Source organism: Streptopelia decaocto (assembly GCF_964273445.1).
Source record: "Streptopelia decaocto genome assembly, chromosome: 2".
In the NCBI taxonomy this organism is placed as follows: Eukaryota; Metazoa; Chordata; class Aves; order Columbiformes; family Columbidae; genus Streptopelia; species Streptopelia decaocto.
In genome coordinates, this window is record NC_138655.1 from 63,961,536 (window position 1) to 64,033,624 (window position 72,089).

The 72,089-nt window shown below is 43.3% G+C and overlaps 1 protein-coding gene across 3 annotated transcripts; it reads left to right on the forward strand.

Moving 5' to 3' along the window:
* Positions 1–14,926: 14,926 nt before the first annotated feature.
* Positions 14,927–47,379, forward strand: NR4A3 (nuclear receptor subfamily 4 group A member 3). Of its 3 annotated transcripts, none has more exons than XM_082044454.1 (8): positions 14,927–15,310; positions 17,858–18,013; positions 20,599–21,485; positions 23,599–23,728; positions 24,681–24,853; positions 30,163–30,362; positions 31,566–31,744; positions 42,450–47,379. In XM_082044454.1, exons 3-8 carry the CDS (start codon positions 20,601–20,603, stop codon positions 42,713–42,715), a joined length of 1,833 nt encoding a protein of 610 aa, XP_081900580.1. In that variant the 5' UTR covers positions 14,927–15,310; positions 17,858–18,013; positions 20,599–20,600; the 3' UTR covers positions 42,716–47,379. The 3 variants fall into 3 exon arrangements, with proteins under 3 accessions (XP_081900580.1, XP_081900581.1, XP_081900579.1); XM_082044455.1 differs by having other exon boundaries at positions 42,453–47,379; XM_082044453.1 differs by lacking the exon at positions 17,858–18,013 and having other exon boundaries at positions 15,208–15,310.
* The last annotated feature ends 24,710 nt before the right edge of the window (positions 47,380–72,089 follow it).

The window sequence follows — 72,089 nt, forward strand, 5'->3', positions numbered from 1 at the left end:
TGTTGCGACAGGACAAGGGGGAATGGTTTTAAACTAAAGGAGGGGAGAATCAGGCTAGACACAAGGAAAAAAATTTTTACAATGAGGGTGGTGAAACACTGGTCTAGGTTGCCCAGAGAGGTGGTAGATGCCCCATCCCTGGAGACATTCCAGGCCAGGCTGGATGGGGCTCTGAGCAACCTGATCTAGTTGAAGATGTCCCTGCTCATGGCAGGGGGTTGGACTAGATGACCTCTGAAGGTCCCTTCCAACCCAAACTCTTCTATGATTCTAAGGCTGACACAGCCTCTGTATGATGTTCCAATAGATCATGCATATCAGAAAAGGGTATACCTCCAAAAGAAACTCCAAGATAAAGAAATGCTGCAACATCTGTAAGAAATGAACATGTCCATCCAATAGGGCCTAGGAAGCTGACTACGGATTAGAAATTACAAGTATCACCACTCAACCCGCTGCCAGTTGTAAAATTTTCACTTTATCTGTGGAAAGACATAAATGAATTCATCTACTCTACCAGGGCTACAAAATACATACGAAACTCCCCAAATACACAGAACTGAATCACTGAAATGGCTAATTCTCTGAATGGGAGAAGTTAGTTTTTACATTTCATTGATGAAAAAGCACAAGACAAGTGTAGCATCAAGTACTTTATAACCTATAATTTAAGCAAACCAATCAAGTTTTAGATGTTGACCTACAAAATGAAGTACAAAAATACCAAAAACAACTAAGATCACTGGATTTCCTGAAACCCCAAGCACTATAAGAGCTACATTAAGTGAATCTGCTATCTGCTTTTAATTTGCTACTGCTTTACAAAGACTCTTTGGAAGAAAACCACAGCTTGGTGTAAGCAATAAAATGCATGAGAAAGCAAATAATGGTGATGCTCCCCTACCCAGAAAGCTTGCAATCAAAACTAGGCAATAATTTAATTATTACATTATTCAGCAACATTTTAAGTACTAAATTGGATTTCTTTTTCCAGAATTGTTTTTCAATACATTGTTCAGCCAGTCAAGTAGGCCTGGCTTTGAACAGATCCCTATACATTTAGTGTGCAAGTGAGATGCCCATACACGATAGCCAAACACGCTGCCCACGCCTCCGGTTTCGCCACAGGTTACTCAGGCACATCTAGCACTGCTGTGAACAGATCCAGAGGTATTACCATCTAGACTGACCCAGGCATTTGTCTACCCACCTGAATCCCAGAGATACCATGTACTCACAAGAAAGTTGTCCCAATGCCTAAAACAACAGGCAGGTATCTTCTTTCAAATATCACTGTTATTAATGTCATATAATGCTGTCATCATTTAGGTACCACAGATAACCCAAGTACAAACCTCTGCCAGTAAGAGAGACTGCACAAATCCTCCCTAGTGTGCTTCAGGCAAAATTAGTACAGTTCACCCAGCTGCTCACTTATCCAACATTAACTCAAGAGCTGTGGGGGCGGTAGCTCTGGCAGAGGAAAGGCAACAAATCACTGGGGGAGAGTTGCATCTCCAGCCAGCACAGCTGCTTGCAAAATGAATTATCTTGCTACACCCCTAGTCCTGAGGGGCCTAATACGTACTGATGACATCGAGACCAGCCATGACAGCCACTTTTGCGCAGCTTGACTAGTAGTTAGAGCACTTGCTCGGACTGTGAGAGAGCTACATTCACTTGCCTTCTCAACCTAAAGGGATCCATTGCCTACTTCCAAGGGGATTGCTGCATCTAAGCCTATGACACATCCTCATGTAGCAAGGAATACATTACCTAACTTTTTAACAGCTAGCTAAAATACTTATGGGTTGCCTGAAACTCTACCTGGGATCTGGATCTCAGACTAGGAGAGTAGCAGGATCACTGTAGTTATCATTCCTGCTATGCACTCCATCTGCACTGCACATGGACTCGGGTCGACTGCAGAGTGTGCTGGTTTGACTGAAAATGGGTTTTCTTCATGCAGTTAGCAACCTTTCTTTTCCATAGCTAGTACGCTCATTATTTGGACCTAGTTTGAGAACAAGAGATAACACCCCAGCACAGAGTTAATGTTTTTAATTGCTCTGGTCTAAGAGCCAAGGACATTCCGAGCGCTCTGCCCACAGGTGTGAGGCATCACGGAAGAGGAGCATGGATGAGGCAGAGCTTGACTGACATCCAGACCGATCAATAAGAGTATTCCATCCCATTACCATCATGCTTCATAGAGTCAGGACCTTCCGGCTGGCTCTTCTGTGCTGTCTCTCAGGTGCCTTCTCTTGCATGTGTTTTTATTCTTCCTTCACTCTTTTTTGTCAGAGGCAGGGGAGTTTTTAATGCAGGACATTTAGTTCAACTTTTTGCCATTTTGCAGATGCCTCTGAGCCTTTCTTTGTCCTCTCTTTTCTCTCTCTGGGATTGGCTTTGGGACCAGCTGCTGTTTCCTAGGACTGGCTGTTTAGTGTGGAGAAAGTTTGTGGGGAATTGCCTTGAGTATCTTTTATTTCTATTATATATATATTTATTAGTTGTGCATTAGTATTTTGTTATTTTTATTAAACTGTGTTTATCGCAATCCAAGTTTCTCCCTTCCCTTTCGATTCTCTCCCCTATTAGGGGAGGTGGGGGAAGGGCTGAGTGAGCAGCTATCGTGGTTGTATTGCCAGCTCAGGTTAAACCATGACACAGAGCAACTACCGATTTACTCAGTCAGCACTTGCAGACAAACGATGATTTAAAACACATCACAGCAAACTGCCGCAGCTCAGGACATGTTACACAGCCAGGTGAGAAGACAGGACCAAAGCCTGGATCACCTGCTGTTTGGATATGGTTCACCCCTCCTAAGAGGGGTGCCATTTGGCATGCAGCTCCCCTACTCAGTAGGAGTTAAAATATGTGCACGGGAGTGCAGTTCCCGAGGCTGCTCCCCTTCCCAGCTGAGAAGAGCTTCGCACACCACTGCAGACGGACCCCACCTTCGCCCTGGCCTGTCCCAAAAACCCGACTGCCTTAGCAACAGAGAACTAATTAGAAGTATGTAATTAACACCTGCACAGCAACCCACGCTGCACTACCACCTCAGCAAGACGAGCAGACAGACTGAAGGCAGTCACCAAGCGCCCGCAGAGCAGGCCCGGCCTCGGCCTGCCCTCCCAGCCCCCTCCCGCCGGAGGGTATGCGGCCTACTCGCAGCGCCCCCCAGGCCGCGAGAACAGCGGAGCTCCTAGCGGAGCGACGCCGGGAAAAGGGAAGGCAGTTCCAGGCCCGGACCCACCCCCCCACGGCACCGCCCAGCAGCCGCTCGAGGAAACGAGGCTGTGGTCGCTACGGCAACGAGGCCGGTCGCTCCCCGGGGAGCGCGATCGGCAGCTCCGCCGCGGCCTGCGCGCGCCCGCCCCTGGCACCGGCCGCCGGAAGTTTATTTATAGATTGGCCGGATACGTGCTGACGTCACGGAGCGCACCGCCCCCGTGCGTCAGCGTAAGGCGTACGTAATGGGAACGTGACACACGCACGGCGCGACCTATTTATAGCCCAAGGAGGCGGAGGGGGGAAATCTAAAAAAAAAAAAAAAAAAAAAAAAAAAAAAAAAAAATAAAAAGGCGCGCTGCACGGCGGCACGGCCGTTTGTTTGCCACCCGCACGCGCTGGGGGCGGGGCCGCGCGCACGGCGTAGGCGCCGTCAGGTGACGGGCCGGCCCCGCCCCCGCGGAGAGCGGGGGCTGCCGGGCGGCTCGCGGCCTGGCCGGTGGTGGCGGGAGCGCGTGACGGGCGCGGGCCGGTTGCTGGCGCCCGTTCCTGGCGGGCTGGGAGCACGGGGTCGCGGCCCGGGGGGATTCCCCCCCCTACACACACATACACACCTCCTCCTTCCACCTCCCCGGGAAAAACCCCACGGAAAATAAGCCTCCGGCACCGGGTTTCCGGGAAGCGGAGTCGCTGCCCGCACCCGGCGGTGCCGCTCTGCCCCGCAAAAGCCTCAGCCGGGCCCGTTGCTCCCGCGGGGCGCGTAGGCCAAGCAGCGGGGCCCGGCAGCCCCACGGCGGCTGCAATACGCCTCCCACCCTGCAGCCCCGGCGGCCCCACGCGTCGGGGGAGCGGGATTCAGGGTGCCCAGCGTGTGTCGTCGCTGACGGCGGCCGCCCGGAGAAGCGCGGTGCCCCGGAGCCGGGCTGTCTCGGCAGCTGCTGCTTAACGGGGCGTTTAAGTCTCGTCTCCGCCCCTTCTCCCGCAAGTTGCAATGAGGCGCCTCTGAGTTTACTCCCCTACTCTGAGGACAAGACGGTAAACCGGTCACCCGGGCCGGTGCTGCAGCGAGCAGCCGCCCCGCGGTGAGACCCTTCCGAGCGACCCGCGCTGGCAGGGGACGCGGAGTGGGCACAGCCCGCTGCCCGCCACCGGCTTCTCTGGCCCCGGGGAACCTCTTCGTTACAGCGCAGCTTTCCCCGCCCGGGAGCCAGGCCAGGGGCCGGCCGGGGTCACCCACCGGGGGAAAGGCGCGGGGGGAGAGGGGGTGTCCCGGCAGCAGCGCGGGGACACCTGCTGGCGCCACCGCCGCCGTCACGCGGCGCTCAGCTGGGCGCGCGCGCGCGCGGCGGGACCGGGCTCGGAGCCCGCGGGCGGCGTCACGGGACCCGGCGCGCGTGCCGCACCCGCCGTCACCTGCCCGCGCTCCGGGAGGGGGAGGGGAAGTCAGCAAGGGGGAACCCTCTCCTGCCTGAAGTCTTCAGCGCCGGGTAACGTCCGGAACTTTGGCAAGCCCCGGTAAAACGGCGAAATAACGAGTTTTGGGTTTTGTTTCTTGTGTGGGTTTGTTTGTTTTGTTTTTTTTTTTTTGAGAAGAGCTCCACTAATCTGGGTTTTAAAGCAAACGCTCGTACCGGGCGTTCTGCAGCGGTTTTGCTGGGGAACAAACCGGTTCCTTAAGCCGGGCTGCATTTCACAGCCGGCCGTGCGCGACGTGGCGAACAGGAGCAGCAAGTGGATTTCACTCGGTAGCTGGTGAAGCTGCCGCGGCTCAGCCGGCCGAGTTTAAATATCTAAAAGCAGCGCGCTCTTTGCGCGCCTATCAGCGCAGGTGAAAAATTAATGGGATTTAGCAGAGCATGCTGATGTGACACAAAACGCGCAGGTGATGTGGAGCCCTCTAGAAATGTTGGTAATAAAGCAATTAAAAAGCCAGCTGAACAGCTAAAAAGGAAACGATCGCGAAATTACAGAATTTTTAATAAAAGCCAGTTTATTGTGTTGTTTCAGGTTCTTGTCATTAGAAGGAAAATACCATGCTAGGGAAAGGTGTAATGAATGATAAAAAGATGAAGCTTGGTAGTGTTATCTGTCTACTGAAAACAGGGCACTATTTCTGTATCTTAATAAGCGCAGCGTGGAAAATAAAGGGAAAAAACTCTAAACTCTTAGGGGTACAAATATTGTGAATTTAAGTTACTGTTTCATAAAAACAAAAACAATAAAGTGGGGGAATATAATAGGAGAAGATATCTAATTCAGAACAGATGGCAGGAAGCTTTTTTCCTCCTTGCATGGAACCACAAATGCGCAGAATGATCAGTGGGAAATTTTGGTAGGGTGAAAACACCAGTTATTCTAGCACTCAGCACATGAAAGCTTTGATGAAGGGAAGAGAAAATGGGAATGAAATGTCTTCATTAAATTGCCCACAACTTCTAACTATGCATTAGTTTCTGTTGCCAAATTTAACTGCAACATGACAAAGCTTTTGCCTCATCATCCTCAACAAATTTGTTATAAAAATACAAATATGTCCTAGTGAAACATAGGAGATCGTCCAAACATTAATTCTCTTTCTGTACAATTTTCCATTCCCTTCCTGTAAGACGAGTATTGAGATCGGCCAAAACTATGCAGAATTATGCTCACTTTAAATAGTCTTTGCGAAGATTTCTGCTGGTGTTTTCTTTCAGAGTCACAGGAACTGGAGAGGATCTATTATGACTTTGCTACTTTGAAAATGGGAAGGTCCTTTCCCTAGAAAAACAGATGCACCTTCTGCTACAGCAGCGAGGAGCTCCGCTGATTTTCAGTTCCATGGCGATGCTTCCTGTTTGCCTTTGCAAAGCTTCAATACCCAAGGGAGGATAACTTAAGCAAGCAGAAGACGAGGTGTGGAATCTCTCCTCTGTCTCCCCCAGGATTGAGACATGAAGCCTTTCTGCAATTTTGGATCACTGCTCTAGGTGCCCCAGAAGCAGCGATGGTTGTTTTCTAAAGCTGTATTTAGATGGTTTTGACTTTCACTTCTTGATGTTTCACATTTTTTGCTATTTGAAACAGATCACCATCTCAAGTTCTGCCTATAAGTTTTTGTGTAGCTTAAAATTATAATCAGGTGAGACTATCAAGTTCCTTGGCTCCTTGAAACAGGGGGGAATAAAGTCAGGAATTCAGCTTCTGTTTTGGTTTAACTTTCAAGATCGACTTTCCAAGACACATTTCAAAGCTCAGATGCTTTCCTGAAGAGCCTGAGGCAACATGATCCTCTCTTGCCTTTCTCACAGCTTCTCCCGCAGAAATGGCAGCAGGTTCCTCCTCGTTGGTAGAGGAATAACAGCCCAGCTTCCCTGAGCTTGTCCAACAGCAGCACACCTGCGTTCAGCGCTCTTTGCTTCTTTTGTTTGTAAATTTGTTTTGGCACAGCCATCTCCAGAGGGCTGCACAGAGAACTGTGCGTAACGTAGCTCCAGGTAGGACATTTCCAGCCTACTATGTGCTCAGGCAGCTGTCACTTCCCACTTTCACTCATGTTTGGATTTCAGGATGATTTTCACAACCCCGAAGACTAGACTCTGAGCTCATCACTTTGTTCCCAGAGCTAGGGCCGTAAGTTCAGGCCTGAAGTGCATACAGTATGGTCTGGTCATTCATACACAAGTGATTTCATCAGCTCACTGTAACAGTGTATTTCAGCTGATTCAGAAATGCCAGAAGTTTTAGTCATACTTGAAGAAAGCTGGTGCTTAAACTCTCTTAACCTCTGACGTGATACTAGAGCCCACTTCTGATCTTTAAGATGTGATAAGCTTGAAAGAAATAGCCTAGATCTTCTCAGGTAAATCATTTATTTATATAAGAAAAAAAATGAATTATTGCCATTGAGGGGTCTGAGGCCTTGTGCGTTAGTAAGACATAAATAATAATAGTAATTAGTTTTCATGCCTCTGCCTTTATTTCCCAAATCCCCTGTTGTAATTTTACAGATGGGAAAACAAAGCGGGCAGGGGTAAATGGAGTTGTGCAAAGACACAAGCCAGGACAGAGATGAAGCAAAAAGCAAAACCTGGACAGTCAGTTGCCTTCACAGCTGGACTCTCCCACTGTCCTCTCCTCGACGCCCTCATCCTACCCCAGCTGAGGAACGGCTGCCTGATGGCTCTTGGAAATGGGTGGTTCAGCACAGTAGCAAGAAGGGAGAGAGACGGACAGGGAAACAGTAGGAAGGAAAGAAAATGCAGTCCAAGAAGAGGTGAGAGAGACAGTAAATGAAACACAATGCCCAGTAACATACGTAAATGGTTTAGGGAACGTTAGGAGAAAAACAAACAGGGTAACCGGAAAGACAAGGTAATAAGAACAGATGGAATTTAAAAGGTTCTGCTCATGGAAAGATGTTAGGAAAAGTAAATAAATAACAAGTTGATGCTTTTGAGGAGCTATCCTTTGCAAACACGAACAGAAAGTATTAGCCTGCCAGAACGGCAGTGCCTGCTGAACAGGTCTGAATGATTACCTGGTATCAATGATTATTTTCTTGACAATGATGCAGTTGCATTTTTGTAGTACTCCATGTGGTAAGAAGTCTCTTCTTAGGAGCAGAGATTGATTTTTCAATCAAGAATTAAATTTAGAAATGCAGGGCTCAGAAGGAAGCCATGGGAAAAGAACTCACAAAATAATAATAATAATAATAATAATTGCTTTTATTAATTATAAGGTAGAGGGAAAAAAAAGTATTAACTTTTGGGGTTTATAAACCAGCCCTATGCCATTGATCCTTCATTAAAACCTGCCTCTCTGTATTAAATGTTATGCTTTTGTTGTGTTTTAAGCCAGCAGGCAGCTAAACACCACACAGCTGCTTGCTCACCCCACCCCCAGTGAGATGGGGGAGAGAATAAAAAAAACCCCCCCACACAAACAAACAAACAACAAAACAAAAAATAACAACCCCCACAACAAAAACAAAAACACTCATGGGTTAAGATAAAGACCGTTTAATAGGACAGCAAGGGAAAGTGATAATAATAATAATGATAAAAGAATATACAAAACAAGTGATGCACAATGCAATTTCTCACCACCTGCTGACCAATGCCCAGCCCACCACAAGCAGCAATCCTCCCATTTATATACTGAGCATACATCATATGGTATGGAATATCCCTTTGGCCAGTTGGGGTCAGCTGCCCTGGATGTGCCCCCTCCCAGCTTCTTGTGCAGATCCTCGCTGGCAGGGCATGGGAAGCTGAAAAGTCCTTGGGCTTAGTATAAGCACTAGTTAGCACCAACTAAACCATCAGTGTGTTATCAATGTTATTCTCATATGAAATCCAAAACACAGCACTATACCAGCTACTAGGAAGAAAATTAACTCTATTCCATGCAAAAGCAGTACAGCTCTTCAAGATCTTTATCCAGGATAATACGGGCTTGAGCTTTATTTTTTTCCTCTCTCATTTTTTTAAGTGAACACAATCAGATAAGATTGTCCTGAAAAAATCAAGGCCAATGCAAAATGTAGTTCTTGTATATCCATGATAAATCCACCTTAAAGCTGCTTCATTATTACATAATTAATGTACTTAAATTACGATCCCTCTGAATGCTTCTTCATCTCCTTATTTAATAATCTGCTATGCTTGCATGTCTGAACCTTGTCTGGTCCTGGCTTCTTCCATTCCTAATCAGCTCTTACGTGGGCAGTAGGAATTATTCTCTCAACAGCCCCTCCACTTAATATGATCACAGTTCGGTCTGTGGGTTTGTCTGGGAATCATTCCTTTCATTAATAAGCGACCTTCTTTACTTTTAATTTTGGGTCTCCACAAGCAAGAAAGAATTGCCTATTGTCTTACAGGCCAGGCAAAGTGAACAGGCTGAGTCAGTCCAGGAATATTCAAGCCTCCCCATCTGTGGTATTACAGAATTCCAGGGCAATTCCACCAGTTGGTGGAGCTTCTGTCTGGGAAAACAGAGCTATTGTGAACAAAGCATACTGCGCATATTTCTAACATTCATAAAAGACTGGGTTTGAATCATTTGAATCTTTCTCAAAATTTCTTCCTTTGGGGCAAAAATCTCCAATGCATGGCCTCGATCCAATGATAGTCATTTGGAAAATCTGAGCATACACCACTCAATCATTTCTTTAAGTAGCTGGGAAAAGAAAATACAAACTTTTGACTGTAAAAGTATGAGAGCAGGCTATATCAGACTGGGACTTAATTTAGTCAGGACTAGGACTCAGTTTTGTCAGCATCAATACACCTGCCAAACACGCCATCAAAGACTAAACTAAGGCTCCCCTTCTTTCCCGTAATGACCGCTGCATGACGAGGGCACCTTTCTTTCCCAGTGGGAGAAGCAAAGGAGGCAGGACGAGTTCCTCCTTCAGTTTAGAAACACAGTGGTGATAAATGGGGCATCCTGAGCACGTATTGCTTGCTGCCTCACATATAGAAACTTGCTGGCCTAACCATGTAAAGCAGCTGAGGCAGAGCTGCTGTTCCAGGCTATCCAGCATCAGCTAGGTGTCATTTTTACCAGGATCACATTCTGGTTTCAAGTTTAGTCATCTTGATCAGTACCAGAACCCGTTACATTTATTTTCTGAATGGCAGGAAGTCCTGCCTCTGAAGGGTAGGCCTCTGACTCAGACCTAAACCCAACAAGGTTTTGGCTGACCAAATTAAAAACTGCAGTGTTTTCTTTAGTGCCCCATCCCCCAAAAGAAATCCAGAAATCCAAGTTAACCATCTAACTCTTTGCATGCTTGCAGGGACAGAAAAGGGTACAAAACAGACTACCCGCAACGAGTTGACAGGGCCTCACCCCAAATCCTGCCCCTCTGGAGCAACAATACATAGGTTAGGGCTGCAGGAAGTTCCAGAGTATCAGGACCCTATTTTGAAGATGTTCACTTATGAGCTGCTTCAAAAACACAGCTGGGAGAATGTGGGTGCTACCTTCTGTTGACTCTGTAGCTTTGCCAATTACAGCACTCCTGAAGATCTGGGATTCAGCACTATGGAAGATTCTAGCACTACAGAAGACCAGAGATTCAGCTCCTTTCTCAGCTTAAGACTCGAATCCACACCGACTGTTATCCAAGAGAATGGCCTTATCACCAAGTTATTTGCTATCTAGGAAGGTATGGAGGGGAAAGGGAGCCTTTACTATGGAAATCATGTTTGATAGCAAGGGATTAATCTGGCCAGAAAGAAAGTTCATGTAAGGCCATGGAAGTATTTTTATACTACAGGTGTTTAACATAAAATACACAAGCTGTCCTTGGAGCGGGAATGGCAGATCTGCTCCATTCCAGCAGACAGCCTGAAGCGCTCGACTAGAGTGCCTGCACACAAGCCCAAAAGCGGTTTCACCACTTCAAACGGGTGGGTGAGATGCCACCCAGAATGATGCAGGGATTCCAGCAGTCTCCTGGGAGGTGGGGAATGTAGGTTGACTCTCCCCATCCCCACCCTTGCTCCCCCTGCCCCAGACAAACTATGTGAATCTGTATGTCCTATTTTCTGTGCAAGTGCTGAATCTACTACTGAGTTGTCATGTAATTTGGGTGTAACAACTGACTCCTCTTTTGAGGTTTTCCTAGAAGGTGGCATTTAGGCAGAGGAACAGTTGGTTTTTTTATGTCCTGGAGGAAGCCAGGCAAATTCATAGGTAATACAGGGGGCTATACTTTGAGTAGGAGGTTGGACTAGGTGACCTTCCAAAGAGCACCTCTATGGCATTACTGAATGTAGGTGCCTCCACATAGACAGCAGCTGATCAGGATTTCTGCATCATGTTTTTTGACTTGAGTATTTAAATTATTCAGTAAAACCCTAAAACAAATGACATTTTCATTGCCTTGGTCTCAGAAATTTGCAGCCTAAGGAATGGCCTGGACTACACAAGCTCTGGTCTTGCAGAAGTCAACTGCAAATTCTGATAAGGAGTTGTCATCAAGTTATTTGGTCATAAATGCAGAAAAAGCATGGGTGGGCACTGGAAGTGAACCCCACAGCCTCTCCACATTGTTTGCTCCCAGTGCCCCCACATAACTTTCAGTCTCCCCAACTCTGGCATCACTTGGCAAATGTCCCTTGACAACCTTCCCCATCTCTGGGAGTTTTATTTCTCCCAGGGCCTCCCTCACATTCTGACAGGCCTCCTCCCTTCATCCTTACACACAGCCTCCAGTGCCTGGTTTGATTATCCTGAGCTATCCAATAAGCCCCGGGAACGCCATCCTTCTGGCCCTCACTCCTGCACCACCACCTCCAGCATATCAAGCCGACATGTACACACCACTTAGGCAACTCGCCTCGTGTTGTTCCTGTCCCCTTATCTCTCCGCCCCGGTGTTTATCCTTAGATTAGGAGCTCCTTGCACGAAGGACTTCCTTTTCGCCGCTTGGGAAGCACGCAGCATAGAGCAAGTGACTTCTCGTTTAGTAAATAACTGCAAAATAGCAGACCGGGTGCTTCCCGGGGGAAACTGCTGCCATAGGTCAGGTGGTGAGGGAGCACCCGCCTCCCTCTTCAGCACCCACATCTCCCCGGCTCTTAATGTCACTTTAACCATTTTCTCCAAATATCCCATTTCCTGTGTAGCGGTTCTTTAAATAGCGCCTCGAAGACTATTTTAAAGGCTTTCAAAACACTCTTTGCCACCGTTTTTGAGTTTGGGGTGGATTTTGTTGCCTTTTTTTAAAAGATTTTTTTTTTAGCCTTCTTGCATGACGATACTTTCACGTCGTGGGAGACAGGAACATCTCGAGGAAGCTGCGAAGTTGCACGGAGTACACGGCCGGGAGGAGGGCTGAGGCGGGGGAGGCGGAATTGGGGGGCCAGTACGGTTTCTAGGGCTGTCCTACTGGTACCGACATTTTCTGCTTCCACGCACTCTCTGTGCAGAGCTGCGAGTTTCGGGATGACAGTGGGACTTTATACCCCGGGGGTAGCCCGACAGGAGGGGGCGAGGGGACCCGGCCCCGGGTGGCAGCCGCGCTCCGCGGAGTCCCTTTCCCAGCAGAGAGGCCGAGATGCAAAGGAGAAATGACAGCATGGAAAGCGGAGTATTTTTATCAGGGCCGGTGCCCGGGGTGAGCGGCGGGCGGAAAGTGCCACCCTCTCTCCTCCCCTGCCCTCAGCCGCCCACGCCGGCAGCGGCATCAAAGGGAATCTCCCTTCTCGCGGCGTGTCAGCGCCGGGGATGAGCGCACCGGCCCGTCATGGCATTTTCACTTCTCCCGGCGCTTACTCAACAGGCGGAGGGAGAGGGTGGGGGGGAATGGGTTTGGAGCGGGGCGGGGGGGGGCAAGGGGAGGACTCCCAACCAGCCGCCGCTTCTGCCATGAGGTCACCGCCGCGCTATGCGCGCCCGCCACCGCCCCTGCTCCGCTCCGTTGCGTCAGGCAGGGGGTATCCCCGCCGCAGCCGAGCCGGGGCATCCCCGCCGCGGAAACACCCCGTGCTTCCACGCGTGTCCCTCACCAAGGGGGCGGGGGCATCCTGGCCCCGGCCCCTCCGCCGCCGCACGGCAGCGGGCGTCTGGCCGCTGGTCGGGAACTTCAAGTGTTTCGCGGGGGAAGGGCAGGGGTGGGGATGGGGGAAAGCAGCGCACGCTGCACAGATGCAATCGCCCTGAGCCTGGACACGCCGAGGGGGAGCCCGGCCGCCCAGTTTGTCTCGGCGCAACTTTTTGGGAGGGAGGAGAGCCGGGTCGGCGCCCCTCGCCAGCAGCTGACTACGGCTTTGCCCCTCCGGAGAGTCGCGGGGGCAGACGGGTGGTGGTGCACGGGATGGGGGGGCGATGGGGGGACGCTGCGTGGGTGCGTCGTGGTCCCCGCGGGCGGGCGGTCCCCGAGGCCCTGTACTCCACCCCCTGCGCAGAGGAAGCCGGGCGGGGGCGCGGCCCCACGACAATGGGACTCGCCGGCGCTATAAATACCCGCCCGCGTCTATATTTGGTTTGGCCGGATCACAAACGGGGGGCCCAAAAATAGCCCCGCGCGCCCGCCCGCCCCGCCGCCGCTGCCGCCGCTCAATGGACTCTGGCTCCGCCCCCTCCCCCGCGCGATCCCGGTCGCCCTGCACGGGGCCCGGCGGCTAAATTTAGCAACGCCGCTTGCGTCAATGACGCGGCTGCCGTGCGTCAGGCGCGCCACGCCCCGCCCCTCGGAACGGGGCCCGCCGCGTCCTGTGCGTGGATTGGCCGCGGCAGCACGAGGATGGCGTTCCGCGGTGACGTGGAGGCGCTGATTGGCCCCGCCGGGGGCTGGCTGCGTCCGGCGGGGAAGTGTCGCCGCGCGGGGAGCCCGGCGGACAGCGGGTTCCCCCGGGGGGGGGAGGGGGGGGAGCGGGGACCTGGCAGCCGCACCAGCCCGGGAGGGAGACCCCGGCGCCCGCGGGGGACGGCGCGCACCGCCGGCCCCGCCGCCTCGGGAAGGGGATCCCGTACGTGATGTCCGGTCTGCGGCGTCCGCCGAGGCGCGCGCCGGCCCCAGCCTCCGGAGCGCGCTCTGCGGCGGTGTCGGTGACAGGCTGGTGGGAGCGAGAAGCAGCGGGCCCGGAGCGGGAAAAGCGAAAGTGCCGCCTCCGCCGGTCCCTCCTCCTCGGGGCGGCGTGCGTGCGCAAAGCGGGGTGCCTCGCTCGGCCCCGGCCCCGCAGCGTCCCGTCGCTTGAACTTGTGTCACAGAGCCCCTCCGTACGAAGCAACGGCCGTAACAGCCGTAATGACAATAGCGAACGGCCCAGCTCCCGGCAGCGGAAATAAACACAGCACCGGGCACGGCGGCGGGCGGCTGCTGCCAGCGGAGGCGGCGGGGGACCCAACCGCAGCAGCCCGGTGCCCCGGGCAGACGCACAAACACAGACACAGCAGACAGACAGACAGACAAAGAGGCGGGACCCCGGACTTTCTTCGGGCCGCTCACTCGAGCGCCCGCTCAGAGCGTCACCTTCCACAACCTGCTCTTTGCTCCTGCGCACTGGAAAGTTTCAAAAGAAAAGAAAAAGAGGAAGGGAAGAATAAAAAGAAAAACGTAAAAAAAATTTTTTTAAAAAAAAGACGGAAGGACAAATAAAAATGAAAAAGAGGAAAAAGAGGGAGAAAAGGAAAAAGAGGAAAAAAGATAACAGAAAAAAAGAAATCTTTAATAAGTCCTCCTGAAAGTGTCACTAATTAAGCAAGCAAAGCTTTTTCCCCTTGAACCACGCCGGTGAAGAGTTGCTGTGTTTGCAAAACAACACAACACGATCTAATAATAATAATAATAATAATAATAATAATAATAATAATAATAATAATAATAATAATAATAATAATAATCTGTCTTGGGAGCGACTCGCCAGGCAGCCGCGGGCAGCCAGTCCCCAGGCGGCGGACCAGCCACCCCGTCCCGCTGCTGGCGACGCGGAGCTGCCGCTTCACCCGCTCTGCGCGGCACGGTACGGATCGGCTCTGCGCGGCTCTGCGCCGCTCTGCACGGCTCTGCACAGCGCGGTGCGGCGGGAGCGCGGCGCACACACTGGGCGGGGGGGGGGGGGTCAGTAGCGTCAGGCTCCCATGGCGTCACTATTGACGTTTCGCATTCCAGCCGCTCTATGGAGAGGCCGCTAGGGCTCCTCTCACATAAATGACGTTCAGAGAGAGGGAGCGGGAGAGCAGCGCAGAGAGGCGCCTCCGTCCCCTCTCTTCGCGCAGGCACACGCGCACCCCGGGGCACTTGCACTCGCACCGGGAACGCGGGCACAGGTCCCGGCCCAGCTCCCGCCGCACACACACAAAGGCAAATCGCGGCGGCGGCGGCGGCAGCGGCTCGGCATCCCTCGCCCGCCCGCCCGCTCCTTCCCTCCCGCCGCCCGGGGACGGGCTCCTGGCTTCTCAGGCTTTTGCAATCCTTTTCCATGCCTCGGGATAACGCACCCTCCGGACCTGCAGCCGCCGGGAGTCTCCGGGGTTTTGTGTCTCGGGTCCTGCCGCTGGACAGCGCCTACATGCGCCTTTAAGGAAGCGGGCACCTACAAACTAGATGTAAAGACGGAACCTCCACAGCAACCGAGTACGTATACGAATGAGCGGGAGCGGCTGAGGGAGAGGGACAACGCGACGTGTCCCCACTCTGGGAAAGTTGTGCCGCCGGGGTAGATGCTCGGGAGATGCCGGCGACGGGCAGCACGGCTCAGCCGGCGCGCTGCCGTGCCGGGCTCTCGCTGAAACTTTCCCTCTCCTTTCCCCCTTCGTGGATGCTCGTTTGCCGCTCGGCTCCAGAGCCTCCCTGCTGGCTCAGCAACCCCCGCCGTGCCCGGGGCACCGCCGCCCCTCGCAAACGGGAGGGCTGTGGCTGAGAGGAGCGGCAGCCGGAGCCGGTGGTACTAAGGTATTTCTGCTAGTTGTTGTCATGGAAATGATGCTGCCGGCGGCGGCGGCGGGGAGTTTACAGCGCCGGTGATGAATGGCAGTAATTTGTCTCCTTCCTTTAACTGCGCTTGGGAAATAGGTGGTTTTGTTTGCACAAGTTCGAGCTGTCTAATAGGGACGGAGGGGCAGGTTGATCTAATCTCACTTTGGGAGAGAATAAGCCCTCTCGGCAGCCCGAAAGAGCTCGGCCCAAGAGGTAATTGCCGGAATGTGACATATTGTATGGAAATGAGACGGGATGTTTGCTCGGCACGTCTGCCCGGCATCTGCTCCTCGGAAATGTGCACTTTTCCCCTCGGAGGTCAGGAACGGTAATGAGGTGCTGCGGTGCCCCGGCACGGGTGGTGCGGTGCGGGCAGGCTGGGCTGGGCTGGGCTGCGCCGCCGCTGCCCCGCTCCCTGCCCCTGCGGTGCCTCTTCGCTTTTGCCTTCTTACCTTAATAGCTGCGAAAGAAGTTTCGGTCTTGGAAACAGGCGAGAAAACGCGGACGCTGGCTTGTGATATTGTGTCGAGGGGCGGATATCGGGAAGGCATTATCGCGATACACTGTCCCGGGGGGGAGATGCGGCTCACCTTCGCGCGGCTAGTTAATAACGCTGTTATTTAACTTGCAATTTTTTGAGACAGTGGATTCCATGCGAGAACATTTCACAGGGAAAACGCTGTTTTAGGTAGGGGGATCGGTGTGTTGGGATAGTATTTTTTTCTTCAGGGAAAAAAAAAAAAAGAAAGTTTGGGAATGAATCTCTAACTTTTATCCAAGCCGCTACACTCGATTACATTCTTCGCCCTATTTTTCTCTCCTCCGTGGAGACCGTTGTATGCTGGAGTCAAGCCCCGGTAAAAAACAATGGACTAAACCAGACCAGACGGTTTCTTCGGAGGTAAATCTCACACGAGTTCGTGGATATTTGCTGAAGTGACCGTGCGGCTCGGGGCGATCCCCCTTCTCCAACAAAAAAAAAAATCACGACCTAACCGGCGGTGGAAATAGAGCTCAAAACTTTTTCATTCAATGGAGCTTCCCCCTCCGCGGTCCCTCTCGGGTAAATGAAGGTTTCGAAACTCGCCTGAAGAAGTCACAATCACAATGGAGTATTTCACGGTTTCCTCCTCGTATTACAGGGTGGGGAGGGGTGTCACTCGGGGCTGAATGTAAAGTGCACGGAGGAAGAAAAGAGCTTTGACAAGGGTAGTTATTTCCTTCTAATTTACAGCCCTTAAGGCTCTGCGCTCCTGGCTCGGGCGGCTGCAGTCCGGAGGGGTGTTGCATGGTTAAAAGCGCAGCGAGTGTCTCTAGGTAACCGGCGGCTCGCGGGGTGGGGGGAAAGGAGCCCCAGGGCGCTCCGCGCCGAGCGGGAAGCCGCTTCGCAAGAGCTTGGCCCGACAGTGGGGAGGGAACAAAACCCTGGGGAAAGAAAGGGATGAGCTACCAGTCACTTAACATCCCGAGAGCTGAGGGGAGACACCAAAGACTAGGAGCGCCTGGAAAGAAAAAAAAACAACAACAACAAGGAGTGGGTGAAAGAGCCGCCGGGGAGCGGCTCCCGTGGGCAGGGGACGGCGCTGCCGCGCATCCCCTGGGCTGCCGCGGAGCCCCCGGCCGTGCTGGCAGCGCCGGGCTGCCCCGGGACAAGGGGACGCGGCGAGGCCGCGGTCCCTTCCCTGCGCACACGCTGGTGGCCCCGAGGCGTCCCGCGGGGCAGAGCCGAGCGAGGAGCGGGAAGTGGAGATGCCGCAGGGTAGCCAGGCTGGTAGGATACCACTCAAGTCTGGCCAGTACCTTGCATAGAAACTTCCAGCCTGCTGCTGCCCGCCTTCCCCTCAAAAAAAGAAAGTTCCCGCGGGGAAGTGAACGCACGGGGATGCTGCCCCGCTTGTTGTAGTCTGAGAATCTGCTCTTGCCCTCCCCAGTTTCCTTGCTTGGAGAACGGCTGGCTCCGTTGTCCCAGCCCGGTGCTTTCTTGCCTTTTGTGTGATGGGGGAGCGGTAGCTGGTAGAAACGCGCTCCCAGTCCGGCTCCCCCTCCCCACCCGTGGGGCGAGGCGGTGGCTTGCCGTGCGAGTGTGGGGGAAGGTCCCCCCCGAGACGGTCGGCTTGGGGAGGGGGGAGGCATGGGGGACACCCCCTGCCCCACCGGGCCCAGCCGCCCCCTGACTCTGCCTTCTCCCCCGCCGCCGGCGGACAGAGCCCGGGTCGGAAGAGCGCCCCCCGCCGAGGCCAGGCTCCAGACCCGCCTCCGCAGAGAGGTCCCAGCCGGCATCCAGCCCCCCGCCGCCGCCGCCCGCCGCCGCCTCCGTCCGCACCTCCAGCCCCACCATTCAGCGCGCAAGATACCCGCCAGGTAAGCTGCCGCTCCGCGGGGCCGGGCGGCCCGGCTCCTCCCGGGAGAGGACGAGGAGGGGGGAAGGGTGTGCGAGAGCTCCTGCCGTGGTCTCTACCCTTCCCAAATCCCTTTGGCATCATCGGCCTCCGACGTACTCCCTGTACCGGGGCCGCGGGGTGTTTAAATCCCAAAAGGATCAGGGCAGCGCTTTAACAGCGCTTCTAGCGATGCCATGCCTGGGCACATGGGGGTTGTGAGCCCCCAGCCAAAGACCTGCCGGCTCTCGAAAGGAAAATGAGTGGGATGTTAGTGTCCCTGTGAGGAGTCCGGCTTGCTGGGCGTTAAGCTGAGCATCCCTTGTGTCGAGCTTTTGCAAAGACAGCAGAATAATAAGCTAACAGCCCTGATTTTTGTGCCCATTCATTTGGGTGTTGATGACAGGTTGCTCTTCAATGCGCCTCCTATGGGGCTTTTTTTTTTTTTTTTTTAGTATCGTTGGGTAAGGAAGAAAAAAATCCCAGGTTATTTACTTTGCAGAGTAATTAATATTGGTGCCTTAAGTGGAAAAGTAAGGGTTAGAATTAGTCAGTCAAGTGCAATGGCAAAAAGCGAGGTAGGAGGAGTCCCAGAGAGCCGACCAGACCTTTAGGTTGGGGATATTTTTTCTGTCTTCAGGTCGGACTGATTTTAGACTTCTGTTTTCTTAGTCCACTTTGCACAGAATTCAGTGACATAAACCTGTTATGCTTAGAAAAAAAAAGCGAACTGATCTGTTTACCTGAAATACTCATTTTCTGAGGTAGGAAAAAAGCCTTTTCCCTTCATAGAGTTTTGTATCAACACGTCCACTTGTGACATTATCTGTCCACTCATTCAGTTGTGTTCCTCAGTCAGTTCTCAGTGGAGGTGCGTGGAAGGAATTTATCTCGCCTTTTAATTGATCAAGCACTGGTCAGTACGTCTTAACAAATAGTCCTTAAAACAAGAAATGATAGTAATAGGAATTGCCATGAAATGTGGACGTGTGGAATGACATGGACAGAAATTGATAGGGAAAAAGAGAACGGTAGAAAAATACATAAATAACACTGGGAGGCAAGGCTTATGTTGTCCTGCTTTTTCTTTAAGTGTTTGGATTTACAAGCAAGAAGGTCTTAACTTCAGAAAACAGTGCTATTTTTTTTCTCAGTTTTTAAAGTTTTTTCAAGAAGAAGAAAGATCTGAGTGGTTTGTGACAGTATGATAATTGAAATCTGGTGCTTAGCTTAAATATGTTTGTCTGCAAAGCAGGAAGGAAAGAATTAAAGGTTGATTTAACACAAATTATTTGTATTCTTAAAGTTAACATTTTAAAATTATAACTGAAGGGAGTTCTTAAAATACTGAGAAAAACCCCACTGTTTGCAAGGCAGATTTTTTTAGTTTTAATTGTTTCTCAAATGCTTTTGGAATATAAATTGCCACTATTAAGAAGAGATGAACTGCTCTTAATTTTGATATACATTTTCTTCATGTTTACTTTTCTCTTTATGAGAGATTTTATACTAATTGGTGCATTTTATTCCTCTGCTGTGGAACTGAAATACACCAAGCACTTTTAGTTTGGGTTGCAAATATTGGTCTAGAGTCTCCCAGTGTTTAGTCAGGTAAACCTCAAATGGATTGCAGAATTTGGTCCATTATTTCCTGAGACCAGCAAAGGAAATAGCAAACTAGGAGGAAAAGGAAAAGAAAAAAAAAATCACATATTTGTAGCCAGGCACTGTGTTGCTTCAACCATCCGAGCTATCAATGAACCACATTAACTTTGATGACTAATGGATAAAAACAATTGTATTAGCAGCCTCAACCTTTCTTTCCTATAAAACCAGAAACAAATACCATACATGTTTTCTCTTACAGTTTTGCAAATTTAAGGATATGTTGTACCACCCACTTTTTTTTAGGAGAAAGTTCTACCACATATAAACCTTAAAACTACTAGTTAGACAACAACCTTAAATTATTAGCTGACCAGAAATATGCTTGAAAGGCCCAGAGTTGAATAAGCAAAATTGATGTTTGCAAGTCGTAAGCAGCAAACATGGTGATTTGAGTCATTCCTCTGACATGTACTGCAGATGCTGTTTCTTTTAAAATAAATATCATTTTCAATATTATGCATTTGATAATCTTGTTTGCCCTTCATGAAAATTTTATGGCACAGTTGCACGCATACAGAGATAGATTTAGAGCCATAAACTGTTTTCATTCTGCTTATCTAATTCTCATTGACACCTATGTATATTAAGCAGCAGATGTAGGGCAGCTTGAGATGGCTTCTTCTCTCGGTGACACTGGTATAAATTTGAGTTGCTCCCATGACTAGATGAGAACAGGATCCCTAATACCTAATGCTTAGTCTATCGTCAATGCGTATTTCTTGTTGAAAGGCAAAGACTCGAGGGTAATTTATATGTTCCCATCCAGAAGAGAGTGGGAGTCGGGTGTCTAACTGAGCTCCGTGAAATGTGGGAAAGCTTTTAGGAAAGAGGTTCGCGAGGGCTAGGGCCATGGCCTCGGCATGCTGGGCTTGTTGTTAACGTCCCCCTTTGCCCTTGCAGATATGCCCTGTGTGCAAGCGCAGTATAGCCCTTCGCCGCCCGGTTCAAATTATGCAGCTCAGACCTACGCGTATGGCTCGGAGTACAGCTCAGAGATCATGAACCCTGACTACTCCAAGCTGACCATGGACCTGAGCAGTACCGAAATCACTGCCACTGCCACCACCTCCCTTCCCAGCTTCAGCACCTTTATGGAGGGTTACTCTAGCAGCTATGATCTCAAGCCTTCCTGCCTCTACCAAATGCAATCTGCCTCCTCCGGCCAGAGGCCTCTCATAAAGATGGAAGACACACGGCTCTCCCCGTACCAGCCCTCACTGCCACCCTCCACAGATGAGGGGATGCCCAGCACCTCCATGTACTTCAAGCAATCTCCACCCTCCACGCCCACCACGCCTGGCTTCCCCTCTCACCAGAGCCTGTGGGACGAGCCCCCGTTGCAGCCCACACAGAGCTGCCTGCCACCCGGCCACCTGATGGACACTGCCCCCATGAAGACCGTGCCTCCCCGCTTCCCCCTCTTCCACTTCAAGCCCTCGCCCCCACACACGCCGCCCGCAGCTGCCCACATGTGCTACGACCCTGCCTCCCTGAGCCTGCCCCTGGGCTCCGACAGGCCGGCCACCAGCCAGCCACACATGGAGAGCCATCCCTACGGGCTGCACCTGGCCAAAAGACCAGCCACCTTAGCCTTCTCACCGCTCGGCCTCAACGCAGCCGCCTCCAGCCTGATGGGGGAGAGCAGCGGCGGCAGCAGCAGTGGCCTCCCGTCCCCACCCAGCCGGAGCTCCTCGTCCGGGGAAGGCACCTGCGCTGTCTGCGGGGACAATGCCGCCTGCCAGCACTACGGGGTACGGACGTGCGAGGGCTGCAAGGGCTTTTTCAAGGTGAGAGCTCTGTGATTTTCTTCCTTCCCCAATTCCCCCAAGCCTGCCCTGGCAGGCTCCTTGTCCTCCCCCAGTAGGGTGTGATGGACACCCACCCAAAAATTTTTGAAAAAGGCCAAAGCAAGCCCTCTGTAGGATAAAATGATCAGCTGGTCTCAGCTGAGAAACGTCCATGGCAGTGAATTGGGCAAACCACATCCTCAGTCTGCCAGCATCCCTCAACAGAACACAGGTCACCCCTGTCTCTAAGCTCCATTTGTTCCATGTCGAAATGCACCTGGAGTACATCCAGCCTGGGTTTGACTCAGTCACTCGCTCCAATTAAACCTCATTTTTGAGCGAGGGAAAAAATCCAGGAATCATAAAGTCCACTTGGTATTTTAGTTGGTGGCAGGGGTGCCATTTGTTGTCCGGGGGATATTGAGGTGAGGAGTGCTGCGGGGTCGGCGCCAGGAGGAAAATGTTTTCACACGTGGGACAAACCCAAGCGCTTCTGATTTTATTTGGTTGCTGCCTCGTTGTTACTCTTCAGCTCAGGAGCCCAGTGAGCCCTCAACGATGGGAAGCAGAGCTGTGACTAAGCCCTGCACAGGGTCCTCGTGCCTGCTCTGTCATGGAGAAGGCTTTGCAGCTGAAGAGCAACATGAAAAACTTACACACAAGCCGTTTCTCAGTGGAGCTGAATACTCTCTTTCTGCTCTTAGATTTGGGTCCTTTGTGATTTCCTTCCAACAGACCGAGTTCAGATTCCACTGTTATTTCAGAAATTTTAGCTTAAGTGAACAACTTTTGGTAGGATGGTTCTGGGCAGCAGCTTTAAGATTTGGTACATTTGGGGTTGATTTGGTGTATTCCTTCCTGCAAAAACAACAGTAATGCTCCTGTTCTGGTAAAAGATACGATGGCAACAAAAATAGTCCAAAAATAGCTGGTGGGGAGGGCTTACAACTTTTCTTGATTGTAGACGGAGCTGCTAATGTTACTGACTAATAATCCTTTGACAATGTGGTAAAATACACAAGTCTTATAAAACTCAGCTGTTATTTAAATATAACTAGAGAAGGAAACACAAATAATCTGGAAATAGCAACTCTCAAGGGCCTGATCCTGCCCCTGTGGAAATCAATAGCATATCCTTGACTGGGAACAGTATCTAGAGCGTATTCTGCAAAATTAAACAGTATTCAGCTCCAAAATGCAATGAAAAATATTTGCTGTGTCTCTTATATTTAGTAGATTTAGGTTGTTATTTGAAAAGGAACACAAATTATGAAATAACATTTTTCAATTAATTTAATTGCAGTGAAAGATTTAATATTGAATGTTGAGTTGATAAATTTGCTCCTGTTCTGATGTCTTTCCTATTAAAGGCTTTTTTTGGTGCAAAGTTATTTATTGATGTATCTTTGATTTTAAGTATGGAAACATAGAATACATTTTTGCATCAATATTTGTTACGTTGTCTCATGGTTTACCAGATTTTTAGAAATTTGGAATTTACTATATAGTTCTAAGATAATTTTAGAGTTAATTAAATGGATATAACCACAGTATAATTATTTTTTTTTTTTCCCAGATAAGGTTAGCTTTCCCAGAATATTTACCTAAACATATTTGGTAGGGATTTCTGGTATTTTTATTTTTCTCCCTGATGATTTTAATGGCTAACCAAACCAGTTATTGTGGTATTTGACTAACAATAGTGATAGCAAGAGAAGTACATCGCAGATCATTTTGATTTTATTTTAATAAGGTCAGCAATAATCAAGGGAATGAACCAAGTAGAAAATTGTTCCCAAAGGGATATTAAAAGCGGAGATAATCTAATCCCCAAAGGTAGATGCGATGACCTGGTAATTTCAGATATGATTTTATCATTCAAAGTTGCCTGTCTCCAGAGACTTGCTTCAGAACAATCCTAGATGATTTTCATTGTCAGCAGCTAACACTAATAAAATTGTTTTTCCTGGAGGCTAGTGTGTTAGGAAATTAATTTTATCTAATTATATGAATTGCACTGTCGCTTTTCATGTTGTAATTAAAACACATTTTGTCAGGTTCTAAGTTGGTCAAGAAACAATCAGTTTACTATTTTTGTGTTGCATTTTCACAGAGAACAGTTCAGAAAAATGCAAAATATGTTTGTCTGGCAAATAAAAACTGTCCAGTGGACAAGAGACGTCGTAACAGATGCCAATACTGCCGGTTCCAGAAGTGTCTCAGTGTCGGCATGGTTAAAGAAGGTAAGAACTATTGCTATTATTATCCCAGATGCCGAAATATTTCGCTTAATGAATCTGCGTGTGTGTATATGTGGACATGGATGCCTTTACAATTAATTTTACAGTGATAAGATTCATAACTTACCCCGAAATGTGTGCATTTGTGTAATAATGTATTGATTTTCTTCTTTTCACCCGTATTATCATATTTAGTCTTTAGACCCCAGAGTTCAAGAACAGCAAGGTCATGAGAGGATAATTTGACACTGGCCAAAATGTCTCCTTTATAAACTTTGAATGTTGCTCAATAATGCTGTTGGCTTCCCCCGTTATCTCACCGGGGGCTGCACTGGATTGTGTACATTTTGACATGGAATCTTGTCTCATTCCCATAAGCTGATTGTAAATTTGCAATTAATTTAAATGGAAACAGGATCAACTCATTAGTCCCAATTCTGCAAATATTTAAGTATGTGAGTAATACTGTGTCAGCAGTCCCATTGCAAATACTGACATGGATAATATAACCTATATAGCATGACCATGATTTTTCAAATGCTTCAAGAAAGCTAAAATTACTTTGAATGAATGACTCTGCCATTTAAAATGTGCACCAATAGCAGGAACGTTAGAATTTGTGTTTCACATTTGGTTTTCTTTCGGCAGTAGAGTGTCTGTGTGTATGTGTGTGCACGGGCACATAGATGTGCTGCAAAGCACGAACACTGGGAACACAGCTGGGCTTTAAGTAAGCAGCTACATTGCTGCTTACGATCATAAGTCTGATGCAATTTTGGTATCATTTGTGTTCCTTTGCAATCAAAGGCACCAAGAGCATGTGCTGAAACTGGAGAACGCTCTTATTTTTGCTGGGCTGGCCACCATAAGAAAAGCAGGTGTTCATTCTGACCTGTGGTTTGCTGGTATCTTCACAACTAATTCCCTTTTGTTTGTTTGTTTGTTTTTCCCCTAGTTGTCCGTACTGACAGCCTGAAAGGGAGAAGAGGTCGTCTGCCTTCCAAACCAAAGAGCCCCTTACAGCAAGAACCCTCTCAGCCCTCCCCGCCTTCTCCTCCCATCAACATGATGAACGCCCTTGTACGAGCTTTAACCGACTCCACGCCCAGGGAGCTTGACTATTCAAGAGTATGTCTCACTTTTGTTTGCTTCCTTGTTTTCCGCATAGAAATTATATGTGAACTGAATTTCTACTTAACTGCTGGTTTGCTAAAGTGAAATTAAATGCGAAATTCGGATGAGGGTAGAAGTTTGTCCAGCCAGCCATGTCTTTTCATGTTAGGTGAACAATGAGGGGAAAGGAGGTGCAGTAGGAATTAGTAACTATTCGTTGTGAGAATATCAATCATAAAGTTATTTGCAGCATATTCCATGGGTGAGTGAAAGCGAAAATGTGTGAATGAAAAGAGCATTCTTCTTGCAAAAGGCTGTGGCAAAACACAAGCAATTAGAATATGATCCCTCGAACTCAGGAGCAGTACTCACATGTCCAGCATCTTAATTTCCAAGTTTGGAAGGGTAAAATGTAATAGCACTTCCTTAATATTCAGATATAAGGTTGCTCAAAGTAACACTGGAGGGATAGGGCCATTTGTACTGAAATCAACAGTAATTTTGCCATTATTTAAATAAGACCAGAATGTGGCTTCGGATACCCCAGCATGAATACTTATTCAGTAAAACTGACATTTGTAAAACAAACCTTTTAAAATCAACATCCTTAAAAAATTATTTCAGTAAAGCTTTTTCAGAGATTATATATTTTTGTAACTTTGTTCTTTAATGTATCGTATTCACCATTTAATTATTCATGGAATATTTGGAAAGCTTAAAAAATAGTTCTATAGATATTGAAATATGGCATTGAAATAGCTTGTTAAATACATTTTTAGGCAGGTTGATAAAGGAAAAGAAAAAATACAGCTAAGGAAAAGCAAGATGAGATTCCTTCCTCTTAATGAAATATGATTAAATCTGAGCTTGTAAAGAATACAGCTGTACACAGACAAAATCTACACTGGCCATTTATCACTTGTTGCTAAGTAATATTTAATACTAAAACATATTTGATTGTAATGAAATAAAAATTACATTATTTTATTTTAGAATATATGTACATATATCATTTAGCAATTTTAAGAATGCTGTAACAACTTTTCTTCAAGCTAATCTGTAAGTAAACAATCATATAATTTTCCAAATTATTAAGAATCTAGCTGTTCAGTATCCAATAGCCTTTTAGGGAAAGAATGCATTAGCCCTGTTTACATGTATTTTAACTTAGCCAGAATGTCTCAGGGGGTCATTCTGCAAATATCAAGGTGTGTGATGAGCTGTGCTCTTTGACAGAAATCCCTTGGGTTTCACAGAATTACAGGGGTATAATAGCCCAGGCCATGAAAGCAGTGTCTAACCTTATGCATTTATTTATAGATATAAAGTTCTTTTGGATTTACAAAAAAAAAAAATAATGAAAACTGTGTATTTTTATGTGGCTTTTTTCTTTGTCCTGCAGTAATTACTTCTGTTTTTAAGCAAACAGCCTATAGGTTGAACTGTTGAACAATTCTGTTGGGCATTGTAGGAAGCACATGACTGACAGTAAATTAATTTAGTCTTGGTAGCTAAATGTTTAAATATTGTTGCCTGTTATGACATATTAATATCCAGGTTTTTCTTTACAATAAAATATATAATAGTCTGTTATGCTCAGCACTGCTGAAAAGACAAAAATACACTAAAATAAATTAGTAGATGCTTATGTTTTTAATAAACCTTATACTTCTTTTGAAAAGTTAAGGGAGATGAGAAAAAAATGCTGTGTAAAAACTGAGATTAATGAATGAAATGTGCAGTAAGCACACTGCAATGCTAAAAGATTCCTTCAAAGAATAATCCTGTACCTGTAAAGACTAATTTACGGCATGTTGACCCTGCCGTGCACCACAAACGGGCCATTCTGGAAACCTGGCTTTGGAGTTAGTCCTAACACTTCTGCAGACATGACCTTCATGTTTGTCGTCTTCATGTTTACAAGCTGCAATGTCTGACCGTCTTAAAAAATACTGATAAGAGTTTCAGAGAGGAACCTGTACCCCTTCCCCCCAAAAAAGCCTAAAAAAAAAAAAATTACATAAGCTGTGGATTTTAAACCAAAACATATTGGAACTGGTTCTGTTCAGAACATGGCTACTTTTCATTTCAGCACTGGTTTTAACTTACCAGTCCATAGCAATGGTATATTTAGGTACTTGGTTTCAAAAAGCAATTACTAGGAAGAGAGTTTAGTTTATGAAGTCCTTAAAGGCCAAGGGCCGCTGTCCAGTCTTACACCTGTTTTACTGGTACAATTCCATGAGTTTATCCTTCTAAGTAAGTGAGATGAGAAATAGACCCTGTATCTTGCCGTCCTTATTCAGGCAGAATGGCCTCCAACATTAATAGAAATGTTGCCATTTTGGAGAGGGAGTGCAGCGTTTAGGTAATAACCCACTCTCTTCCCCAGCCACGAAATTAAGCAAATGTCATGGCTTTTGGAAAAGCAAGCATAGCTTCTCCTCTGTGCAGAGAAGTTATTGTTCGGCTTTTGCAGCTGTAGCGGTTGATGAAGGACTGATGAAAGCACGCACAGGGTAGAGCTGGCTCATGCTATCAGGCTCCCCAACATCAGGCTTTCCGAATCCCTTTAGATACACCACACAAGTTAATGTTGCTTGCTATGCATGCAAACCTTGCCTTGAGTAACAGTCGGGTTTCATTTAATTCCCCAAGGAGCTCTGAGGAAGGGAGTAATGCAGAGCTTTGTCTTCTGGCTTTCTCCCGGCACGCCTCCAGTTTGCACGGGGCAGGTTAAGAAATGCAGATCTGAGCCCTTCTGTACCATGGCCGCCTGACCAAGGGCAGGCTTACCAGCTGTCTTGGTCAGAAGTTAGGTCACATATCACCTCTTCTCAATGAAATAATCATGGAAAAAAAACCCCACAGATTTTGGTGCATAAAACAGAACCATATATATTGTTTATGGTTACTTATATACTCTTACGTCTTCTGTTACAAATATTTTATTTTAGCTATTCTTTGTACTTCCTGACTCTTTGTAGCAAGCAGTGACGTATTACAGCAGCTTAAAATTATATAATTTCATATAATTTCTTACCTTTCTTCTAAAATTGCTCTCATGGGCTAAACTGTAACAACAAATATAGGCTATAATTTTTTCAGATGTATTTAATTTAATTAGGTGCCCCATGTGGGGTACACTGTACTGTAGCATTCACATTTATGTGACATAACGCAGCATTCAACTTCATTAGGAAATGTTAAAACTTTGCCGTACTTTTGCCAAAGGAATCTTTCATAAATATCAGGAACAAATTAATACCTGGCGTAATTACGCTGGCTTGTGATGAGTTATATTTAGAATGAACTTCGGGTAGTATCTTTTTTCTTTTCCTTTTCCTTCCTCTTCACCGCTCGAAGGATCAAGCATGCATCTTGCCTTAGCAGTACCTATGGTGAGGCAGGAGTTTCCGTCACCCTATTTGATTTCCCTGTGCAGAAAGGAAGAGTCACAGCTCAGCCCCTGCACAGCAACGCACATCTCCCAGAGTCTTCAGGAGCTGAAGACCATGAATGAGAAAAGCCCATCTCCACACACATGCTGTCTTGGCTTGCTCCACATGTTCATTTTAAGAGGGTCCAGAACATGCAGGGGCTCTGAAAAAGCCCATGATCTTTTCCTACCCACTAATCACCTCAGCACATCTTGCTGCAGTCCAGTGCCAGGAGTAGTTAGTTCACGCTGCTTGAGCATCTTCAACTGCTCCATTCAGATGCAGGACTGAACATGTAAATAGTGTAGCATACAGATTCTTCTAACACTGCTCCTCATCCTTTCTATTTTTTGGCCTTTACCTGTTTCACTGTCACAGGGTCCTTCAGAGTAGCTGAGGCAGAATTTGTCTTCATGTGAACTTTATAAGAGGAATTGCACATGTTTCACTAGCTGACTAGGGATGTGAGCTGGAGCTTACCATGAGAAACTCATGCAGTTAGCGTTGTGTAAGCAGAATAGAGCCATTTAGGGCTGGCACCAGTACCCCAGATACAGCCAGAGGTCTCTAGGATTGCTATGGTTCTCCAATCAATCACTGATTCTGACCGTGTGCCCTTCATCCCTTACCTACCAACAGCAAGCAGCTCCAGCCAGGACAGACAGAGAACATCACACCTACCCAAGAGCTTCTGCTTGCTGCTTCCCCCTCCCTTTCCTGCATAGATGGTTGCAATTATCAGCTTGGGTGATACCTGCAGCCCAAGTGGCATGCCTGTAATAAGGTGCTCCCAGGCTGCCAGCCCACTGCTACTGATTGGGGGAGATATGTGGGTCTTTCTGCTTCCACTCTGGCTTGAGGAGTTGATAGGGAGACCTTTAGGCTGGTGGACTCAAGCCCTAACTGCCTGTGGAAAATTGTTTCCAAAGAGCATGCACGCTTCTTTCAGCCTTGGGGACCGCCCCAGCCTTTCCCTGGCTCAGTCCCAGAGAGAGAGTGGGTATGAGGTTTTTCCCAGAAATAACCCACAAGATGCCTGATGGTGAGGATGTCGTTACGATAAATTCCAAATCATTCAGTTCCTGTTCAGAAAACCAACAGCGCTTTCCAAGCACAGAATGGGACTAAGCCACAAAAGCTCCTGTTGTGTTTTCTGCTGAGAGAGAGCAGTGTCACAGGAGTGACAGGGATCCACTGGTGAGGAAGTAGGAGATGGCAGGGAGGGAGCTGTCAGAGAGTCATGGGAAAGCTGAGCCTGCCCAATGGTTGTCTGGAAGAGTTATGGCCACATCAGCAGGATAATAGGTTCTCCTGAACTTTAAATGCTCCTATTTGATGGATAAGAGGTGATATGGGGCAGCTGTTTTACTTTGAACCAATTCTGTATTCAAATGAAGCAATGCTGCATGTGTCAGATAAAATGTGGTTTTATCTTACATGTCTCTATCACTGTCGGATAAAATGGAGTTTGAGAGGTTTTGGAAGAAATCTGTGTTTTGAACATACTGAGACACATAGGAAAAGTATTTGATTGTAGTAAGTTGAATAGTATTCCTCTTCTAGTACAATGGAAATTACGCTACCCACCAGGTTTCTGGTTTTGTTTACTAATAGCATATATGTACTCATAAAATATGATAAGTATTATATTTATAAATTTTAAACTATTTCTATACACATGGGAATATTTTTTCAGTATACCACTGGACAGTAAAATGCCTGTAGGTAGCCAAATAGGTAGATAGATGTAGACCTACTTATTATGCCTTTCATAATAATACCAGCTTTGCCACAGAAGGAAATGTTGTCGGGCAGGTAATGCCGTATGTTTCACAAAATGTCCTTAAATGCATATAACATTGCTTTCTGTGGCTTTCATTTTAGTACTGTTCCACCGATCAGGCTGCTGCAGGCACAGATGCAGAACATGTACAACAGTTCTATAATCTTCTGACTGCCTCCATTGACATAACCAGAGGCTGGGCAGAAAAAATCCCAGGATTTATTGACCTCCCAAAAGAAGATCAGACATTACTCATAGAGTCAGCTTTTTTGGAGCTGTTTGTACTAAGACTCTCCATCAGGTAACTATTTATTTCCTTTCCTCTTAAACTGATGTGAAAAATCATCCATCTAAATATTTTTAAGGAATAAATATGCTACTATCTATAAACATTGTCAGTTGTACCAAAAAACCCCACAAAACATCAGCAATGTCTGAATCCACAGGATATAGTGTTTAATTTGTTTTACACTGCAGAAAAAAACCAAGAAAGCGATTTAAAAAGAGAGCATATGTCTTGCTAATGTGCTTCTTTTTATTTGATATATCCCATCCTCTTCTTCCACAGTAGTTAAAACTGATCCTTGGGTACTATTGGAGCAGATTTGTTTCATACTCATCCGCATAAACTATAGAAAAGCACTTTCAGTATGGAAGTTTTTTCCTTTTCCCACTTCTTTTGCGCATGCACATCTTTGTCATCTGTTTTTGAAAAATATGAGGAAGGTTTAAAATCTTGTTCAGATTATTTTTCTCCTTAATACCAAGTCATTTAATAGAGATACTATTTTTCAGTCTAGCACTAGTTAAGACACTTTACCAAAAACACTTTCAGGGACTGAGAAAATTCCAGACTGGTGATTTGAATTATGCCCTTGTTTCTTTAGGTTGAAAATGACCTTTGCATGTGTTTTTTAACAAGGATATTGGCAATGGGGAGGGGAAGGAGAGGAGAGCTTGGCCATTATATCTCTCTTACATATAAGTTTTCACATTAAAGAGTTTATGATGCTATGTGCATTGTGGTCCATTACTGCATTTATTTTCCATTGTTTTTTCCCCTATCAATTTTTACAATATGCAAAATGCAGATGAGACAAAGTACATGCTGAGAGTTGCAGAATCTCTTCTTTCTCCAGCTTTTGTTAGTTTTGTACTTCCAAATGCACTCAATTAGTATTTTGGTTCAAACATACAGTATTTAATGTAAAATGTCTTCTCTGTTTTTGCCTTTGGGCAGGACCAAAATCTTAACTAATTAGGCAGTCTACACCACATGCTACAGCTAACCTCAGGCTTGTAAGTCTACGAAGTAAGCAATCATAGAAGCTTGTTTGTTGTACTTTGGCCTCAAGGGAGAAGCATATTGTCAAATGTGAATGCCCACATATGTCTCAGGATTATATGCCTTGGATTTTAAATGACAGGCACTTCAATACTGGTTATGCATTTTGCTGTAAAGTAGAAGATGCATTTCTAATTTTTTCAATTATTTTTATTTGAGGTCTGATACTGCTGAGGATAAGTTTGTATTCTGCAATGGACTCGTGCTTCATAGACTTCAGTGCCTTCGAGGATTTGGGGAGTGGCTCGACTCTATTAAAGACTTTTCCTTAAACTTAAAGAGCCTTAACCTTGATATCTCAGCCTTAGCAAGTTTATCAGCTCTAACTATGATTACAGGTAAGTGCTCCTTTGTTAATAGAAAGCTTTCGACTCTAGTGCTTTGCTTTAACATAGAGTCAAGCAATTTCAGTTAACTTAGCTATATTCAGGTAAAGTGACTATGATTTTTAAGCACTGTCATGAGTATATCGAAATTGTGGGCTAACATTAGACCATCAGATACCCCTGTTAAAATGTACTCTAACTCCTTATTTCTTCATGGTTTCATTGTTTTATTGGAATAGTCTCTAAAAAGCAAACTGTTTCAAGCAAATCATGTAGCTCCTACAACAATATTCAAAATACTTGCTGAATTCCTAGAAAAGCCTAATGAAATCACCAGAGCTAGGTCTTCTCCATAGGAATACTTGTTGGGTGGGGAAAAATTTAATGAAATATGACAAGGGAAAGTGTAGAGTCCTGCATCTGGGCAGGAACAACCCCAGGTTCCAGTATAAATTGGGGAATGACTTATTAGAGCGCAGCATAGGGGAAAGGGACCTCGAGGTCCTGATGGACAGCAGGATGACCATGAGCCAGCACTGTGCCCTTGTGGCCAGGAAGGCCAATGGCATCCTGGAGTGTATTAGAAGGGGGGTGGTTAGTAGGTCGAGAGAGGTTCTCCTTCCCCTTTACTCTGCCCTGGTGAGACCACACCTGGAATATTGTGTCCAGTTCTGGGCCCCTCAGTTCAAGAAGGACAGGGAACTGCTGGAGAGAGTCCAGCACAGAGCCATGAAGATGATTAAGGGAGTGGAGCATCTCCCTTATGAGGAAAGGCTGAGGGAGCTGGGGCTCTTTAGCTTGGAGAAGAGGAGACTGAGGGGGGACCTTATTAATTTTTACAAATATGTAAAAGGTGAGTGTCATGAAGATGGAGCCAGGCTCTTCTTGGTGACAACCAATGGTAGGACAAGGGGCAATGGGTCCAAACTGGAACACAAGAGGTTCCACTTAAATTTGAGAAGAAACTTCTTCTCAGTGAGGGTAAGAGAGCACTGGAACAGGCTGCCCAGGGCGTTGTGGAGTCTCCTTCTCTGGAGACATTCAAAACCCGCCTGGACACGTTTCTGTGTAGCCTCATCTAAGTGTTCCTGCTCTGGCAGGGGCATTGGACTAGGTGATCTTTTGAGGTCCCTTCCAATCCCTAACATTCTGTGATTCTGTGATCAGGGTAGCTTGAGAGCTTGGAGCTATACAGCTAGTATATCTCACCTCTCACCAAGATAGCTAGACCAGAAAGAGTGCTTCACGAGGGCAGGCGGGCTGCTTTTGGTAGCCAAGCTACTGTAGGTGTTCCATGTACTGCTTTTTCGAGAGAGAAAATTAGAGAATAGTAAAAAAAAAATCATCTTTGCAGTTATACAAAAGCTTTTGGGTATGAATGTGACCATATCATCCCTTCTGCCTGCTGGGGCAAACAGCAGCAAGCTGTCAGAATCTGCCAAATCTGGCCAGTAAGTACAGAACAGGGGAGCATAACATAATAAAGTGTAATTTTACCATGCCTGAGATAACAAAACCCTTGACATACACACTGCATACCTTGGGCTTCTTGCAGCTGGAGAGGTACAGCTGACGGGAGCAGGAAGGGTTGGGTGTGAGGGTGTCTGACAACCATGCAGCAGAAGTCAGGGCTGCAGTCATCTCTACAGAGAGCCTCACACTCATTTCAGAGAAGCTGGCAGTATGAAGGTACAACCGTGTTGTCAGTGTGAGACAGGGCTGCAGCGTGCCTGGAACTGGGCCTTCCCAGGGATGCTGTAAGCTCCACTGGGATGGATACTGATTTCCTCACGCATTTCTGGCATCCACCAGTTTTCAGGTGGTGGCCTCAACAATATCAGCTGCAGTCTTCTTTTTACCTAGGTGGAGGTTATGCTTGGGAAACGCTGAGATAAAATTCTCAATGGCAGATATAGAAACTATGAATTGGCCAATTTCTGTTGACATTTGTGGGCCAAGATTTTGCCTTCAGAGTTTGCTTCCTTCCTGCATTTGGGTGAACAGTTAGTGTATATATGTTCTAGCATTCACTCTCTGCTTCTTAAGTAAAGTATTTTCAGGTTTTTTATTGCTTTCTATTAATTTTTTTTGCAGTTGGAAAGGGTTCATTATGGTCCAGTTTCCTTGATAAAACTCTTCAGTCCAGAATAGCTCATTAGAGTTGGTTTGTTCTGTATGAAAAAATTCCAAAGTGAGTGATATGTTAAAGCGAGGAAGAACATCCCCAACTTCTTTTTTTGCTCCTATATGTAAACAACCACTGACGTGTTCACACATACTTACATATATATATTATAAATATATATATAAGTGTGTGTGTGTATATGTATGTATAGACTTACCTATTTACATATACAAAGCATATATGTATGTGTATGCATTCAGATATCTACATATCAAGGACAGGTGCTGCTTCTCTATATATGTATTTCCATACAGGCATATATGCTCACATATATATAGCACATAACACTGATTTAGATTATTTACTATATATTAGATATGTATTTTTTAGGTAGACACAGTTAGCTTGTTCTTGATTATCTTCCTGGAGTCTGAGAGGATGCAGGTCAATGAACAGGATCCCCAGGAAGCTGTCCAAGTGAATGTGGAAAAAGCTATTTTATAGGAAGCAAAGTTTTTCTCCTTAAAAATCCATGCCCTGTTTTAACATGATAATTCTTTGTTCAGTTAGACACTGTTTGATTGCCCTTACATAAAGAGTCAAAGTTGTCCAGTGCCTGGCTCAGGTCAACCAAAAATATTAAATAGAAATAGCTTTTAATTGATAATACCCCACATTTCTTTCTTTCTTTCTTTCTTTCTTTCTTTCTTTCTTTCTTTCTTTCTTTCTTTCTTTCTTTCTTTCTTTCTTTCTTTCTTTCTTTCTTTCTTTCTTTCCTTGATAACAACCCTTTCAGGAGTTGGCTATATCATGCTGGTCTTCCCACAGTTTCTAAATTAATGCTTTTAAAAGAGAGCATTCATGTTCATGAAAGCTTTAAGGTTTTCTGTATTTGTCAAGCTTTTCTTGATTTCCTCACCTCTATGAGCGGGTGCTTAAAATTAATGTCATTTTCTGCTTATTCTTTTAGGGGCCAGTATATCTTAGCTGATTTGCTTTTAGGCACATAATATACCTTCATGTGATTTAAATTAGATGAAAGCTCATGTGTCTAGTGATGCATATTCACAGGTTTCAGATCTTCAAGGGAAGCTAGCTAACTTAAGGACTCGGCCAAAAATTTGGTCACCTGGAAGTGGGTCGGATTGTATAAGGATGAACAATATTGAAAAATAAACAAAACTGTAAGAGGAAATCAGGTAATTATGGCTAAGAGAGTACTACAGCACAAAATGCTGGAGGGCAAGGTTCTTTTGAGACTTTCTCAGTCATCACATATTGAAATTTTATATTTAGGAAAGCCTTGAGATTTGCCTCTGGTGTTGCATCCCATGAGAAACGGCTTCTTGTCTTCTCCCCACAGCTTGAGTATGACAGGGCATGTGCTGGTTTTCAGCTAGTCCCAGCAAAAGATAAAAAGTCATAAAGATAAATTTCAGAAATCTGAAATCTGTTGAACATTTTTAAGCATTGTTTTGAGGCTTGGCTTAGATTTATGTGAGTGTTTTAGGTGCCATTCTTTACCTCTGGAGAATGTACTTTTTTCTCCTGTAGCGGGCTGTTGGAGGCAATGGGTAGTTAGCAAAGGCTGGTTCAAGCCCTTTTTGTGAGTCAGAGCAAGAGAGAGTGACCTTTTCCAGGAACACAGGATATCCGACTATTGAGTATTGCTGTCTTCTGTGTTGAGGCCATGTGAGCTGCAGAATGGCTGTTGTGTTTGATGATCTGGGGACAAGCTGGTGCTCAGGGGGACATCCAAGGCCCAGTCTCCTGTCTGATTCCAACAGGAAGGGAATCTGACCATGAATCTCCCATTTCCTAGATGGATATCCATGGCATTGGGCTGCAAGATAGGAAGGAGCAGGAAAGCTCTGTTTTGTTAATTGAGTTTCTTGCTTTTATTAGCAACACTGCAAAACAAAATGCTGGCTTGAGCAAAATTTTCTTCATTATTACACAGTTGCTCCAGTTCTTATTTTGCATTAGTCAGATCTTCATGACTTGAGGGTTCAAGCAAAAAGAGAAAAAGACAACAACCCAGTGTGGTATAATAGTCATTGCTTGTTTTATTACTGTACAGCATCTCAGGTAGCACCAAATTCAAGCATTGTCTCTCCAGGTAAAGGAAAATGCTGCTGGGAATAAGGACCTGTTTGTTTTTCTTGATTTCACAAGTGCCCTCCATAGCCCAAACAAAGATGTGATTTTAGAAAACAAACCCTCCTGTGTACTAGTCATTGGCAGTATTGCTGAAGAAGAAAAGCAAGAGAAGTCACTACTCTCTTCCACGTGTTCTCTTTCTGTTCTGCAAGAGTGACAGGGAGAATTAACATTTCTCTCCCAGTGAAGGAAGAGGGAACAAAGGTAAAAATTAGTGCTGCAGGCTAAAAGATATTCTGCTGTTCTCAGTGTCTGAAGACACTGAAGGTTGTTATCTCATTTTGGGATGGAAAGCAGTCACGGCCCCAAGCCTGACAGTATTCAGGAAGCATTTGGATAATGCCCTCAGACACATGGTGTGAATTTTGGGGTTGTCATATGCAGGGACAGGAGTTGGACTCAATGATCCTTGTGGGTTCCTTCCGACTCAGGATATTCTGTGGTTCTATGGATGTCAAATTAGCTCCCCAGTAGCAGGCCTTTAACTAACCCTACTGACTTGTTTGGAGCTGTGGAGCTCCATGTCCTGTCTCAACCACAGGTGCAGGTCACAGCATAGGATGCATGGTCATATGGATATATAACCATTCATTCTGTTCAGTAGTTTTGAAGAGAACAACAGGAGACCTAGCGAGTATCACAATACTTGCTAATTCACTGTTTGCTTTGAGTAAAACTAAAGGTGTGTACAACGTAAAATAAACAGGAAAATATTTTGTAATATTTTGCATCGTATAATCCATTAGAAAGTCCGTATATTTGTGCTTTTTCTGTTTATGTTATTGTTCCTGGGAACTTGCAGTATGTTGCCTAGAAAGAAAAGCATCATGTTGGATTGCTGCTGAATTTTCAAGTCTTTTCAGATAGGACATCAGCTTGAAAGAGCACCCAGAGTGAAAGAAGTGACATCTGGTTAATTGTGGGTGGCTCACAAGCAGTTAAAACTCTGCAATGCCAAAGTACATATTTCTTTTTCTTTAAGGTGCTCCTTTAGGATCTTCATCTCTCTGTCTCCCTCCTCTTTTTTTACTTCCTTCATTTGGTTAAGAAGGGTTGGACACAACTTCCTCCAGAGCACATCAGCAGCACTCTGAGCATCAGCCAGAAGAAAGTAGTTAGGACATAACACTCACCCCACTTCCCCATGAAAGCAAGAAATTAGTTCTGTCCTGTTCTTTATCTCTGGATCACTCATTCTGCTGGGATGTAGGATCTAATGAGCTGAAGAAGAGTTCTAACATGGAAAGAAAGTGCTAGTCATCTTGGGACAAGTTCTGTCCTTAGTTCCACGTGGATGGTTTGTATCAGTGTAGTAGTGATCACAAGTGTTCCTGCACAGCCACTCCATGCTGGGCTGGATAGTGTTGATGATGAAGCTTTGCAGAGTAGACCAGATGTTAGCTCACCCTATTCTTGAAAAAGCTCCCTTTGCTTCCCAAATGACTATTTCTAATGCTTTGCTCTACAGTTTTTCTACCAATGTCAAAATATAAAGATTGAGACTCAAACGCAGATAATCTCAAGGGCACACTCTAATTTAGCCTCAAATTTCTCCCTGCTCTAAAACTGCTAGTGCTTTCTCTCTCTCTCTCTCGTTGATTCTCTTTCCCTCTCTGGCTCTTCCTTTCTCTATCCACATCAAAATATTATTGTTTTGCCCACTTGACACTCTCAGTGGGATGCTGCCGAGTACAGAGCATTCTAACCCTCATTCAGCCAAGCTCTTTCGGCATATGTTTTATTTTAAGTGTGTTACAGACCAGCCCAGAGCCACTGTATATATTGGGCTTATTCACACTCTTAATGCTTTGTTAGACTGGCATCAGAACATTGAAGAATACTGTGAGGTTTCAATTAATTATGAGTGTGTGTTTGTCTTCCTGCTGTTGGGCTTTCTGTTCCAGTTTACAAACACAATTTTTAGCATCATCAGTCATACCAAAAGTAGTTAGGAGTCTGGTGTGGCTAAAAAGTGTCTGGCTGCTGCAGTTCCTTTCTGAACATGAATTCATCTAACTTCCCTATGGAAAGGAGGCTTACCTCCTCTTCAGCAGCAGATATCCTTCAGTCTTGCTGCCAGGATCCTCCAGAGTGGGTGCTTCGTGTGCTGGGTCTACATAGGAGCAGGTGGCAGACTGGAGGAGTGTAGGAGATCCAGTTATAAAAAAAAAAAAAAAAAAAAATCTCCAGATTGCATTGTCTGCCTTCCCCCTGCCACTTTGCTGAGGAAAACACTAGCAGCATCAAAGTGAAGTACTCACTCTTCCTTCTCCCTTCCCACCCTTTTGCTGAGGCAAGAACTCCTTCCTCCTACAGCAACCAGCAGTCTCTGTGCTACGCTGTGGTTTTTTAAAGGAGGGAGCAAACTACGGTGTCCTGTGCGGTCATTCAGCTCGTCTGACTTTAGGTACCTTGCACAGCTGACAGAGAATACAGGGCACCTCCAGAAAGTTGATCCATCCACCTAAAATCATAATCATCTTCTAAAAATGACCGTCCTTCCACTGATGGCAGGAGGAGCTGGAGAAGTCTGCGCTCCCAACTTGGGCACAATTGTGAAGTGCCCAAGAGTCAAGCAGGATGAATATTGGGCCAGTTTGCAACAGGAAAGGAGACTCTTGGATGTTTGCAACAGGAAAGGAGACTCTTGGATGTGCTGAGTCAAAATCTAGCTGTGTAACAGAGTGTGCACAAGACAAGCAGAAAGCTGTAGGAAACAGAGCCTCACATTTATTGTATTTGAGTTATAGAAGGGGAAGAGGATTGTGAAGGGGGAAGAGAAAGTCAGATAACTACATTAAAACCAAGACAATCAAGAGGCCTATCCTAAGTCTGCAGTGTATATCTGTTGCATTTCTGATTGGACCGACAGCTCAGAATTAATTAAGGCTAAAACTGACCCACCCTGACACAGAGCACAGAGCTCAAGGGTCTTTGAGATACTCGAGGTCTTTGAAATACTTGTGCTCTTTGAGAGGTGTTTCTCACAAAGTTCTGGCCCTGGCATAATCTCTCCCATGTCAGAGGTTAGGGACAGAAAGACTAGCACAGCTGGTGACAGGGTTTCCTGCTCTTTTACTCTCTTCCTACCAAGTTTTTGCTGATCAGCATAATTATAGCACAGAATTGCATAGAGATCCCTGGGAAAAGAAGAAAGGTGTAAAAACCTTGCTGTGTTCAGTTTGCCAGAATGAGCTGCTAAGTTTGCAGAGCTTTAGAGGCAAGACTTCTGATGAATCATTTTGACAGGCTTATGGAGAGCATCTTTGCCATAAATCACCATTTTTCTTGAAAAAATCAATGGTATCCTAAAACACCAGGCTGAGAAATCCTATATTCACTTTACCCAGTGCCTTTTTAGTTGTCATTACAAGAAAGTCTGAATACAATAATATTTACACACCTCCTCAATCAGTTAGAGAAAATCTATCGGTTTTGACTAGCTGTCCTTCTTGGGATAAATCTTTGCCTTATCATTCTCGTGTGGATAAGAACATCATGTGGAAAACGGCGAAGTATTAGACTCCATCAGCTTCAAGTGCCATTGCACACACTTACTACAGGTGACTCGTGCTGCTCCCTTCAGGTTGAGTAAGAAAAACCATGAGTTTTCCTTTGCCCAAACCAGACTGACTGTGTGGAAATAAGATTAAAAAAAAACTTAAAGAAAAAAAAGTGTTTCCTGCTATGTGAACGCTAACTATTAAATTGAAATCTTTGAGTAAATGCAACCCAAGACCCCTCAAGTGTACTGAAGAGAGGAGCTGTTTGTTACACTAGTACAGTTCCCAGAAACTAGTTGGATACTAATGGTGCCAGAGCACACAGTGCCCTTTTCCAGCGGAAGGGCTTCCACACACATGGCTTTGACTTTCTATTGCTCCACAAGGGATGCCTTACGGATTGGAGACTGAAAATCCCTGAGGCAGCTCCAGTCATGAGGAATTACCTTTGTAGAGATGTGTAAGCAGCAAAGGCTGTTGTACGGCACTTCATGCAGGACAGCGTGGTTTGCTGGAAACTGCTTTACTATTGTAGCACCAGACAGTGGCTTAAGGACGGAGTATCTCCTAATTCTGAATTTCCGTGATTTTGTTATTTAAAGTAGAGCTAGTAATATTATAAACTTTGCACATATCGTGTTTTGCATCAGTATGTTTTATGGGTAGCGACTGAACACACAATTTGTTCATGAAACCTTCTGAACTTCCCAGTGTGAAACAAAGACTGTTTAATTCTGGCTGGAAAACTTAACAACGTTGTTGTGTGCTCTAGAGCCAGAAATAATTTTCCATACTCTGCAGCATGGTATGCACCTACTGATGCATTTGTTTAAAAATGTGCTCTGCTAATTTGTAGTCAGGTTGTGGATCCATTCTAGTATTTCAGCTCCCTAGATCTATAAAGATATCTTCACTTACACAGCCAGGAAACAACCTCAAAACAGATTAAAAGATGGGAACTCTTCAAAGACTGCAAGATTAATTTAATGTCCTGCAGATTCTCTCAGTAGGCTGGTGGTAAAAAACCCCAACACCCTACAGCTTTTCAAATCTGTATAAAATATTTATCCATTGAGATTTTTAATGGCAGAATCTGCCTAAGAATTTACTCTCGGTGACCTGTATAGTTAAGGCTTACACAATTACACTATACACCATTTACTGGAAAGGCTTTAAATATTCATTGACTCCTCGTGTTTTAATGTAAACAAGGCACTTAGAGTACCTAGAGTTTTTAATTCCTGCAAGGTGAAAAAGATGTCTGAAGCAGATGTTACTGCTTGGATGAGTGTTGCTCTGAAGCAACAGGGCAGATAGATGGTACTTAAATGACAGAGCACAGTAGCTTCTGGCCAGAGATGTACACGTCTGCAAAGCTCTGATTCTCATCCCAAACCAGTATTCTTCAGGAGCTAGCTCTGCCTAAGTAAATAAAGTTGAAAAAAAAGTGTAAAATGGGTGAATATCAGTGGAAAATCAGACTTTTCCATTTCTGACTGCCTTCATTGAATCTCGTCTGTTTTATTGGTTTGTCAAGAACATCTAGCCAAAACAGGAGGTAAAGGGAGGCAATGAGGAGTTTATATTCACGTCTGGGCAAGGCACCACTGCACCGTATGCAGACATTATGCCTGCTTCTGGATGTAAAGAAAACTGTAATCTTTTCAGTGTTCGTTATAGGACGAACAGAGAACGTATCTATTGCCTGCTCCTCCTGCAGCAGAGGAACAAGACTTTGGGGCAAGGGACACAATATGGCATGTGGCTGCCAAGGATGGGGGAGAGGACCAGGGGAAGCAAACAATTTCAAATGCATCAAACATGAGAACTGCCGCAATTAGTCACTCCTTATCTGCTACTGTCACTATTTTTATATGTCTAGTTGGTTAAAATGCATTTAACCTGCATTTTCTTATACTGCCCTATCTGGTATTACTCTATTTCATGTGTAAATTATTATGACTTTGCTATTAAGCAATTTCTTACCTATGAATTTCAAAGTCAAAGGTAAATATCACAAAATTATTTGTTCTGAAATGTTATATGAATTGATCCACTAAATCTTGATAGCAAACAGCACAAAATTATCTTTCCCTGTGTACCAGTAAAGAGCCTGATTATAATGAATCACAAATCTGATTCATTCTGTTTATGCTTAAAGAATTGTGGATGCGTTTAACATGATTGTAACATTTTAAAAGGCTATTAGAAGGGGGATGGACCCCCTATCCCCTTCCTTTTAGGAATGCTGAGGTTTTGGTGACAGATAACACAGCTGCCTTCTCACTTTTGCTCACTCAAAACAAAATAGTTAACTTCCAGGCTTCTTTTATCTTAGTCCTTTTAAAGACAAATCAACTAAAAAGCAGCAGCTGATCAAAATAACAAAGGGTGGTAAGGTGCCTTTAGTTTCTTGTAAGTGTGTCTGCAAATTCCTGGTGGAATTCTAGGCCTGCCGCTGATGGAGCTGGCTAAGGATATCGATCGCCACTTGAATTCACTGAATAAATAATGGTTGCCATAGTTATTGAGCATTCACAACTGGTGGGGAAGCACGGAAATCTCCAAAACACCTCCTGTGATAGCATTGCTGGAAAATCACCCAATTAATTCTGTCTCATATCATGAAAATTATGCGAGATACAGCAGATGCTTGGACTCCTTGTACTAGAATTTGAATCATAATTGAGCACCTCTGCCACCTATTTTAGCAGCTAAAGAGAAAAGGGCACTTGCCATCTCTTACTTTTGTGTGGCAGAAAGGTTAACTGACATGATGTAACCCCAGCTGTTCTGAGAAATCTTACACTTTCAGAGCATTTCTTCTTTGAGTACTGGAGTATGGATTTGGGTTACACCGAAGAAAACGAGTTCTCTCTGTTTGTGGTAGGGATGCTGACCTGTTTTATTTTTTTTTTCTCTTGCGTAGCAGAACGACATGGATTAAAAGAACCAAAGAAAGTGGAAGAGCTATGCAACAAGATCACAAGCAGTTTGAAAGATCACTTAACTTTCAGTTGCCAAAACAAAGGACAACCGCTTGAGTCTGCAGAGCCGAAGGTACTGGGTGTTCTGGCTGACTTGCGTTCTCTCTGCACACTGGGACTGCAGCGCATCTTTTACCTGAAACTGGAAGATTTGGTGCCAGCCCCTTCCATTATCGACAGGCTGTTTCTGGACACCTTACCCTTCTGAGTCAAAGCACCCTCGTGAGAGGCAAATGCCCACCAGAGCAGGCAAATGGATCGTGACTTACAGCTAACATTTCTGCCCTCACTTAACAGAAAAGTAGCTCCGAGTCTAAAATGAGGTCTTTTCTGGCGCTTTGTCCTTACAACCTGAAGCCTGAAACTTACTGGCTTACCGGTTTGGGGTTGTGTTCTTTGTTTTCTTTCGTGTGATTTGGGATTTTTAAATGGCTAATGTGGCACTTTTGGACAGTGCTATCCCAGCAGCAGTAAAAGGTTAACACGACTGTTTTAAATCTGTTGTTTAACACCTCATGCTACATGAGGAATAAAATTGTAGAAGCTGTGCTTGAAAACAAGAACAGCGAATAGTTGTCTGCCAGGGTAGTATGTGTTTTGTGAGGATACCTTTAGCATACTTCCTGCATCAAGGGCACATACATCAGCACAATCTAAACAAAAATTCACTTTTTTAGCAAAGTACATTCAATTGAACATTTCATACCAATCAAATATAGCAAAATGACAATGGCTGTTAGCTCCCATGTTCAAGTGCAATTTTTTAAAGTGCTGTCTTACTAAGTCTCGTTTATTAACTAATTTATTTTACTAGGAAAACAAATGGAAGAAATCAAGTGAGAAAATTACGTGCACTAACTTACCTGACAGAGTTTTCCAAACTTGATTCCATGTAGCGTGACTTATTGACAAATGTATGTGGAAGACACGGGAGCAACTGTGGCTCAGTTGTTCCTCAGCTAAGGAAACCCGAGGAAGTAGTGATTGGAGCATACAGGGTCAGCATCAGGGATAGTTCAGTTTTAGACTTTTAACATAAGTGACTAGTTAGTAAACAGGCGGAAGGCGGTTTTCAAGAACAAGCAAGTCTTGTAAAATAGTATGAATGTAAGTGCTAGGAAGGATATAGTGGGCTGCGTTTAAACATTCCGTGTTCGTACTCCTTTTTGTATGTTTATACTGTTGATGCCATATTAATATGAAATAATTTGTTGCATAGTGTCTTTATTTGTATAAATGTTTGTATGCATGGTATATTGTAATGGCTTTGCCTGTATTTATTGCAATGACTGCCAGCTCATGGGAGCCCTGTTACACATGATAACTAAATGGGGTGTTCACACTGACTCAGACACACCAGTTGGAAAACTATATACATATATATAATGTGTATATATATATGTATATACCTTTATTTGTGTGCGTGTGTGTGCGCGTGTCTTTTTATTAACCATTTGTATATAAAATATCTGTCAAATCACAAGCAGAGTTATTTTACAGTTTATTTGCAGTGACTTCTAAGGCAGTACTGTTTAGCACTTTGATATTAAAATCTTGCTCATGTTTTGCTAAATTCAAATGATATTTAAGAAGTTTAGTTCTAAAAAACTTTATATGCACTGTATTAAGTCAAAATTTTGTTGGTCATTTTGCTAAGGAAATTTTTGAATGTCAACCTGATGTCACTGTATCTTTTGTTAGCTTTAAACATTCTAGCTTTTGTCTTTTTTTAAACTATGCTGTTTATATGGAAATTAAATTATACAATCAAACAGATGCCAAATGAATTGCCTAATTGCTGCAAAGGATAACCCAGATATTGAGTCACTGTATGGTTTTCAAATAGTAATCTGGTATTTTATCACTTACTATGTTTGGATGTGCTTTTATGAAAAAATTATTCTTATATCAAGATTTATAGTAGTGTCAATAGGGAAACAGACTTCTAATCACTATAGTTAATATTTCCGGTTTACCTGCAGATAATATTTGGAAAAGTATTGCTTTTTGTATTGACTTTTAAGCTTATGTGCAAACATAATAGCATAATTAAATATCAGAGAAGCTAATGTTTCTTGTAGGTTGCTGTAACAGGCCTTACCAGCAAGACAAATATATTTTGACTGAATTTGCTTTTGTATATACTAAAAATATATATATATATACACGTATATATATATACACTCACACACATGTGCGCATACAAAAACATACAGACAGAAAATCCAAAAGTATGTTTACTTTTGTCTCCTTGTGTAAGACACAAGGTCCCTTGAGAAATGACTTTTATCTAGGGACAAATCCTGCCAGGTGCTGAGCACCCACCAGATGAGGGCTTGCAGGTGCTTCCTGCGAGTGGGCCCTTACAAAGACTTTTCAGGCGAATCAGCATAGTACAGTAAAATTGCTTTTTTGTTGAGCAAGGTTTATTTATTAAGTGGGATGCAAGTGGGAGGTAGCAGGTCCAGAGCCCCGTGTGAGATTTCATGTAGCCCGTGTCCTCCAGTCTTCCATAGATAGTCTTAACTGTGATACTCTCCCAAATCCCATCATCTGTGGAATTGTCCTTCACGTCAACTTCATGACACGGATTCATCCCAGAGTACAACCAGTGACAAATCACAATGGTAAACGAAAGAGTTAACGCAGAATAAATCTAGTACTTCTCTTAGAGCTCTCTCAGTGTGAACATGCCTTTGTCTAGGCAGAATTCAGGAATATATCAGGTGTTAAGGGAGAGTGCCTTGTTTTTATTTCAGACAACAGTGTTTCAAGAGTTTCTTCACTCCGCTAACCGCAGTACTTTTTTTCTTTTTCTGTTTTTTTTTTTGGTGGTGTTAACCTGTGGGTTGAAAGAAATGCTCTTGTACATATACAATGTAAATTAAAATTATTAAATTGAATAACATTTTTTTCAGAGGCCCCATGTGTGTTGAATAAGTATGCTTAATTCTGTTAAAATCTGATGTGAATTTTTTATCATTTATAAAACATTTAAAAAATTGTCTACTTGAGTCTTAAAAGTGGAAAACTTGCTGAAGCATGCTTAAGAACACTGGCAATTTAATGGCTAGTCTTTTGATTAAAATAGCTTTTATATAAATACAATCAGACCTGTGGTATCTGGCTATGCAATCTCAATTAGATGATGAGAGCTGGACCATGGTTGTCCCAGAGGTTGAACTACATGAGGACCAGAGCAGAGAGACCACCTGCCCCTCACTGTACTTCTCCTCTATGGCAGGAAGAGATTGTCACTAAGTCGTTAATGGTGATGGCCACAAGGGAGGGAGGGCACTGCTATAGTGCTGGTGGTCCCATAGCACATATGGCTGGCTAGAAAGAGAACAGAGCTCTGATCCCATCTTCTGCCCCTTTGTGTCACTAAATCCTGGGAAGACACGGCTCCAGCAGGCACATGCAGCATTTTCTTTAAATCTGTGTCCAGCTCCTTTCCTGACCATGCCTTTGCTTTGCAAGAGGAATCCGTCTATCCCCTGCCAGTCAAAACTGCTTGGCTACAAATGTGTTTTCTACAAGTGCAGTTTTGAGAGGCATCTGTCACTATTCAGGTATTGCCATGAGTAGCTGCGCCTCCAGCACACCTCCCTGAGAGCTGTTCCACAGGAAGTGCCCAGCTGGAGGTGACATCAAATGATGTGCAGTGGCAGGTGACAGGATTGGCAGCTCTTTCTTTGGAAATGTAACAAAAAAAAGGTTGCTCAAACCCCCCCAAATTATCTGTTGCTTTTTTCCTCTCCTTTATTTTTTAAAAAAACACCAAGAAACAAACAACAACAAACAAACAAACAAAACAACAGCAAACTAACTATGACTTTTAAACTCCTTAATGAGAACGGCAATGAGCTTTGCATAGTAGTCCCCTGTTAGGCAAAACACACAGATCTCATGCCCAGGGTCTGAATCTTCACCCTACAAGACAAAGCTTATCCTCACTAAACTCACAAATGCCTCCATTTGTAGCTACTTGAGGGACTGCAAATTGTGTCCTTAGACATGAGAACAGAACTGTGTCCTGATCTAACAGCACTCGTATCCTTATGTGTGCCTTACATGCTCCTACTTCTAAATCACATCAGTGACAGAGTCCTTCGTGCCCGGGGATTGACTGTGGCACTGGAAATTTGGGCTGAGGCACGAATATGATAGCGGGTTCCTCCAGTAGAGACCATCCTCCAACAGGAGACTGACACCAAGGCACCCCAAACTGAGTGACTTTAAATCGAGGTGAGTCCAATCTCTTCCTACAGCTTTCCTACCTTTACTTTTCACATTGCATTTGTCCAATATAAAAAGCTGAAAGTTCAGTCACGTCGCATAAAGGAGAGAGCGAGCGAGAGAGAGGTTTAATTGTATAAAATCAAGCGTGGCTCTGACAAGAATTGGCAACTCCCTCTATGGAAGCTCTGAAACATGTCTTTTGATTAATTATTTGTATTATAGCAACACCTAGAGGCCACGACAGAGATCAGGACCCCATTTTGCTAGCTACCCTAATTAGCACCTCCAGTCCCCACCCAGGAGAAGCTCCAGGCCAAACAGACAAAAGAAAAAGAAATAGGAGCAACACAGGAAAAAAGGAGTAGAGTGCCATGCCCAAGGGCATATAGCATTTCAGTCACAGAGTTGGGAATAAAAACTTTTGTTTACTGAGCTAGTGTCCAGTGAATGCTCCTATTTTGTTTTCCTTTTCTTTCCCTGGGCAATTTACACTGCCATTGTATCAAATTTTGTGCAAACACAATAAAAGCATTGAAAAATTCAAAATAAGCCGTGTATTCAAACTGATCTTGTTTACCCTGCATATATAAGTTATTAATGAGACTATTCAAAATCCCGGTCAATCACATGCATGGAACTAAGCTGTGATACAAACTAAATAGTATTTAGAAAAGAGATATTTAGCTGTTCTTTCTTAAATCAATGAAATTGACCATTAAAAATATTTCAAGATACAGATTAAACAAAAATTATTAGTGGATAAAAAAGGCTAACTTTAAAAAATGCTAAAATATGGGAGTAAATGGGGAGCAAATGAACCAAATTCTTATCAGGGGATAACATATTTGAGAACTGTATTCCAGGCCTACGTTTGTGAGAATTACCAATACAGTTATTTGTCAAATAAAATAAAAACAAATTTGTTTGCCATACAGAAACAATTTTAGCAATTTTTCTTCTGTTTTCTTTTTTAATATTAGTAATCTTTACATATACATTCATAATACAGAATATTCTGGCTTCATTTAATTACAGGTGAAGGTCTACATGAGGTTCTAACATGGTTGTGAAAGTCAGACAAGATCAAGATTCTGACCTAAACTCACAAAAGCAAGGATTTTCTTTAAAGAGACAGATGTGAGTCCAGCTGTAATTAGATATTGTGTATATTGCAAGATGCTTATGTGTGTATAATGTAACTACTTTTAAGGTCAAGTACAAGACTTTAAAGTCACACAGGAGACAAGACCATAGGGAAAAATGCCTCTTTTCCCCCGTTGTTTAATGTTTTCTTAGAATCGTTTTAGTTGCAAGAGACCTTTACAATCATCCAGTTCAACTGTTAACCTAACACTACCAAATCAAGTGCTAAACCATGTCCCTAAGAATCTCACCAACGCATCTTTTAAACACCTCCAGGGATGACAACTCAACCACTTCCCTGGGCAGCCTGTTCCAATGCCTGACAACCCTTTTTGTGAAGAATTTTTTCCTAATATCCAATCTGAATCTCCCCTGGTGCAACCTCTTTACCTATCACTTGTTTCTTGGGAGAAGAGACCAACACCCTCCATGCTACAACCCCCTTTCAGGCAGTTGTAGACAGTGATCAGGTCTCCCCTCAGCCTCCTTTTCTCCAGGCTAAACAGCCCCAGTTCCCTCAGCTGCTCCTCATCAACTTTGTGCTCTGGGCCCCTCACCAGCTTTGTCACCCTCCTTTGCACTCTTTCCAGCACCTCAGTGTCTTTCTTGTAGTGAGGGGCCCAAAACTGAACACAGGATTCAAGGTGCAGCCTCATCAGTGCTGAATACAGGGGTATCATCACTTCTCTAGTCCTGCTGGCCACACTATTCCTGATACAAGCCAGGATGCTGTTGGCCTCATTGACCACTTTGTTGGCACACTGCTGGCTCATGTTCAGCTGGCTGTCAATCAACACCCCCTGGTCCTTTTCCACCAGGCAGCTTTCCAGCCACTCTTCCTGTAGCACTGCCTGGGGTTGTTGTGACCCAAATGCAGGACCCGGCGTTTGGCCTCGCTGAACCTCACACAGTTGGCCTCAGTCTATCAAACCAGACAGCTCAGATCCCTCTGTGGAGCCTTCCTACCCTCCAGCAGATCAACACTCCCACCCAGGTTGGTGTCGTCTGCAAACTTATTGAGGATATGTTCTATCCCTTCATCCAGATCATTGATAAAGAGATTAAACAGAACTGGCCCTAATACTGAGCCCTGTGAAACACCACTTGTGACCGGCTGCCAGCTGGAATTAACTCCGTTCACCACAGCTCTTTGGGCCTGGTGCTCCAGTCAGTTCTTTACCCAGCAAGAATACGTTCATCCAAGCCATGAGCAGCCAGTTTCTCCAGGAGAATGCCATGAGAAATGGTGTTAAAGGCTTTACTGAAGTCTAAGTACACAACATCCACAGCTCTCCACTCCTTCATTAATCAGGTCACCTTGTCATAGAAGCAGATCAGATCAGTCAAGCAAGACTGGCCTTTCATAAACCCACGCTGACTTAGCCCGACCACCTGATTGTCCTGTACATGCTGTGTGATGGCACTCAAGATGGTCTGCTCCATTTTACAACGTTTATGACTTTTTCTTTAAAGAACAGAAAACTCCAGGCCTGTTTAGATGGATTTTTATCTCAAATAACTAAATAAATAAACAAACAAGCTAAGTGACCTTCATAGAAAGAAATGTGTTTAAGTAGCTGAAATATCTCAAATAACCGAAAGTCTTTAACCTGGTAAGTAATGTATTAAAAAAATCTCCGTCCACAGTAACTTCCACTGTGGTCTGTGATTAAGCACTACTGTAGAATGAAAGTGAATTATAGAGATGGTTTGATATTGGTGAAACTTTCAAACATAGCAGACAGAAAACAGAAATTAATTTACCTTTCATGGTGTCTTATTATTTATCTTGCTGTGTTTCCTAATTAATTGACGATATTGATGTTTACACAGGGATTTGCTCCTTTCCAACTTCGCTTGATCCTGGGAAGAAGTCAGAATTCTGCATTTGTAGTACCACATTTATTACCATGGCAACAGTCAGGGATTTCACAAACACTAATTAGGGTTGGCAACTTGGAATTCTTTCCGTACAGTCCCATATAATTTTCCCTCTTTCATCCATTTCTCATTATACCTTACTCTAACGATTGACTTCTTCAGTATATATACAGGTTTTCCCCCCATGTCCTCGGGATTCATTTAATACCTTCTCTGATTTACAGCCACCTTTCTTACACCTCCACACACACACAGTTAAGAAGTAACTGCAGTCCCTACCTGAATTTGTGTCAAGCTCCATTTCTTACACTTTAAGTTAATCCAAGTTACAGTACAACCAGCTGGCTTCTACGCTAGCATGTGCAAAAGTAGTAAGGAAAGGTAGCTGCTTAGCTGCATCTTCCCAGACAAGCTACTTTTAAAGCTAGATGCTAAATCTTGCTGAAGCTGGAGTACAAGCCTTCTGTTCGTGGGAGCTTAAGTTCTGTGAACATCCAAAGATCATGCAAAATATTTTAAATCAAGTATATCAAGAACATTTATAGACATTTAATTTACTACGTAATAGTATGGAGAGATGGGCCCATGTGAACCTCATGAAGTTCAACAAGGCCAAGTGCAAGGTCTTTCAGCTGGGTCAGGGCAAATCCCAAATGTGGGTACAGTCTGGGCGATGAGACAGTTGAGAACAGCCCTATAGAGAAGGACTCAGACATACTGGTGGATGAAAAACTGAGTATGACCCGGCAATGTGTGCTCAGAGCCTGGAAAGCCAGCCTGGGCTGCATCAAAAGAATTGGGACCAGCAGGTTGAGGGAGGTGATTCTCCCCCTTGACTGTGCTCTAGTGGGACCCCGCCTGGAGTACTGCATCCAGGTCTGGGGCCCCCAACAGAAGAAGGACACGGACCCATTGGAGTGAGTCCAGAGAAGAGCCACAAAGGTGATCAGAGGGCCTGGAGCACCTCTGCTATGAAAACAGGCTGGGAGTTGGGCTTGTTTTGCCTAGGGAAAATAAGGCTCTGGGGACACAAGGCTTCCAGTACCTCAAGGAGGCCTACAGGAAAGATAGGGAGGTACTCTCTATCAGGGAGATGAGGGGAAATGGCTTTAAACTGAAAGAGGGTAGCTTTAGATTAGATATAAGGAAGAAATTCTTTACAGGTGGTGAGGCACAAGAAAAGATTGCCCAGAGAAGTTGTGGATGACCCATCCCTGGGAGTATTCAAGGCTAAGTTGGACAGGGCTTTAAGTAACCTGGTCTAGCAGAAGGTGTCACTTCCCATGGCATTGGGGTTGGAACTATTAATAGATGATCTTCAAAAGTGCCTTCCAACCTAAACCATTCTATGATTCTATGATTCTATACTAATCATGTATAACCATTATCCAACTGAGTTAGTGCCCTAATTTACTCAAATCCCATGTTGGTAGTGAACTTCTGAGCCTCTCTGAAAACAAAATGCATTAATTTGTTAACAAAGAAAGAAGGCAAATTTATGATGGCCTCACCAGCAAGAGGGGAGGTTTTACTTCATTGAACATGCTCAGGGTATGAAAGAGATGTGTCTACTGAGCAAAGTAAAAGATTCCCATTCTGTGGCTCACTTGAGAATGGGTCCCAGCTGGTTGTCAAACCACCCTTTCAATAACAAAGATATCCAAACAAATTGAAGCAGAGAAAAGATGCCAGTAATTCCCTAATTTGGAAAGGAAGACAATAAATCAGACTGGTTAGAATATATTTATACTCTAAGCCACTGTAAATGACTAGAAAAGAAAAATAATGGAGCAACCTGGAGCATCTTCACTAGGTTGCAGGTGAAATAATATCATTTGTTTCTAATTTAGAAAGAATTTTGCACATTATTAACAGAAAACTAGTATTTGAATAATAAATTCTGAATCCGATCATCATCTTCTTTCCCTACCTGATGGGGAGGTAAAAAGCCTCTTAAATGATGGAAAAATGTCTCATAAGGCATGAAGGAATTGAAAGTTAATCTCAATGGCAAATTACTGAATCTTTTTAGGAGATTATAGTCGAAACCAGAGCAGAATTACTATGCTTGATGAGGAGATAAGGAGATACTGAAATAAATAGTATAATGTGTTTAAAAAAAAAAAAAAAAAGTAATTAAAGAATTTAGATTAGACATTCAAGTCAAAAGTGAGACATTGGAAGAAGCCCTATATTCAAACAGATGCTGAGGTAAGGTAATATAAAATCTAAAGAAAGCATTTATTGGAAAAAAAAAACAAAACAAAACAACAAACTGTTGCCTCAGAAGTGTACATTTTGGCGCCCTTTTTTGAGGAAAGACTGAACTTTGCCAGCTTGCCCGTTTTTTTATGACACCCCCGCTGCAGTTCACTGCAAGGATCAGTCTTAAAATGCAGTCCTAATGCTTTTGAGACATTTGAACCCAGAGCCCTCCAGCCTTTGGGACTTCATTTTCATGACTTAACTTTGTTCCCCCCTATCTTTAATGTCAAAAGGCATAATCAAACTCACGGTAGAGCTCTTCATAAGCTTTTTGAACTGGGCCACAGTCAAGAATTTCCACACGGAGTAATTTTATTACATGAAGTTTCCCGCTTGCTGTACAGAGCTGTGCAATATTCAGCACGGACATCTGCTTTTCATTTGATTTCTGAGGGAAAGCCCGGTGAATTGCTGCCCCTTTGAAATTAAGGACTGAAAGAACAAATTTAAGTCATGAAAACAAAATGCCGAAGCTGGAGGGCTTTGGGTTCAAATTTTACAGAAGCACCGATGCTGTGTCTTAAACTGATCTCTTGAGGGAAGTGCAATGGAAAGTATTTGCAGTGACTGGGCAAGCTGACACAGTTCAGTCCTTTGGAAAAAGAATCAGGATCCTTTACACGTTCAGACACAGATTTACATCAATTTCAGATATAAGTGATCATTTTAAGTGAAAGACTTTTCAAGGTGAGTTATCGAGGATGCCTGAACCTGAGAAACTAAAATTGTAGATGTCATGAACTGAAATGAAATCTTCAAATTATCTTACAAAACATGAGATTTTGGAAAAAAAAAGCTTGTTCTATTCCATGCCTCCAGAGCAGCCTCTCTTCCCAAGAGATGGAGTTGTTAACGCAACTTGAAAAGGCTGCAGAATCATGTTGCTGGCCTCAGAGGGGCATAAACTATCACGGAAATCTAATAAATAGAGTGGGAATCTTTATTTAGACTTAGTATTTTCCAGTTTTCCATAGTGCGTTATTCTTACAGCTCATGTAAAACACAAGGCCTGGTTCGGTCTGGGCTGCCACATCATTTAGGCTACAGCTTCAGAGACATGATGAGCTGACATAAGGCAGGACTTCTGTCAGCAGCAGTCACACCGTGCCCGCCTGGTGCCTTCCCTCTATGGTGCCTTCCCTTCCTTGGGCCAACAGCAGGGATTGTGTGGACATGAGGTGAAACAGAGGGAGGAACTGATCTGGGTTAAAATTAACCTGGTTTTCCCAGGTGGGGTCTTGTCTCTGCTCCTGTGAGACCCCACCTGCAGTCCTGCATCCAGCTCTGGACCCCTCAGAGCAGGAAAGACACAAACCTGTTGGAGAGGGTCCAGAGGAGGTCACCAAGATAATAAGAAGGCTGGAACACCTCTCCTGTGAGGACAGGTTGAGAGAGCTGGGGTTGTTCAGCCTGGAGAAGAAAAGGCTTCACGGAGACCTTATTCAATATATAAAGGGGGCTTAGAAGAAAGACTTTTACCAAGGTCTGTAGTAAATGGACAAGGGGCAACAGTCTTCAACTGTTTGATTGGACACAAGGAGGAAATTTTTAACAAGAAGGGTGGTGAGACACTGGAGCAGGTTGCAGTGTTGCAGAAGTTTTAGATGCCCCCTCCCTGGAAGTGTTCAAGGTCAGGTTGGATGGGGCTTTAAGCCACCTGATCTAGTTGAAGATGTCCAAGGAGCCTTGGACTAGATGATATTCAAAAGGTCCTTTCTAACCCAAACCTTTCTATGGTTCTGTGGTTCCTGTCAATTTCTCTTCACACGCATTAGAGACAACTCCAGAGACACCCTTCTCTGACGACATTTAAAATTAAAGAAGCAAGCCAGAGGAAAAGTGTTATAGTTGCTGCATGGGTAGAAGTTATATGGACAGAGGTATTTAGCGATTTGCTCTGTCACATGGGAATTTTGGAAAAGTTGAGAAGTGAATCTAGATCCCACTATACAAGCCCACTGCTTTAAAAACTAAATCCTTCCTCTCTTATGCCATGAGTCAGCATACTTTTCCAAACTTTCATACTAGCAATTGTCAAATTGCTTGGGGAGACTCTAACCTTACATATTTAGTATGTTCTTCCCACAGCCCTCACTGAAGCCTACAGATGTCAGCTTTGATCAGACTCAGACAGGACTGCAAAACCCAGCAGGTTCGTTAGGCTAGGACACATGTTAAGATGGTCTAAAAAGTAAATCCTCCAAAAATTACTGTGTGTTCTTCGCTTAGAGACACATGAGGCTGCAAAAGGCAGCATTTCTAACAGGCTGCCCTAAAATTGTTCACCCAATATATTTTTTTTAACTTGGACATTTCTAAGCCAAAAGAACTCTTTTGGAGGTGGGCTACTGCTTTGAATCTCAAATTGTAGCTCCTGATTGCTGTGAAGAGCTGTCACCATCCAGTCAGTGGAGTCCAAGCCAGTCTCTCAAACCTGCATAGAATAACACGTAAACATAAACATAAGGATATTGCTGTAAATGTGTAGTGATTGCAATCACAGTAGTGAGGAGAAAATGAAAACAGATAATATAAGAGATTTTGTATTCAATAGTCATTATTATAAAAGTGATTCATATGAAAAGATAGAGTAGGAAGGGAAAAGTTTTTTAATCAAAGACTGTGTGTTGTTAGAAATTCACAGTCACAGAGGGTTTGCATTTTATGGATTAAGACTACATAAGGATTCCTGTGCTAGTTCCAAATGAGGGTCCACCTAGCCCAGCATTCTGCCTGACAGCGGCCAGGACAAACTAGAAACAGACCGTGTGGACAGATCTTGACTTTAGGATCACTAGAACCAAGAATGTACTTACCCGGTACCTCGTCGAGCAGTGGTCTTCAAATGTTTTCAATTGTGCACTCCTATCAGTAGAAAATTTTTGAACGTGCACCCCCTATGTATATACATATATATATATATATATATGTATTTATTTGTAAACTATATACCTGTGTTAATGAAGTTCTATATTTTCTTCCTGTACACAAAGGGGTCATCTTGCAGAGCCCCTGGGCTGCACACACCCCACTTCAGAGACCACTGTTATAGAGGATGTCACATCATTTTAGTAGCATTTCTAGAAACAAGAAATAATTTTTTTTTTAAACACAGGGTATCTTGCAGCCAGTGTAGACACATTAGTTACTGGACGTCATTCAGATGGTAAAGATCTGCTGTATTTGGCTACCAGTAATCCCAACCATCTCGCTTTTTTTTTTTAATGTACATTGAATGCAACACCAGTTAGAAACAGAGAGAGACAATTTGTCCAAGCTTAAAAAACCCTGTTGCTTTAACAAGCTAGGAACATAAGTTTAATGTGAGAAATATTAATAGGAACTGGAAATTGTTCAAGAACATTCTAGTGGGTATCAAAAAAAAAAAAAAGTGCCACAAATTATTTGCAAGTAGAAAAGAATTCATGCTGGGGAAGAAAGAACTTGTGAAATATGGAAGACACAGAAATGCTAGTGAAACATTAGCAATCAAAATTGAAAGAATGTAAAAAAAGGATAATAGCAGTAAACTGAAATGTTTTTAAAATGTACTCTGCTGAAAACAGCTATAGAAGAAAAGATCAATGGGCAACATAGAAGGAACATATGAGAAACACATTAGAGTAAAATTTTCTGCACCAAATATTGGTCCATTGCTAGAAACAGGTATTATAATTTTGAACAAAGGCTCAGAAAAGATAGATGTGTTCATCACTATTTCTCTTCTGATTTCAGAAGGAAACAGGAGGATAAATCTGCCCAATAAAATGTAGATGGCACAGAAAACCTGGCATCCAGAATGAAGAAAAATGTGATGCAGAGTCAGTTGCAATTACACACGTACAAATCAAGCAGCCCGGAGGGAAACAAGCAGCAAGGAAAAAAGGAAAAATCTCAATGATCTTTGAATTGTCAGTGTATTCCAGATATTAAAAAAGAGCAGAGAGATGATCCAGGAAAATATGGATCTGCTAGTCAGATGCTGAACCTGGAGTCATAACGAGAAGTCTCATTTAGGAGCCTACTAAAGTAGAATTGGATGCTTAAGGTGCAATTAATAATCAATACAATTTCATGGAATGCATGTCTTGTAAAACAAACCTTTATTTTATCTTCTTCAACTTTCTTTTTGTTCACAGCTATTGCTCTGGTTCACAAAGATAACTGTGTTCATACAGTATATTTTTAGGGCCATGTCTTCAAAATATTTGACCACGGAGTTTGATCGTATTATATGGAACTAAAATGATATAAATTGGGAATTGGTTCCTATCAGTATGTTAGTGAATGATTGTGTCATTGCTACAGTTTCCATTAATTAAATCTGCACAGGATAACAAAACAAGTGGGATAGCAAACAAGGAGAAAAGGTAGTTTGTAGAGAGTGATCTGAACTGCCTGATTAAAAGAGCATATTAAAAAATTATACGGAGACGTGAAGACGTATTGAGGAGCAAGAAATACAGTCGCACAATACCGAAAACTCACTTCAGTGCAGGGACTCAGAGAAGCACCATATGGATCATCATAAATTAAGCTGAAACTAACGTAGCTAATTACTTCCCAACAATAGCAGGGGATGCAAGCCTTGGTAGAACCTAATGACTTCATCCTGGCAGTCAGAAATACTCCAGTGTGTCTGAAGTTCTGGGGCTCAGTTTAGGGATGAGCTGTCACAATCTTCATGCACAAGGTCAGCCTGACTTGCCTGACAGATTTTTTTTCTGGCTCTGAATGAGAGGGAGCTGTATTTTCCCAACAACTTCATAGATGAACCTGCGAATGTAAGTCTGATCTAGGCAGGGCACTCCTGAACTCATAAATGTGTTGATGACAAGTCAAAATTTAGAAAATGATAAATGATGCAAAAATGAAGTTTAGGAAATTGTATTCAAATTCTGAATGTATCTTTGCTTGCCAGCTCCATGGTCCTTTTTATTCCTTGTCTCTGATTTTTATTGGCATAAATGCATTGGGAATGTCTCTCTTCAGCTGAATTCTCAGATGCAAACATGAGTATTCATGCATAATTAAGAGCATGTTCTGTTCACTAATCATTAGTAATCATGCTCTAATTCTGTATCCACACTCCAATAATCAACAGTGGAGGAGAAAAATTGCAATGTAATTGAAGTGACCCTTTATACGTCACAAGCATCAAATAGTCAAAGTTAACAACTCACAGGCATAGGACAGTGTCTTTCTTCTAATTTTTCAGGTGAGGACTTTGAAAATGAGTCTGTTGTGAGGAATCAAGATTGGTTAATGAATGATTAGTGAACATCAAAAAAGCTAAAATTATCCTATAATCCTTTTACAACAAATGATTCATCCAGTCATTGCTACAGTTTCCACTAATTAACATCCATGTTAACATGGCACCACCAACTCAACCAGTTGCTATATCTTCATGTACCAGCAAAGGTATCTCTTTCCACACCACCCTGATAAATATTCCATGCAAGGAGGCAAGACCCAATCCTCCTTCTGGTGCAAACTGTTGTGTCTGTTAGTTTTGATAGAGCTAGTCCAGTTTCACCAGCTCAAAATCTAGAGCTGAGCAACAATGTCAATAGCCACAGCAATAATAAAATACTATAGACTGTTAGTTTTCTGAAGGACATACGTATACCAACTTTTAATAGGTTTCATGTACAGCTTTTATATACAGTTATGCAACTCACTATACATATTTATGTTCTGACTTCTGCAATGTTTCCCACTTGTTTTCTTTTATTTTGCTCCCATAATTTCCACGCAAGCTTCTCTTCAGTGACTTTTCCCTTGTGCTACTTCATCTTTCCAGTGGTTCCCCATCTAGTTGAGCACTCAACCTTTCTCTTTATTTCACAGCCAGTGGTCCATATCAGTTAGTATACATTAACATTTTGGTTTCCTAGGGTTATCTCATTATAATCTGCACCTGGTGTCATGACATGTTTCCCTTCATGTCTGACACCTGCACCTCATACACGTCTAACACTTGTTGATGTTTCTATCTGTATGTGATGTATCTGATGTGTCTATCGTGTATCTGCCTGCGAGCAATCTAGTCTTCCTCCATATTCCAGGACTGGTGGAGATCCATGGATCAGATATGGCTTCTGTGAGGACCAGTACTGCTGTGCTTCAGAAGTACTTGGTAAAAATTGCATTAACTATACTCCATTTTGAGTCCATGGAGACCCAGCTGTCTAGTCTCCATGTAAGCCTTGCTATTTTTAGTTTGGTGCCTCCTACATTTTACCTCTTGCATATTTTCTAACATTTTATTTCATTTCCTTAGTGAAAACATATGGCAAACAGATGCCTAAGCAGGGCCCCAGGCACCCATCTCTTTTTCCAGACATTTCAGGGTATTTGGGAAAATCTGAGGTTTATCCCGATATGCATCACACTTGTAATTTATTTCAAGTGCTACCTTTCACTGACAGGCATCCTAAACACCATCAGTTTTGGAGGTGTGTAATTTTAAAATCAAGTTTCTGTTTCTATTTTTTTTTTTCATTGGCAACCTTGAAAACATAAATAAACTAACCATTGGGATTCAAAGGTGGTAGTAGCTGACAGAGGAGCAGGCATGATATAAAGGTCTTCCTTTTCCTTCTCACACGCACCTCTCAAAATTTAAAATAAATCAGTGGATTGAGATTCATCTACAAACAACAGTTTATCAGTCCCTCCCTAAACTTTAAATAACACTTTCTGCAGAATGATGTGACCACAGCTCTGTCTGAGATAAACGGGAAATAATCTGAGGGCTTTAAAATGCCAAATCTAGCTCTGCTTAAAAATTGCTAGTCCACTCTGAGACTGGGATTTATCTATTTTGCATCAATTATGGGAGTGCTGAGCTTGGGCAGCAGCCCCACACTTGCAGTGGCCAAGGCAACTAGTCCATGGGAGAGACCATCCTCCAAACCAAAAGGAAAAGGAGAAAGCCTTCAGTAGAGCTGTCACATATTTTTTGCCAGGTATCTGCCTTGCTTTATACTATAATTCTCTCCCCTACCTCATGCATCAGCCTTCGCTCTACTATCCTACGGCGATACATTTAAAATAAAAATTTCAAGATGTTGAAATTATTTATGAATTTTAAATGTGTATGTATATTCTGGAGAAAATTTATTTTAGTCAGGGAGACTATACATGGATATTGGCACTCTTTATTAACGCTGCTTTGTAATTAATTGCTCACATGGGACCTGAAAGCCAAGAAACAGTATATGTTTTCCCTCTGGTCTGTCCCCTTCCCAGGATTCACTCATTTCAGACTCTTTGAAGACTGAATTTAAGATGCAATCATGTGTTGAGAAGAAAGTACTGAAAATGATATGTGTGCAAGCTGGCACATTTACCTTTATAACTGGATCTGTCTGCCAAGCATGAAGATACCCAAGGTGTGTCAAGATTTGCTCCAGATATCAGACATTAGAATGTAGATTTATTCACAAAATGCAAATGTTTCATTTAGAAGCTATTTAAATTAGCAGCCTCTTGAACTTATTGTGATACTTTATTTTTCTTTTCTCATTAAAAATGTTGCTTTTTTTTTTTTTTGCACAAAGGATGAGAATACTGTAATGCACTGTTTTCTGTATCAACATGCAGTAATCAATTTAGTGCTGAATTAGAGAATTCTGCCATTTATAAGACATGCAAGTGGAAGCTGATACATAGGCTGACTGAAATTGTTCTGAAAGGCATAGCACACGGTCAGGAAATACAACCAGCTCTGAGGACACAGGGCTCCTTTAGAAGAGATTTACAGGTATCTTGTTCCATATTTTATATCAAAATTATCCAGAAAAAAAAAAAAAAAAAAGTAAAGTAACTAAATCAATGCCAAATTGATTGTTGTATGTGACTTCCAAGGTATGTTTCTTTTTCTCCCAAATAACTTCTATCAACATTAAATATTACCTTTTTGTTGTCCATAGAGAAGTAGGGCTAAAGAAAACGACACACTAGTCATCATAAGTAATTCCCAAAGGATACTTAGTTTTTCTTCCACATATATATCAACACATAATGTTCCTTATAGAAAAAGGAGCCATTTTTGCTGTCTTTCCCAAGGAAGGACTAAAAAATGTAGAAAGTTTCCTCGCACCAGGTCACAAATGTGACCACTGGAAAGGTGTGAAGCTCTGCAGTTCTCTCAAAATATGACTTTTTGTTTCTGTGGAGCATCTTCTTCCCCAAACTCCAGCTGGTTAGATGCCCATTGGTTATAGCTGCTGGTTCCCTGTGCAATGGAGGCAACAGCTGCCTGCAGTGACAGTGACCGTCGTGATGGAACTGCCTCCTCCAGCTGAGACCTCCAAGGCATGCCAGCTGGCAGGACTGATGGACCCTCTTGGATCAGCCATCCTTTTGCATGGAAACAGGGGAGAAGACTCTTGCTTCACCCACTGCTCTAACTTCAGACGTCTCTGCAGGTCTCCTTATGTTTTGTGCCTCGGACTCTCTGACGAAGGCTGTTGAACTGTTTCCACAGTATTCTCTCAATAACATTCTTCTTAATTTACCTCAGTGTTCGAACTCATCGTTTCACTCTTAATTACTAAATATGTGCAAGCAAAGCATTTGGTAGCTTGTATTTCGTAGCCAGTTTCTGTTTCATCTCTGCCCACAGCATCGCGGGGACCACAGGAGAAATGTGAGTTGGAAAACAACATGATTTCTGGTTTAATTCGATGAAACACTTGTATTGGTTTCTAAAATGTAGGGATTCTATTTCTGCCCCTGGAATCACAGTTTTCAAAGAAAACTGATTGCCATCACATGCATTAAAAATGGCTTTTAACAGTGACTTTATCAAATGTATTGGAATATTAGCAGACGTTGCATGCACAAATGTAACATGTTTCACCTTCTCTATCTAATCCGAGAGCTTCTTATTTTCCACCCACCCACTCAGGAACGCATTTTTTCATTAGGTTCGAAAATGAACTGCACACCTTAAATATATTCATATTATTGTAAAATTGCCTCCACCTTGCTATGAGAGTTGCCAAGGTAAAAATATCTGTCTCTCTCTCAAAAGATAGATGGTGATAATATAGAAATGTTTCTACTTCCAAAGCACCTATACTAATGCAAGAAGTCTATTCTATTTTAAAATAAATTTGCACTTGAACAGTTGCTGTACTTGATACATGTATTTCACATACACACAAAATTCTTTAAGAAGTTATGTAGCTCTAGTCAAGCATTTAGAAGTTAGGCAATAAAAGAGCCAAGAATAATCTTTTGTGCCTGAAGAAACTTCCCCCCCTTCCTGTGTAAGTATTATGATATGGTCTTTAATTACATGAAAATGCACTTTTTTTACTTCAGCAATCTATCTTGTTTAATTCCAAGACCTTTTTCTCTTCAAATTGTTCTACCTGAGCCACTTGTGCCATGAACACCTGTAAGTTTATTTAATATCCCCTCTGGCCTATTTTTCTAGGCAAACAAAGCTCATGTTGTGCTGTGCTTCTGTCCCTCAGACCTCACTGAGAACATTTGAACCCACTGGGTGGTTTCAACAGAAGAAAAGAGCATTTAAAGAAGAAAATCTTATCCAAGTTTCAGGACAACCAGGGAAAGGCAAAGGCCCTCTCTTTTCTTCCTCTCCTTGCTGCTCCCATCGCCCCCAGCCTCTTGGTTATGTCTGGCTGATCATGTTCTGGCTCTATAGGTCTTACTCACTTCGCACACTCAGTTTGCCATTAAGACTCCCCCCGCCCCCAGCTGAACATTTTGGCTGTGCTATTTAGGCTGTGCTATATACGCTTGCAGCCCGGAAGTTCGTGGTAAAAATTCTACACACAAGGCATGTCAGGGCAATTTCAGTATTAGGTGATAAAATTCCCCTTCTTTCTACGCACACAAGTCATTGACTTCAGTCAATGTTTCTGACAGCTGCCCAGTCTCTGATATCCTTCAGTGTAGCTGAAATGGAGCTGGGTCACAGATCACAGCAGTAATGCCTATGTGAGAATAAAAAATAAATCAGCACACTAGCTGGGGGTTCATCAGGCATCTCTGCCAAACATGGAACTTGGACAACATATTGTAATTTTGCTAAATACTGTCAATACAGATGTTTGCACATTGGCAGGAAACATAAAATCCCACTGTTCTTTTTATTCCAACTCTGCTTCCATTTTATCTCATAAGACAGAGATATCATAGTCACAGTGATATAGCAGGTATAGCAGTCACAGGTATAGCAGTATGTAGCTGATAACCTCTGCTTTATTCATAATTGCCCTGCAACACATATGCACAAATTATCACATTGTTTTTGTTGTATGTGCCTTTAGGGTCACTCCTCATCACTGAATGATTAAATGAAGTAGCAGGCAGTGAAAAGCTACAAAACTTTACAGGAACATTCAGTTGGTACTACCTGTAATAATACATCACAGCAAATCTGCTTGTGCATGTGTGTATCCAACCCATTTCCCAAGAATTACTACTTCCTAATTTTGTAAAGGTCCCAGTATTAATTGCCTTGTGCAGAGTGATCACCTCTTTTTCCCTCTCTCTCTCTCTCATTATTTTTGAGTCCTGATTTGATTATTCAGTTTGTACCCACATACACTTAGTGACCAATAACACTCCACCTTGGCAGAAAACATCTATTGAAGGGCTGCAGCGAGACTAGACATCACTGTAAGGAAGGAGCACTGCAAAAAATACAGTACCAGCCCCCCAATGTACAGCAACAAAAAGGAACTTTGAAACTCTGAAGTACAAGTCTATGCCTTGTAACTACGCTAAGTTATTTTGCTTGTCTCCCAGTTTCTCAACATTGAAATGGGACATTTTTTATCTTAAATGAGTCAAATCCTGATGACACTGAAATCAATGGCAAAATCCCCACTTGCTTTGATAAAATGTGCACATTATCTGAGAAATTTACATTAATAAAGTACGAGTGTTAAATCATAACATCTGCACTCCTAGTGCCTTTTGTAAATGAAAGAATGAATTAGTTAAAACACAAACAACTTCATACAGCTTGAGATGCTACTGCTTCCAAATACTTGAAGAAGATAAACTATAAATACTTTTCTATAATTAAGTAGATCTAAAGAAAATCTAACATTTTGCATTAAAATTTTAACTTTTCTTACAATCTTCTTGTGAAATGTTACTATTTGTTGTAGCACAGAGTCTATTAGTCTTTGGAAGTGGCTTCAACAGCAACTGGGTAGACAGAATAAAACTGCTGAAGACTGCATCTCCGAAGAAAAACCACAGAGTTTCAAAAGCTACAGCCAGTCGTATCTTCTAAAAAGAGTCTGATGAGATAACAGGCATGATGTTGAGAACCTAAGGTGTTCTGGACAGACATGTTTTTGAATGGGTCCAGAAGGTCTAGGACGGCCTTGTGGAAGAGAGAGGAACAAACTTCCCACCTGGAACTAGTCACACGGAAGGAGGAAAAAAAGTGCCATTGTCTTGCAATTCATGGGCAGATCCAGGGCACTGACTAGAGAAAAAGGAATTATAGCCTTAGATGTGCAACACATTTCTGCATCTCATGCAGAACGTGTCAACATTTTTGTCAAAGTGAAGAGTTTTGACAACTTACGTGTTACACTGGTATGGTGATCACCAGTGCTGTCTCATGGTTCTTTGCTTCAGCCAAGTGAAGGTTTATCTTTGACAACTCTTTCTCTCCTTACAGTACTGACACCATAGCTATATTATTATGAGTATTTTGGCTACATATTATTATGAGTGCTTTTAGCACTACTGCAGGACTTCTAGGACTGCTGGAGTGCATTGTAGACCTAGGGCATTTGGACAGTGCAAAACATGGAGGTTCTGGGATGTGTCATATGTAGTACAACAGATTTGGGAAAGGAACAGAAGGACAGAGAGGAGACACTTGTGTCAGAGTACTCTGAAGGTAACAATGCAAAGAGCACAACCATTAAAGCCAAGAAACATGCGTAGGTTGTGCACTGGAAGAAGGCAGATCCCAGAATCCCTATAATCAACTTGTCAAGATCAAATCCAATCATTAACCTAACACTGTCACTAAACCATGTCCCTGACAAAAATTTCCATGAAGAAATAGTTCCTAATATCATATCTGAACCTTCCCTGGTGCAACTTGAGGACATTTCCTCTTTTCCTGTCACTTGCTACTTTGGAGAAAACACCGACACCCTCCATGCTACAACCTCCTTTCAGGTAGTTGTAGACAGCGATCAGGTCTCTCCTCAGCCTCCTTTTCTCCAGGCTAAACAGCCCCAGTTCCCTCAGCCGCTCCTCATCAGACTTGTGCTCCAGACCCCTCACCAGCTTCATTGCCTTTCTCTGAACTCTCTCCAGCACCTCAATGTCTTTCTTGTAGTGAGGGGCCCAAAAAACTGAAAACAGGATTCAAGGTGCAGCCTCATCAGCACTGAGTACAGGGGGATGATCACTTCCCTAATTCTGCTGGCCACACTATTCCTGATACAAGCCACGATGCTGTTGGCCTTCTAGGCCACTTGGGCACGCTGCTGGCTCATGTTCAGCTGGCTGTCAGTCAACACCCCAGATCCTTTTCCACCAGGCAGCTTTCCAGCCACTCTTCCCCGAGCCTGTAGAACTGCCTGGGGTTGTCATGACCCAAGTGCAGGACCCAGCACTTGGCCTTGTTGAACCTCATACAATTGGGCTCAGCCCAATGATCCAGCTGGTCCAGATCCCTCTGTATGGCCTTCCTACCCTCCAGCAGATCAACACTCCCACTCAGCTTGGTGCCATCTGCAAACTTACTGAGGGTGCACTCAATCCCCTTATCCAGATCCCTGATACAGAGATTAAACAGAACTGGCCCTAACACTGAGACCTGTGGAACACCACTTTTGCCTGGCTGCCAAATGGATAATATTCTGAAGATGCTCCTAAAGTGGCAGATGTATGGGTAGCATAAGTCTTCCAGAGTAATTGGGGCCTAAAGTATTATAGAGAAACCTTGTTTATAACATTTGAACATCAAGCTCTGCTGTTAGTCCATTAACCTGAGAAGTAAGACTGTGATTCAGTGGTTCCCAGGAAATTTATTGAGTCATCAGCTCTGAAACAGTTCTGAGAAACACACAGCACTTTTAAATTTCATGCAAACTTTCATCTGCTTTACTCAGGTGCTGAGAGCCATCTTCAAGAGGGCCAAACTTTAATTTGACAAACCCCTGAGTCACATCCCTACAACCAGATGTTTAACCCACAAAGCATTATATTTTAGACAACAGTCTAAAATTTTATTGTTCGCTCTGTCTTTGTTTTTGAACTATTGTCCTTCCATATTTCTGCTAGATTTCCTAGACAAAGAAATTCAATCTGGACTCACTCCTCCCTTCACTGTAGTCCTTCCTCCCCATGGTTCAGGTAGATTCTGCTCTTATCCAAGCACTGCATCACTTCCACCCTGCTTCTTGACAGCCCTCACACCTAGCCACCCTCCACAGTAAGTTTGTCCTGGCCCTACCTCTAAATTTTCTGATACTAGAAGCAAAAATACCTGAAAATTCCCCAATTTGCTCCCCAGGCCTGATATTGAGGAGTGAAAGGAAGTAGTGAAGGGAAGATTATAATTTTTCACAAGAAGCATCAAGAAGGAGAATAACAGAGGTGATCTCCTGAGGTGTTGGATCCCCTCTCCCTCCAAGATTTTGGTGTTTGGGAAAATGATAACAACTATTGCTGTTGAGCCATAGCTCGGTTCCAGACATAGTAAGAAACTGGACAAATCTGAAATAAGTCTAGAGGTAGAGCAGTAAAACTCATAATAAACCCCTGAGAAAATGACAGCTATGTTAAGAACTATGATTTAGAGGGACAACTAAGAGACTTAAGCAGCTACTTGTGAAAGAAAGCTAAATAGCGGACTTTGTGCTTAGATCCATAAAAATGTTCTCTTGGTTTCTTTTGAGGCCTTAGGCTCATAAGAGCTGTTTTGTACTCATTACCTCCACCCTATTCACTTTGGGACTGCTGTCCAGCTCAGAGATGACCCTCAGCATGAAGCAGTCAGACAGACTGAAAACAAGATCCCGTAATGGTAGTCAAATGATGCTCTCAATGTACAAGGTTGCCAAACACAGTAATTCACCAGTTAAGGGTTTTGATCAGTGATTCACCTGTCTGTAGCTGATATGGAAGAGAACCATCTGTAAGTCATTGAAATTAATCATGTGGACAGTATTTGCCACCAGATTTAAAACTTCTCAGATAACTCACTCTCTGTACCACCCAAGCATTAAGCTAATGGCCCTCTTAAGCTTCTCTGACACACAGAGCTTTTGCACACAAAGCAAATAATCTAGATTCACTGTGCCTACAGAATATTAATTCAATCTATGATTTCCAAGGTAAGACATGAAGCTATTTTAGTCACAATCTAGGGTTTAATTCAAATTGTAATAATGCTATATATTTAATGCTATGCATTAAACATCTTTAATGAAAAGTTGTTTTTTCCACATTTATGATTTTTTTTTAATTATTATAGATGGCTATAATAGTGAGAAATCAATATTTTAATGGCTCATCTAAAGACAAAATGAAGAGGTAAATATTCAGTATTATGCACAGGGAATTAGTAGTAGCGTTAGCAGTAACGGGACTTGCACAGCTAATTCTCCACATAGCTAGATGAACATGTACCCCAACGTACTCATCAAGAAAATCAAACTTTCAATTACATTCTAAACTAAAATAGGCTTTAGAGGCTTTCTTTCTCTGATTCAAAACTTTAAAGTAGGCTTATCTCTACAAGACTGAACTTCAGGGCCTCACAGTGTTACTGCCATGCTAAAAGTAAACAGAATAAGATTCAAATATTATTTATAAAAAACATCCTCACTGTGGAATTAAGACTCTTTGTATCATGCCTATTTGTTTCTGTAGCATCTCCACCCTACTGTTACAGAACTTGAGCACTTCACAGTTTCAGTGTACACACAACACTGCCTGTGAGGCAGTGAAAAGGTCTACCTGACAACAATGGAGCTGACGTCTTTCAGCTTTGCATCTTTGACACTAGACCACCAATATTATTTTTCAAGAAGTACCAGTGAGCACCTCTGAAGTAAAATCATCTAGCAGAGGAGAAGGAAACAAGTTTGAAATGCAAACCTAAGCCATTTGTCTTACACCAGCATTCCCCCTCATGGCTTAGATATATCTACCGCCTAGCAGGAAGCAGGAGATGGTGAAGGAGTTAATTGTGACTACCTTCTAATTTTGCATCTTTCAAATAAAAGGCTCTGACTTCTGCCAGAAGCACCTTAAACTTTTCAAGATAATACCAGCAAGCGTCACTGTAAAGATCCAGGTCATGAGGGGTTCCCTAGATAAAAAGAAATTGATGGATACTGGAAAATGTGTCAGACAGGAAGAAACAAAGTGGCACAGGACCAAAGAATGTTCTGATTTGAGAATGTATCTTTTGAGATTTGCTAAGATAATGTTTCACTTACATTTAAAATTGTACACTGCTTGCAACATATTCAAAATGATAGATACTTTCTAGGAATAGATGTTGAGCTACACCTCAGCCGTGCCTCCTTTTCACTTCTGATTCACCCTGACTTCTCCTAGGAAGAACCACTTTCTGGTGACTGAAAGTATTCCTTTGCACAATTGCATCATTTATTATCTTGCCTTCTGTCATTTTTAGTACAACTGTATGGCCAGTTCCAAAGCTAAGTAGCCAAGCATTGAGCTGGCCATTACCACTCTAAGCAAGACTTTGGGGTTATAATGGAGACTCGTAGGAAAACTTCTCAGACATGGCTAAATAAAAAGAGGGCTACATACCAAATACTAGGAATTGCTAGCAAAGTAATAGACATCAAACCAGAAAAACACAATTATAACATTGTATAAATCTGTACTTTGCCCATAAAATGAATATTGTGTGCAGATCAGCTGCCCTCATCTCAAAAATAATAAAGGATATACCAGAAATTGAAAAGGTCCAGCAGAAAACAGCAAGGATGACCCAACTTATGGACTAAGCTGTCCACAAGGAGTGGTTGCAGCTGCAAAAATAGATAATGCTGTCCAACCCCAGGAGGTTGGGCAGTAATCAGCTGTCAGAAGAGCCAGGCTCTTTATGCAGAGGAGAGCCGATCTGTGAAAATCCTTGCCAAAGGACTTTGTGCTTGAAAGAGCTTCACTTACTTCCTAGGGGAGACTGGGTGAACATTTGAAAGAGAGACCCACTGGGGTTACAGAGGAAACAAACCGCATCTGTTTCAGGAAATCCACAATGTAAAAAAAGTTGAGGGTTAGGAGAATTTTAAGGAGGAACTAGGATGTGTGCTTGCCCAATTCTTACTCTTCCCTCAGTGTGCTCTTGTGACCACTGTTGGAGATAATCCAAAGCTAGGTGGCATACAAGGCCTTTGAACCAGTAGTGTGATTAGTAGCTCATTTTACAGACAGGTAAATTCCCAATTAACTCAATATACATCTTGGAGTCTGACATAGAATTTAAAACAGACGTAGTCTGAAAAGCTTTTTATCTTCAGAAAAACAATACTCAAGAAATGTTCCATAATCCAAACTAGCCAGGCTACAGATCCACCTCTCAGCACAAGGAACAATTTTGGCAGAGCTGAGCAATGTCTTTCTGGTTATCCCATAGAGGGGAAGAGAGGAGGTGAAGACAACTCTAGAAACCTTAAAAAGTAGAGTCATAACATGGAGTCAGTGGAAAAACATCCCAAATGAATGTAAACATTCTAAATTTTAATTTGTTCCTGAAAGTCCCTGAAGTTTTTATTGAACAGGCAGTTGCTCATGATCTGCACATGTTAGAGATGCAGCAGGACCAGAATCACCTTCCTATCTAAGCAAGAAAAATTTAAAATGGTTTAAAAACATTTTAATATAAACCAATTACAAATGCAGTATCACACCTCTGGTCTGCCATTAAAAGACACTCTGAATCCCTCTTTCAAGGTTGAATGGTTTTACAGGAGGAATATTTACTGGTAAGTATGGTGGATGAACTGGATAAATGAATGTTTGTTCAGTTGATTTGTCACCTTCTATTTCCCTTCCTGCCCCACCCCCCTGACTACAATTTGTATTTTCTTGTGTCAGGAGGTGTTTGAACCTGGACTAAGAATGAAATCCTCACCCTGTTAAGTTTAATGGAAATTTTACCATTGACTTGAATTGCACTAAGGTTTGATACAGGATTTCTAAGGCCTTGTATAAAAACAAAAAAATGGACCAGCTTCCTTCAGTTGGTAAAACTGCCTCATATGGTCACAGTGTGAGACTTGTGAATATGCTGGAAAAGACACAAATAACCAGGGCAACCAGTGAGGAAGTGTCTGTCTCAGAATAAAATCTGCTTTGCCCTAATTGCTTTCTCTCATACTTTTACACCCTATTCAGTGTTACTGCTACTGTATGTTAATGTATAACAAACCTCTTCTGCTTCGTTACCACTTGGGAGACCTGCTTTCTGCAATACTGTACAAACAATCCCTAACCAAAGCTGAGCTGGTCTTGCAGCACATTACACTAAAAGGGCATTGGATCAGAATTCCACCAAATGCAAAATACTACAGCGAAATTTTTGTCAACAGTAGAAAACAGTTTCCCCCCAACCAACCCATAGTATTTTGCTAAATCAAGAAGACAGTTTCAGAAAATGCTGCCATATATTCCACAAAACACCCCCCAGTCAAGAATTACTGAGGTTTTTTTTTTTTTTTTTCAGGGATGTATGTTAGAAAGGGATCTCATTTCAATCAACCTTGTGCCCCTGAAATACTGAGAGTGCAATGTTCACTGTAACACAGTAATAGCTGTTTTCCACGACACGATGGAAACTTTATTATCGGTTCTTGCCAGCACAAGTCTCTTGATAGTGAAATCAGTGCATCTGTGATAACAACGCATTGAAAAGGGCAACAGAATTTTGAAACGCTCTACTGCAAAAAGATACATCTTTGGAACATAATGCAAGTATCTGGGCAGTTCTGTGTTTATCAAGCAACACTCACTGAAATACTGTCCCCAGCATGAGTTATATGAGAGTCTGTGTGAGAAGAAAAGTTTGCTGAGAAGAGAAGGAACCATATTAAATGACTAGCACATCTGGATTGTGGTCCTAAACCCATATATCTGAAAATATGTAGAAAAAGAAACTGCTGCAAGCTCTTTCTTAATCCAATCTACAACAGGTCTTTGCCTTTCTGAGAGTCTTCATTATTTTCATCTACATTATTTATTGGTGATACAGAATAGTTTCTCTGATAACTGTATAGGAATACACACTGTCACCAGATCTATAGGAGACCACTCAAAATTGATCACCGATATGCAATACAAGTCTGAGTCTGTCTGTAATTCAAGAAGCCCAACTCCATCTACACATTACATTTTTTACAAGATTATCTTTTGCCATCAGAGGTAGTAATTTCCCAGACCTGAAGGTGGAACTCTTGTTCCTTTGATGATCTTTCCACGAGTGACATGGCATTTTGCATTGTCATTTTTTCCTTGAGGAAATTTGAACTTCTCTGAAGTCACTGCTGGGTTGCCTGGGAGATCACATGAGCAATGGCAGCAGAACTGGACAGTCAGGCATGAACTTCTTTTACACAAAATGAAACGTGTCAGGAGCTCTCCAGACATTGGCTGTTAGAAGTCTCAAAAAACCCCTTTATTTTTGGGAATATCCATGGGATCCTATTCCTTTTTTTTGCTGCTATGTAACTAAACTTCTTGGTCTTCTTCTGGAGTCATAAAGTTTAAGGATAAAGGACTGAGTATAATCTTGTGGTCATACTACCTCCGTATCAGAACACACAGAACCTCTGCCAATTTATTCCACATGTATGCTTGAGCTTCAGTACATCTTTGAAGAAATCCCTATTTTTCTTCCTGACACTTTTATATTGTTTCAAAACAGATTCACAGAGAATTGAATCCTAGAGCCAATTAAGATATACTATATTTCTAGTCTTATTTTCTTAATTTTCCTTTGAGAATTTCATCATTTTCTGAAAGCCAACACTGCTTCTTCTCCTCAAACACCCCTTACCCAGACAAGTACTAGGATGCTCACGGCAAGGGCACCTCTTCAGCTGCATTGGATTGTGCTTTTAAAATATTGTGCGTCAATGCACATTTTCCACACTTTTTGTTACTTTCTTCCGGACTCTTTTCAGTATTTAACAGTCCTTTGAAGTATGAATGCCCAAACTGAATGCATTATTTCAATAATGGTTTCATCAGTGCTATAAACAGGGGTAACATCCATTCCAGTTGTATTTGATGTTACTCTGGTTTTGTTTCAGGATACTAATTTGCAAAGGTTTGTTCTGGGAGCTCACATTCAGCTGCTTATGTACCATAGTGTTCAGGTCCTCTTTAGCATTGTCTCATGCCATTTACTCTTCCTCAGATTCCAAGTGTGGCTTTATCTTGAATGTATAACCTCCAATTTGACTGTCTTCAGAAAAGTGTTTTTACAAGTGAGAAGATTTTACAAAGAAATTCAAACCCCTACCTTTATTTACAACAGCATATTTTTGTCTAAGTCATTTCTAATAGTAGCAGGCCAAGAATAACACCACCCATAAAGACAACCCTACAACGAGTCATCACTTACAATTACTTCTCCTGAGAACTGTGAGCTGAATCATTTATTATGAGCTATGCAAAATTTGTATTCCACACTGTATTTATGAGAATAGCATAATGTTCTACCTCAGATGGAAGCTATTACGTCAACATTATTAGATTTATCAACCAAACTTAAATTCAAATGCATTTCATCAAATATTTTTCATAAAAGTCTGTTGACTGCCATTTAATTATTGGCATTTAATGACTGTATCCCAGGTCAGCACTTCTGTGATTCTGCCCCATATCTGTGTCAAACTGGCTATGCCAGACCAGCATGTGTCATCCTCTTTACCTTTTTTTATAAACATGGTTTTCTTAGTACTCCGCCTTTCCCCAGTACTCCATCATCATTCCAGCAGTTGCATTGTGAGCAATAGAACTAATTAAGACATTGGATC

Coding starts and splice junctions, on each gene's coding strand:
- NR4A3 (XM_082044454.1), top strand. CDS start 20,601: ATGCCCTGTGTGCAAGCGCAGTATAGCCCTTCGCCGCCCGGTTCAAAT. Junction 21,486..23,598: donor GCTGCAAGGGCTTTTTCAAG/GTGAGAGCTCTG, acceptor GCATTTTCACAG/AGAACAGTTCAGAAAAATGC. Junction 30,363..31,565: donor GTACTAAGACTCTCCATCAG/GTAACTATTTAT, acceptor TTTTTATTTGAG/GTCTGATACTGCTGAGGATA.